General features: G+C 48.0%; 1 protein-coding gene and 1 pseudogene across 1 annotated transcript; both read right to left on the minus strand.

The window, feature by feature from the left end:
* LOC119459007 (malate dehydrogenase, cytoplasmic-like) overlaps positions 1-21,276 on the minus strand; it is a 24,541-nt pseudogene extending 3,265 nt beyond the window's left edge.
* A 7,144-nt stretch (positions 21,277-28,420) lies between these two features.
* On the minus strand, positions 28,421-55,420 carry LOC119458255 (malate dehydrogenase, cytoplasmic-like). The gene is made up of 7 exons (XM_037720082.2): positions 55,319-55,420; positions 52,219-52,315; positions 49,577-49,752; positions 44,666-44,788; positions 40,777-40,953; positions 29,824-29,937; positions 28,421-28,633 (listed from the first exon to the last, which is right to left on the minus strand). Exons 2-7 carry the CDS (start codon positions 52,280-52,282, stop codon positions 28,421-28,423), a joined length of 867 nt encoding a protein of 288 aa, XP_037576010.2. The 5' UTR covers positions 52,283-52,315; positions 55,319-55,420.
* Positions 55,421-72,089: the final 16,669 nt, after the last annotated feature.

Consider the following 72,089-nt stretch of genomic DNA (forward strand, 5'->3'; position numbering starts at 1 on the left):
AAAAACTTTGTGTCCGTGGGACACTCAAATTGTGTCCCAATATCTGTGAACCGTTTCGAAGACAAATAGGAATGCCGCAGTACATCCAACATCGGATATCCTACCGTGGACGTCACAAACTTCGATCTTGTATCTAGACCTTTTGCTGCCCACACGTGAATAGTAGTACTCCCAGAGTGTTGGTATTTCAATTTTAATAACGTGATTGAATTACGTCTTCTTATATGGTTAAATTACAAGAATATGATATCTGTCTGCAGCTCATGTGTACGTACGTACTTTGTATATTTTCTGGGGCAATTTACTTATGATACTTCAGTTAAACTTCATTATGCCATTTGGGCCTGTTGGAAGGCCTAGAAGAATGAAGAGTACACATGCACTGCAGTGCGCGCTTGCGTATATATATGTACACGTGTACACGCGATGCATCTGATCTCGCTGTATGGACGGGAACGCTCACTGCATCTGTCACACAGCAGCTGCTGCGAACAAAGTATTCGTTATAGCAAACACTGTGCAAAAGACCTGACATGTAGGCGTGCAATGTATGCAGCATGTCTCCATGATGTTCCTCGGGCACCATGCAAGCAATATCCGCAGGACAAGAAAATGCCGCCAATCTATCGTGTGAGGGACGCCCACATGATGTATTAAACACATCCCTGTGATATCCATGTCCTGGCAGTGGGTGTCCGTGGGACATTCATTGGACGTGATTGTAAACATTGGGTTTTCAAGGCCTGGTGACAACGCGACGTCAACGCCACCACACCACTGTGACATCATGGCACAAAGAACCATGAAACTAGGATACTCGTATGATTTTGCATTGCATCTCAGCAAGAGCCGTAGGCTGCGTCAGCTAAGAGAGCACGTGTGCCAATCAGAAGGCCAGTCAAGCTCGCTGAGCAGTTAGAACTTACTTCTGTAGAACAATATTTAAGTCAACAAATACCAATACGAACCATGTTTCTCATCGTTCTCTTGTTGGCTAAATTAATTCGGCGTTTTCTCGCAGGTTTTATAAGTCCTTTCATTTGTTCCGGGTATCTAAGGTTATATGTATACAGCACGTTTCTGTGCAGATGACACCGGTCGAAGCGGCCGAAGGTGATAGGCCGAGACAGACACGGAGGAAGAAGCGAACAAAGAGGGAGCATTATGAAACAAAATTTTGGCCGAGTCGGCCCACCACGCAATGACGTCGCGTTATTTTTGTGTCTTCCACCGCAGCGCATCAGCGCATGCTATTCTAAAAATAATAAAAAAAAACGTGCACGACTGCAACGTACGCGCAGCTGCCTCCCTCGCAAGTTGCAACGACGACAATTAATGTATACGGTGCAAGAAACGTTACCGAAGTTGCACAAGTGTACTGGGAGCAAATGTGCACAGAGCGGTTAGCGAAGCACCCGAACAAGTGCGCGTCACACTGGGCCGAGCGTAGCGGACGTAGGATCACGTGCTGGGCCGACGTTTCAGAGGGAAAAGGCCAAGAGGGATGGCTGCACATATAGTTGGCTTGCTATAGCTGACTGAGTGACGTAATGAGCCTTCCTACAGTTCCGTCTTCCATGGAGATGGCGCAAGGAGGAGGCGAACAAGCGGAACTTTCAATATTGACCCTAGAAATAGGCACTTTTTATGACGTCAGAGCATATGGCGATGACGGCAGCTGAACGTACTTTCGATTCTGAAATCGAAACCACGTATGTAACAGCACTGACCTCAGGGGTGCCGTGCCACCAGTCGTGCACGTGGTCAGCCGCCGCCTTAGCTGCCGACATGGCGCTGGTGAGCTTGCGCGCCTCATAAACTTCGGTTCCGCGCTCCTGCACCATCTGCAAGGAACAAGAAGATTACACATTATATAACTTCAAGCACGTAAGAATCTTGGCCATAGATCTCATGTACTTCATGATAATTGTAGGTGGCATGCAAGAAAATGCGGGTAACCCAAACAAATCTCAAAATTATAGCGTTTCCAAAGATCATTGGATAAATCTTGAGTGGGAGCTTAACACTGTCGTTGAAAAGAAAAGTGTGCAATCATTGCATTCTACCGGTGCTAACACATGGGGCACAAAGTTAGAGGTTTAAAAAGAAGCTCGAGAACAATTTAAGGAGCGCGCAAAGAGCGATGGAACGAAGCATGTTAGGCATAACATTAAGAGACAGGAAGAGAGCGGTGTGGATGAGAGAGCGAACGGGGATAGCCGATATTCTAAGTGACATTAAGAGAAAAAAAGTGGAGCTGGACAGGCCATGTAATGCGTAGGATGGATAACCGGTGGACGATTAGAGTTACAGAATGGATACCAAGAGAAGGGAAGCGCAGTCGAGGAAGGCAGAAAACTAGGTGGCGTGATGAAGTTAGGAAATTTTCAGGCGCAGGTTGGGATCAGCTAGCGCAAGACAGAGGTAACTGGAGATCGAAGGGAGAGACCTTTGTCCTGCAGTGGACATAAATGTAGGCTAATGATGATGACATTGATTATATTCATTTATTAAAAAACACAAAAAAGGAATGAAAAGTTGAAGATCTCGCGTCAGTATTCGCCTGTTGAAAGAGAGAGTGTGACGTACGGTGAGGAATTCGCCCTGAAAATAGGCTTCGTCTTTTATGGCATCGGTGACCTTGACGCTCCTACCGTTGATGGACACCGACGCGTGGCTAGCGTCCGGGAACTGGGTGGAGGAATGGTTGCCCCAGATGATCACGTTGCGCACGTCCCCAGCCGTCACCTTTAGCTTCTGCGCAATCTGCAGTAGCGTCGAAGAGGTAGGGTTATTCCTCGAAGATCCCCTATAGCAGGGTTTAGGCATTGGAAATGGGCAAGTGCGATGCGTAGATCACCGCGCCGACGATCGCGTCTACAAATTGTCAAACCGCTGCACGGCTCAAAAATAGCTCCGAGTGTCCAAAAAAAAAAATCACAGCATATCCACGGGGTGAATGATGATGAGTGGCCGAAGCTCCGGAGGGAATCATCGGATCTCCGTCTTAAGGGGACGCTAGCACAAACGCGTTAGAAACGTGCAGTACTCTCTAGTAAGGGGGAGCGGCCACAGCGTCTTACGCAGCCATTTACACATGCCGGAACGTGCACCGCGTTTGCCGACGCCATCACATGACTGCTGAGAGAGTATACCCCCCGTATTCATAAACGCTCCTCGACTTGAACTTGACTTGCCACCGCTTTGTTCAGCGCGTTCGGAACGCGTTGAAGGTAAGGCGGAGAGGCCACAGCGTCTTACACCAGCTTCTTAAACGGGCCGTAACGCGCTAGCACAAACGCGTTAGAAACGCGCTAGAAACGCGGCCTTTCGTTAATGTTGGGTATTTACTGCCATCGTGGTGCGTGTGTCCATGTCCGCTTCGTGGCGTAGTGGGCTAACGCCGCGCGCTTGGAAGCGAGGGGTCCCTGGTTCGATTCCGCGCTACGGACACAACTTCGGAACTTTTTTTCTCATTTTTCTCAGACTGGTTACACACTACTGGTTACACACTACTACTACGACGACGGGGACGGAACGGGTGCCGCTATAAGGAGTTTCGCCCCTAAAAAAAAAAGCCCGTACGTCCTTCCTATCGAAAGAGATCCGCTGCCTGTCGGAGAAGCAAAACGCCACTGGAAGTGCGCTGCGCAGCAGAAAAGGGATGAGAGAAAACAGGCGGGGCTCGTGATGTAAACGTGACGCGGTTCCTCGGTTCTTAGGTATGACAGAAGGCAGTGAAGAAATGTCTCTTGCGCACGCTAATGCAGACAAAGGGGGAGAGTGTCTGTGTTGGCAGTGAAGCTCTCCTCTTGGTAGCATGGCGACGCGACATTTGAATTTATCCTATCTACTATAATAACGAAGCAATTAAGAAACATTCATACGGTAAAACGCTTCGTAGACAGCGCTTTAGAACTTCAAATGTATAACCAAATTTCTGACGGGGCCTGGTGAAGAGTCCCGTAAAGACAGCGATAAGTGGCAATAAGTCTTATATGCGTTTCATAATGGCGGATGTGCTTTAGTAAGCTACACAACTGTGTAATGCGGAGAAGCATAGTTAAATTGTTGCGGTAAAGGGAAGTGAGAATTTGCGCATGTAGTAAGTGTGAACAACGTGTAATGATTTATTGTACATTAGCGGCACCTCCAGGACACCAAAGGGAAATCTGGAATGCGCAGTGGTCCGAGGGCCTCGGCAGCATCAACCCATGGACCGCCCTGGTTTCAGCTTTGGGTGCGCGCTAGCCCTTGCGTGTCCGGTGATCATGCACAGCCCGCTTAATTATAAATGTCAAGTCCTCTACTGGGGCATCCGTTTCCCGGCATTGTTTTTATTTTCGTATGCTAAATGATCTCACCTCAACGCAGATATGTGTTTGAACGTGTAATGTATATTAAAATAAGGTGTGTAATACATGTACGTATTGGACATGTACTGAACATATGTGTAAAGCACCTCCGCCATTATGGAACGCATATCAGGCACTTGCTGCATAGGAACATATCACTGCGTTTTCGTAAAACAGCAGTAAAATGATAGCACTAAACACGAGAGCAAATGTGACATTGCATGCCTGCATCTTGGCTCTGTTGTGGTCGAGGCGCGTCAAGGCGGAGAAGTTCTCCTTGGGAATAGAGGGCGCATACTTGGAGCAGACCAGAGCAATCGTGTTGGCCGGGTTGCACACCACAAGTACCTGCGGGTCGCGTACGAACATGAAAAACCCCGTTAACCAGATTCACCGCCGCTACTCGAAATAATTCGTATAAATTGGAGAACGAGAATAAATGCCACGTACGAATAATTCCGAACATCGCTCTCAGAAGGCGCGCCCGCAGTGACACATCGAGTAAGACACAAAATTGTTACCGCGTTACAAACAACGGCAACAGTCACCGGTGGCAAACCAACACCGCGGTAAAGAATGTGACTAAACAGGACAGGTCTAATACACTTAGCCGTCTCGCTCATAGTTGGACGTTGCGCGTGCTGTATGTTTTGAGAGCAATGAGCGAAATGACCAGTGCGGTGCTTACAGCTTTAAAGCACCACTGACAGCGCAATCGTTGTTTACCATTTATGATTTTATGAGGTGATAATAGAGGTAATAAATAATGATAGCAGCATTACGTATGGTCAATTTTAACGTCACGTCAAAACGTCCGCGCCAAGAACCATAAGATACGAACTCCGCACCTCGGCCTCGGTTGCAGCTCACCGGACGCGTGATCTCGCGGGCTCAAAAACCAGCGACGTCGAGGAGCGCGCATGTCATCCGCGTGAGAATCGGGGTCGTCGTCATCTCTAGGTGAGGCCGACGATATTACGCGAGTCGAAATCGCTGCCATAGTGGATGTAGCGAACCGTGTTCAGTTTGGCGCCGGCAGAGCAGCGGGTCGGAAACTGACAACACTACAAGGAGCGATGAAGTTGAAAAGGTGTGCAGTGTCCGCAGCAAAATGAAGCGAGTGCTCAGGAAGCAACAATAAAAGGAAACCGGGAAATTCAGTTGCTTTTCCTTGGTGTCCAATTATTCCGACCATTGTCGAAAGTGAAGTTGACCAACTGTTGTCGGTGTCCCGCGTGGCGAGACAAATGATATGGCTGCCGAGATGCCATAACTCTTTGGTACAGGCTGAATACATGCTGCACCCAGCATGAATTCCCGGTAATGTCAGTGTACTTAGGAGTACAGAAGTCATCCTTCGCACGACGTGTGCCCGTCCGACTTGCTGCATGCGACGATTCCGCCCCGGACACGTGGGGACGGGTGGGCGAGAGAGCGGCACGTGGGCTCTGGCCCGATCCGGCGTCCCTGCATGTATGTACGCTCGGAAAACTTCGTATCGTCGTCACGCACTACAAAGTAAACGTTATTGCTCCTACGATTTACACGAACATCGTCAATAAGAGCAGGCCACCGCAAGAGACAAACAGCTCTCAACAGCGCGCGCCGTCCATTTCCGTATACGGCTTCGATGACAGCAGCTGACGGCGCTTGCGACGACATCCATTACAGGCATGGCTAATGGTACAAGGTAGATAGAGAAGTGTTAAGAAAGAGAGAAAAAAACTATTAAGGTGATGTGGACCAAATGCTAAACTGAAAAGCATGTATAGCGTACCTGATTGGCTCAAGCATGCCAGGTGAATTTTAGTCACCGCCCCATTTCAAAGGGGGTGGCAATGGCCACCACTACCACCATAGTTATTATCATCGCCATCATCAATCACATTGAAGCATTTACAGTATCACTCCGAGATATAAGAAACATATGCGAACAGATTAAAGCATATGAGTTAAAAAAGTTGTCGCAGTTTCATCTGAAAGGCGAAGCATCAATTGCGATAGCAAATTTGTAGAGAGCTATACGGAGTAATGATAGTAGCGTTATCAGCTGTATAAACTTAGACATGCAGCAGCACCGGCAACACGCAGAACTGTTGTCGACGCCGTCGGCGTTTTGCCCGCGTTCGCACAAAATGCGTGCGGCGTTGGTGGCTGTTGCCGGAACCTCTGATATAAAAAAGTTGTCGCAGTTTCACCTGAAAGGCGAAGCATCAATTGCGATAGCAAATTTGTAGAGAGCTATACGGAGTTATGATAGTAGCTTTATCAGCTGTATAAACTTAGACATGCAGCAGCACCGGCAACACGCAGAACTGTTGTCGACGCCATCGGCGGTTTGCCCGCGTTCGCTCAAAATGCGTGCGGCGTTGGTGACTGTTGCCGGAGCCTCTGATATAAAAAAGTTGTCGCAGTTTCACCTGAAAGGCGAAGCTTCAATTGCGATAGCAAATTTGTAGAGAGCTATACGGAGTAATGATAGTAGCTTTATCAGCTGTATAAACTTGGACATGCAGCAGCACCGGCAACACGCAGAACTGTTGTCGACGCCGTCGGCGTTTTGCCCGCGTTCGCACAAAATGCGTGCGGCGTTGGTGACTGTTGCCGGAGCCTCTGATATAAAAAAGTTGTCGCAGTTTCACCTGAAAGGCGAAGCATCAATTGCGATAGCAAATTTGTAGAGAGCTATACGGAGTAATGATAGTAGCTTTATCAGCTGTATAAACTTAGACATGCAGCAGCACCGGCAACACGCAGAACTGTTGTCGACGCCATCGGCGTTTTGCCCGCGTTCGCACAAAATGCGTGCGGCGTTGGTGACTGTTGCCAGACCCTCTGATATAAATAGGCACTTGGTGCCGCAGCTAAACGTCGCCTCCCTTCCCTCCCCCACTGCCTCTCGCACGTCGGAAGAAGGCGCCTTTGCTCTACATATATGGTGATTGTAAAGGAGAAAAGAGACGCCTACTTCTGCAGCCCTTAAGCGAGCATGGCGCAGAACGCGCGTTTGTTCTCCGCCGTGCGTTCACTCCCCGTGAAAGACGCGCCCCTCGCACCCTTTCACTCGCACATACAGCGTTCGGCGCGCGGCGACGATTTGGCGCTGAGCCGTGCTCCCTCAAGGGCTGCAGAAGATAGCGCCAACCTTTCCCTTTCCCTCAAGAACCACTTACCACCACCACCACCGGCGACGAAGGAAGGAAGGAAATCAACTTTATTAAAGGTCCTGCAGGCCACGAGAGCTTTGGGGCTCTCATGGAGCGGGCGTCTCCCACGACGGAACCGGGAGGTTGAGCTTCCTGGCGGCGTCGTGGACCTGCTGGACGGCCCAGAGTTGGGGAGCGAGTTCTTCGCTCCGAATTGCTTCTTCAAACTTGCGCTTGTCCGGTTCGGAGTTTATGTGAGTTTGCAAGCACGGCCAGAGTAAATGATAGACGTTAAGGGATGTATTACAATTGGTGCAATAAGACTTGTCGTAGAGCTCAGGCATGTAGTGGTGTAGTCTGTTTTGCGTGGGGTATGTGTCTGTTTGTAGCATTCTGAGAGTAACCGCTTGAGCTCGAGTGAGCGTGCGGTGTGGCGTGCTAAACTCTCTACGTTGTAGGTAGTAGTGTTTAGTGATTTCATTGTATGTAGTGGGGGCGTCCTTGTTCTCCAAGTGGTCGGGTGAAGCCGCGCGGTCTGTAAGCGCGCGCGCAGCCTCGTGTGCCGCCTCGTTAAAGTTGGGGACGTCGCCGATCTTTGGTCCTAAGTGTGCCGGGAACCAGTATATGACGTGGTGCTTAATCTCTTTCTTTGTGACAATTCTTAGAGCCTGTGCGCAGACCGTGCCATTTTGAAAAGCTCTAATTGCGGCTATAGAGTCACTGTAGATGTGAGAAATATTGTCATTGGTCAGCGCAACGGCGATCGCAACCTGTTCAGCCTGTTCAGGCTTCCTTGCGATTACCGTGGCTGCATGTCTTGTGGATCCGCAGCCATCCACCATCGCCACTGCGAAAGCTTTGTTTCCCGCGTATGCCGCCGCGTCCACAAAAGCTGAGCTTTCGCGGTTTGCCAAGGCTTGGTTAAGGAGGAATTGTCCTCTCGCTTGTCGTCTGCCCCTGTTGTTTTCGGGGTGTACGTTTCTGGGTATAGGTCGGACCATGATCTTAGCGCGGATGTCCCGTGAGAGGTCCGCAAAGTCTTTTTCTATGTTTCCTTGAGCAAAGCCCAGCTTCGCTAGGATCGTGCGCCCCGGAGGCGTCGTCGAAAGCCTAGCAAGCTGGGCGCGCTGCTGGGCCTCGGCAATTTCTTCCAGGGTGTTGTGCATACCCAGGTGCCCCAGCTTCTCGTTGCTGGTGCTGGTCGGAATGCCGAGGGCTTGCTTGGTGACCTTTCTTATTTGCGCATTGAGTCTGTCTCTTTCGGATCTTGACCAATTGAGCATTGCCGCAACGTATGCGAAGTGACAGGTGACGAACGCGTGTATGAGTTTGACGAGATTATGTTCCTTGAGGCTCCTGTGTCTATTGGCAATTCTTCTGATGAGCCCGATAGCGTTGTTAGTCTTGGTGATGAGCTTCTTAACCGTAGAGGCATTGACGTCTTTAGTCTCTACTATCATACCCAAGACTCTGATTTTGTCGACGCACGGGATGGCGTGTCCCGAATTGGTTCGTACGGTAATTTCCTGATTGTAATCGAAGTCTGTTGAATATGGCCTTCGGCCCTTCTGCGTGGGTCTGCGTACAAGCAGCTCCGACTTGGTAGGCGAGCATCTGAGTCCTGTGGGAATTAGAAATTCTTCTACGGTGTTCACTGCTTCTTGCAAGATGTACTGCACCATACCAGGGGTTCCTTTGGAGACCCACAAGGTGATGTCGTCTGCGTATATGGTGTGCTCGAGCCCATGGATCTGTCCGAGTTTCTCGGCAAGTCCCGCCATGGCAAGGTTGAAAAGCATAGGGGAGATGACCGAGCCTTGGGGGGTGCCCTTGCTCCCCAACGAGAGTGTCTCCATGGAGAGGTCGGCAAATCGGAGCGTAGCCGTCCTATTATCCAAGAATGACTTGACGTACGCGTGGAATCTAGCTCCGAGGTTGAGTTCGGAAATGGTGTCCACAATGTATTGGTGAGATAGGTTATCAAACGCTTTCTCGAGATCCAACCCGAGAATGGCCTTGGCGTTTCTAATGGGGTCATCAATGATTTGGTGCTTGATTAAAATCATGGTGTCTTGAGTTGATAGACCGGGTCTAAATCCTATGAGGGTGTGTGGTAACAGTCCCTTGTTTTCAAGGAATCTGGAGATTCTGTTGTGAACGGCGTGTTCCGCCGCCTTACCCACGCACGACGTGAGCGATATGGGTCTAAGGTTCTCGACGCCCGAGGGCTTGTTGGGCTTTGGGATGAGAACCGTAGTGGCGTGCTTCCATTCCGGCGGGACCATGCCTGAATCCCAGACCTGATTGATTCGATCCGCTAGGAACCGGATGGAGTCTTCGTCCAAGTTACGAAGGGCCTTGTTACTAATACCGTCGGGACCTGGGGCCGATGTGCCGTTAAGGTTTTGAAGGACGGTCCTGATTTCTTCCAGGTTGAAGGGTTCGTCGAGGTCGGGGTTGTCCGCTCCCGTGTACGGGGAACCGGGTGCTTCGGCGTCGCTTTCGTGGCTACTCGAGAGTGGCATGTATCTTTCGGCAAGTCTTGCCATAAATTCCTGCTCGTTGGAGTTTTTGAGGTCGCGTTTCGCTATCTTGTCAGCCGCCTTGGTCTGGGAGCTCTTGGTTTGACCCTTGTTAAGAAGGTGTTTGAGCAGGTTCCAGGTTTTGCCCGATGTCATGCTGCCATCGGCCCTTGCACATACTTCGTCTCATTGTTGGTTGGAGAGTACCGCACAGTGATTCTCAATGTCCTTGTTCAGCAGTGCGATCTTTTTCCGGAGTCTTCTATTGAGTCTCTGAGTACGCAATCTCTGCAATATGGATCTTTTTGCTTCCAGCATGTGAGCGAGCTTAGCATCCATCCCGATTGTCTGGACGTCCGTTTCGATTTCTTTGGTCGCCTTGAGGGCGTCCTCCTTGAGTTCGCGCGTCCACTGTTCTAGTGTAGCGGGCTTTTCGGTACGTTCCTTTCGTACCTGTCTAAACGCATCCCAATCCGTGTATCTCCACTTTCGGAGTGGTTTCGAGGCGATTGCTATTGACGTTTCTACAATGTAATGGTCGCTGCCGAGGTCCTCACCGGTATTATGCCAGGTGGCCCTCTCGACGTTGAGGACGAACGTAAGGTCTGGGGTGGTGTCCCTCGAAACCGAGTTGCCCATCCTGGTGGGGTAGAGCACCGACGTGATCAGGGTGAGGCCCGTCTCTTCCGCATCAGTGGCAAGATTTCTGCCTTTGGCGCTGGTGACGCCATATCCCCATTCTACGTTTGGGGCGTTGAAATCTCCGGCAGTAATCAGCGGGTTGTCTCCGGCTTTGTCCCTGGCCTTCTTCAAAATTCGTCTGAAACTTTGCGTTTTGTGGTTCGGGCTACTGTATGTGTTGAGTGCTAGTATGCTCTTGGCCTTTTTGCCTTTGGGAAACACTTCGATGAGCAAGTGCTCACATTTGCTGTCCGGATTACTTCTGTCAATCTCGGCCCATGCGAGCCTGTTACTAACAAACGTCGCTACACCGCTGCAGGCTTTTGTGGGTGGAACAGCAATTGCTTCATATCCCGGAAGGGTGGGTGTGTCGGTGTTGGTCTCTTGAATGAGTATGATGTCCGGCTTGTCTGTAGTGTGTCTGATGTGTTGTTGCAGGACCGATTTCTTGCTGCGAAAACCGCGACAATTCCATTGCCAGATTATTAGCTTCCCTTGATTGCTAATTTGCGCTTGGTGCCTTTCGGCTGGTTCTCGCTTATTTGCCTTCTCCATTTTTGCTTTCCACTTTGGTTGCGGACTTTACCGCCGTTTTGGGTGTAACGATATCGCTTGTTGCACTGTTCCTTCTGACCATGGGGTAGGCGGGGGGTTGACAGGTGCCGTGGAGTGAGTAAAGACGGTTCTGTCGAGAGCCTCGATCCTGGCGCCGAAGCCCCTCTCCATCACTTCTACCCTGCTCGTTAGGCCGTCGACCGCCTCTACTAGCCTGTCGTGACCCTTCTTGAGCGACTCGACATCGAATTGGAGTTGACCTAGGGTACTAAGGATCTTGTCCAATTTACCGTCTATGTCATTGGCAGGCGTGTCACCTTCCGTGGTCTTGGCCTTGCGTTTCTTGGTGGCTGGTGTGCCCGCGGGTGGGGTTTGACTAGCCGTTTCTGATTCCGCTACGCTGGGGTAGTCGGACTGGGTGAAGTGTCCATGTGCGTATCCTGTGTCTGTGTGCTTGGTTTGCTGGTTTGCGTTTTAAGCAATCTATTCTCGTTAGCCAGTTCTGTCATTGTGCGTCTGAGTTGAGCGTTCTCGTGCTCGAGTGCTTTGATTCTTTCTAAGATGTCTTTGTGTACATTATTCTCTGGCCGTGCTTGCAAGCTCACCTGAGATTGGTCCCTCAGCGGCCCGCGGTTTGTGGGCAGCGTCCCCGCCTTTGCGGAGGCCTGGCATCCCGTTGTCGCCTTGACTCGCTGGGCCCAGCTGTTGGCTCCCGCCGGGGGTGCGAAGCGCACCCCCGAGGTGGAGCGGTCTCGGCTCCCGGATGTGCGGGAGCGGCTCCTGCGACCTCTGCTGGCCGATCGGGATCCCGAGCTCCCTCTGGATCTGGAGCGTCCTCTGTGCTCACGCTGTCCATCTGGCAACTGCGCCGCATCTGCGCCGTTGTGCCTTAAGAGACTAGTCGCCTTATCTCGAATTTTCTTGGCCGCAATGGCTGCCTGCTTGTTCTCGATTCTTCGCTTGCGTACCACGTACGGGACCTGGTATCTGTTCTTGCATTCCTTGCTGGCCGTGGGGTGTTTGTCGCCACACAACGCGCAAGAGACCTCTTCGCAAATGTGATCAGCTCCGGGGTCTGCAATGCCGCAGCCCCTGCAAGTCTGCTTTTCAGGTGCGGGGCATACGTCTGCTCGGTGACCCAGTTTTCCGCAAGCCTGACATATTGCGATCTGCTTCCTGTAGAGCGAGCACTCTACCCATGCACATCCGTACATCACGTGGTTGGGAACTTTATATCCTTCGAAGACCACAATCACCGTCCCGGTTTCCTTAATGCGCTTCGCCGCCAGTGCGAGTGGGTTTCTCGGGTTGACGACAGACCTGGTTATCGTTTCTTGCGTGTGGTGGAGCGGAATGTTGCGGATGACTCCCTTGCACGTGTCGTCCGGTGCAGTCTGGTGGGAGGATGCCTCGTACGTCTGTCCGCCGATGGTGATGCTCTGAATTTTCAAATATCCGTGGACATTCTCGGGTAACGGGGAACTCACGACCATGATGTTCTCTTTGAGGTTGGGGCAAATCGTGTCCCCATTGCACTGCGTCGTTTCGAGTCCGGCTGCTTCTTGAATGGCCTGCACAATTTCCACGTGTCCGGTTTTGGCGATGTTCAGTCCGCCGCGGATGCGAATTACTACTTTGGTCTCGTTTTGCGGGAGTAAGGGCATCCTACTTGCCTTGATGATTTCTTTACAGGCCGACACGGGCTTGGATGCTTTCGTTGTGGCGCCGTAGGCTGCCACGTTGGTGGCGACGTTGAGGTTAGGCTTGGTCGTTCTTCGTGGGGCGATGTCGCACCACCCGTTGCTGACGGAAACCTCCGATGGGGCGATTTCTCGGCCGGTGACTTCGTAAGGCATTGTAGTGCGGTTGGCAAGACTTGGGTAGAAGTCTCTGTGCCGGCGGGAGCCCCGCCGTTTGTTCAAGCGGCGAACTCGTCGGCGGGTACGGCGTTAGGGTTAGCGAGGCCCTACTCGACGTTAGGGTTAGCCGACGTGGCGGCCGCCCCGGGCACAAAAGTTCTCGCGAAAGTACAAAAAAAGAACTCACAGGGTCGAAAATGGTCTTGAAATGAAGCATATATCTTCATAAACGTGATGCCGCGGTGCGGTGGCACTGGTTTCGCAAACGTCGCACTCAATTTGAGCAAAAAGCGGGAGCTCAACGCGACGCGTTCGTCCAGCTCGGCGCCATCCGCGTTCCTCCGCGGCGACGATTTCATCTCCAAATGACGTCATACGGAACCTCACGGCGACGGCGACGCCGACGGCAGAAATCTGCTTTTGAGTGTCCATATAATTGCTATCGCAATAAAAATTTATCACAGTGCTCTTTTAAGAGAGGCGCCTTCTGATGCCACCTTGCGGTAGTTCTGGGAAACAGGCTCGGGAAAGCCACCATCGCTTCCCGTCTCTCACTAGAGGAACAGCTTTGCATCGACGTGGAGAATTCTTTCCATGAATGATGTAGCAATAATTATTTACAGTAGGAGCGACAGGACAGCAGTTGCCGGTTTCGAGGACTGGCGCACGCATACTTTGCAGCTTTCTGGAGCAATGCAGTCACAATTACAAAACAACCTTGTTCCCCGCCATTTTTTTATTGCGATAGCAATTATACTCTAAAGCGGATTTCTGCCGTCGTCGTTGTCGCCGTCGCCGTCGCGTGAGGTTCCGCATGAGGTCAACGGCGATGAAATCGTCGCCGCGCTCAGGACGCTGTATGTGCGAGTGAACGGGCGCGAGCGACGCGCGCTTTCACTGGGAGCGAACGCACGTCGGAGAGCAAACGCGCGTTCTGCCTGAAGGACTGCAGAATTCAGCGTCCCTTTCTTCCTTTCCATATACAGAGAGCAAATGCGAATTTTTCCGTCGCGCGAAAGGCTGTGGGGGGACGGAAGGGAGGGAGGGAGGGAGGGGAGGCGACGTTTAGCTGCGGCACCAAATGCGTATTTATATAAAAATGCCGCACGCGTTCGGTGCGAACACGGGCAAAACGCCGACGGCGTCGACAACAGTTCTGCGCGTTGCTGGTGCTGCTGCATGTCCAACTTTATACAGCTGATAATACTACTATAGATCTCTAATAATTTGCTACCGCAATTGATGCTTCGCCTTTCGGGTGAAACTGCGACACTTTTTTGCGACGGCATCATCTAGAGATACCGCCTACGAAGTGGAGATGATTATGCGTGCACTCAGCTATTTATATGTTTCTTCAGAAATACATCGTCATACGTTTTGTGATCCGATATGTAGAGTTCAATACAGGAATACTGAATCAATTATACAGAAAAGCTTGGCATTCATATTCGCAACGGAAAATCCAAGACGACAGGTCGATAAAAAAAAGAAACAAAACAGGACGAGTCTCCCTTCTTACTTTTTTTTTCTCTGTCTGCGTGTCTCTTGAATTCTGAAATGCGATTATGAATGAAAGCTCTATAGCGACCACTGAACCCGCCTAGCCTGGATACCGAAAAAAAAAAAAGAGTTTGCTCACTCGCCGTGAACCGACGACGACGTACTCTGCCTGGTGCTACGATTTAGGATAAAACATGCCCAATCTGTTCACACATTATTGAATTTAAGCATATGTTGCGCGGTACTCATGCCACAAAGAGTACTGGGGACATTTCCTACTTTTTCCAGGCAGGATTCACTAGGCCTCTGTGCAAGGAGCGACACCATCGCGAGAGGGTTATGAAATCGGCTGTGTTCAGCAGACAGGCGTCGTTCAACTACTTTTATTAAGTTATCAATGGGCGAAAGTATTTAATGAGAGAAGTCAGAGTAAGCTTCGACGTATACAGAGCAGCGTCAAATGAGCATTTAACTATCATTGACGTCTGTATACTTCATTGACAACAGTTTGTCAATTCGCAGGCTTGAGATAAAGCAATTAACCCTGAGTTTGTGTATCCGTGCGGCTGAAACACATGTGGTTGGTTGTATCCTCTCTTCACTACACTGCACGGCTGGAAAGTACTTCGAGCGGATTCCCGCAGAACCAATATACGATAAAAGTCGACGTCAATGCCATGCGAAACGCCGCATAACTAAGTTCCTCACTTCTGTAGGCAACTTCTGGAGTTTTCTGTTGGCGACATCTTCTTCAGTTCTCCGCAGCTGAACCCTCCTCACTCAATGCACACTCTGGTCTCCCTTCCGTTCACCTCACTTGCTTTTGATGCCGACTTTGATTCCCAAGTTTGTCTATTGGGACACCGGTGGCCCACGCCGAGCGACCCAAGTTGGCGTCGAAGAGGTTCACAGAAAAGCGGCACACATACTCAGCACTGGCACATACGCCATGACTCTAGTTGACGTGAAAGGAAAATGGTTACGTACCGGCAGAGACACCGGTAATCACGTGAAGTGCCCTAATGCTAATCGCATCAAGATGGCCGCCTGGTGTGAAGAAAAACGACGCAAGAAAAGTTTTCCTGGCGTTTGCTGGACGTTAACTTGTTGAACATATGAAGTGTGCGGCCCTTTGATAAAAAAAAAAGGGAATTCTGGCTTCGGCTGCCCACCTTGTGCGAGATTTATTCGCAATGTGGAAACCAAATTATCTCAATACATCCGAGTTCTCTCAGGCTTACACAGCTCACAGGCAGTTCTAAGTCGCCGTGGTGGCTTATAGAGGCTATGGCGTGGCGCTGATAAGCACGAGGCTGCCGGTTCGAACCCCGGTTTCTGCGGCCGCATTTCGATGGGGGCGAAATGCAAAAAAAACAAAAAATCAAAAAACAAAACGCGCCCGTGTCCCGCGCGTTGGGGGCACGTTAAAGAACCCTAGGTGGTCGAAATTAATCTGAAGCTACCCCCCCCCCCCCCCCCCCCATCTGCAGCACGCTTCATAACTAATTATATCGGGGCTTTGGCTCGTAAAATCTCAGACTGTAAGTCTAGCCAAGTCAGTTTCATTGTCTTGCATTTTTAGTGAGTAAAAAATACCTAGATTTTTCTTTTTACCCAATTCTACGAGCAGCATAGATTTAGTTAATATACGTTGACTTTAACGCCGCCTTTACGAACGGTGCGGACGCCACATGCAGATTGCAATTACCCTGACGACTCGAATAACGGTGACCATAAACTGCACAGGCACATAAAAAGCGCATGCTGCCAGAAAGGCTGTCCACCTTAACGGACTTCTTGGCGTACTGGTCGAGAGCGCGTCCTTGGTTTTTGTACATCTTGGTGTTGGCGACCAGCAGATTCCTGCGCAGCATCCGATCCTTGATGGGAACTGAAGCGACCAGGAAGGCTGCGTCGATGCCGGAGAATGCCGTCTTTTCGTCGTCCGTGGCCACCACATCTGCATCGGGAAAAGTGAGATGTTGTCGAAAGGTGTGTGATACAAACAAAAAGAATGGACAAAGAGTGAAAGGTCATAATTTCATAGGATAAAGCTGATGATATACTCTCCAACAGCGTAAACGTTTCATGCCTCATGTTTGACGACGTCTCGCCAAACCAAAGTACATTCCAACTGCAATCACCACTTGGAGACAGTTGAGCGACTTACGAACAAAACAAATGAATAAACAATGTTCACACCATTTTCTTGCCTCAAACTGCATCGCCTCGTTCTTTTCTCAGTATTTTTCTGTAAATGTCTCATGAACCGCATGAATATTGAGCGCTCACTGTTAAGTAATTTCCGTGCGACACACTTATTGGTATCGTACGGTTTACAACATGTACGGTTGTACAACATGTACAACATGTACAGCAATCGTACGGTTTACAACATGCGCACGCACGCACGCACGCATACATATTTGGTGGAAAGGTAAAAGAAAACCACGCAGCTGGTGGAGTGATGAAATCAGGGAGGCAAGCGAATAGTGGCGCAAATGATCCATGCAGATAACACAGACACGCGGAGAAGTCCCGGGGGTAAATAGACACAAAATGGGATTTATATGGACATAGAGAACGGGAAATTCAGAATCTGCTTCAGGAGAAAGCCGAAGGGCCAACTTAATCGCTGGCTTTCAGGAGTACCTGAGAAAAGCAAAAGAGCTCCTAGAATATTATGGGAAAATGTGAAATATCTGTGCACTAAAAGAACAGTGAGATTGCCTGTCCTTGTCTAAAAATGACGAGGGGAGAACAAGTTGAGGGGATAAGACGCAATGAATTAAATACGCTACTGGAAACACAGCTGGGAGTCATTCAAAAGCAGTGAAGATGCGGACAAGGGGAGACAGAGAAGGGGTGGCTGATACAAAAAAAAAGAACTGGTTCCGAACAATCTCGGCTGGTGAAAGGTGGAAGAGAAAATGATAAGCTATACAGCAACCGGACCGGATGCAATACAGACGGGGCTAATCGATAAACTTGGGCCAAAAAGCAAAGGAACACTACAAACAATCACTCGAAAAAAATCAGAGGAGAATCAAATCCCAGATAGTTGGTGACATAGTAGGATGAACCTAATCCATATCATACAGAGCGATGACGATATCGTGAGTAGTGTACAGGTTAACAATGGAAGCCAGAAAATTGAAGTTTCAAGCGTGGTCAGAACATAATGACATTATAGGAAAACTACAAAATGGCTTTAGAATAGGTAGGCGCGTAGATGATAAGCTATTTGCTATCACAGTCTATAGAAATAGCTGGAGAAGGGAGCCGAACTTTATGCATGGCGTTCCTGGATACTAGTGGTTCATACGACAAAGTTAACAGGACATTTGCGGAGCATCATTAGGCTTGAATGCCTGGGCGAAGACCCCAAAGCGATAGGAAATATATATATGCGAGAAAGGTATAGGAAGCATGGGAAGGGTTAACCAGCGACGCGGAGATGGCAATCATTAAGGCTTGAGCTGGGGTTCCACTTATGACCTGTTTTCCCTGTTTTCTTTATGATGTACGTGATAGGCATAGATATTAGGAGGCTATAAGTTAGGTTATGACCTCCTGTATAAGCAAGATGGTGTGGAGGTGGAGCAGCGTCTTTCAGGTTTCATGTGCGCAGACGACATTGCCCTGTTCCCGGATGTCAAAAATAGATTCAGCTTTTGCTATAGATGTTTACGGAGATGGTGTTTACTCGCACCTGTGATCAGATGGTTACGATACAAAGAAACAAAATTCGTAAAGCCTAAGAGTGTAAATACCTAAGGATATGAATTAAAGAGTGGAAGAATTACACGGAAATACGGGAACAAGTACTGAAAGCGATAGGCGAGAAAAATACAGGCCTAATAAAACGTAGAGCGCTATGGGGGGCACGACAAATGTGAGGCCATACAAGGCGCGTGAAAATGAGCTATGGTTCAGGGACATACATATGGAAACCCGGTGTTAGGTTTAAAATACCAAGTTCAAACTGGACAAGACATTAATCACAGGGCTGTTCAAAGGCTAAACTTCAGAAATCATCATTCTCCCGTGTGGCCCCTAAAGGTAATGGCTCAAAAGCTACTATGGCCATAGAGCACCACAGCAGTACTTAGCAAACGGGAAAACAACAAATGAGGCAGTGCAGGGAGGCTGGGCGTCCTTCAAAGTGCGGGAGGCCCAAAGCAAAAACCTGCTTCGAAAAGCGACAGAGAAACATGAACAACCGAACTCTGGGGCCTAAGCGTGGCACTCGGACTTGGTCTGGAGATGACGCCAGTTATACTGAAAAGGCGCCGTCCTGTGTGGCTCACGCGCGGCAGGCAGCCGCGTACAGGTGAAGAGATGCGGCTCCCCCCTAGTGAGCGAGATGCGCAGCAAACTCATTGGATTTGTCCAGCGGGTTGTCACGGCCCGATTGCAGTACGAGGGTGCCAAGCCACTGCGGCGTGCCCGGCAATGAGCGCACCGACGGGCTCGCGGCAAGCGCCCACCAACTACCGCCGGTCGAAGTCCTCGTGAACAGCGAAAATACGCGTCTCACTATTCGATGCCGCCTACAACAGAAGCACTCAGACGCACGTTTCGCGCGCTCCTACACGGCGACACGGTTTCTGTCGCGCGCAGAAGGCGGCTCCCGTGCTGGGCCGGGAGACAAACTCTCTCTCGAGGAAGTCGCCCCACAAGCGAACTATGAGTAACGCCGACCTGGTCGCTCTGCTGTACGTATATAAATCGTTCCCTTATTTGCTCTCTGTTATCCTCTCTCCCGGTCATTTACTCCCGCCTCCAATGCTGACCGTGCTGTTCAGATGTCAGCCGTCTGCGCCAGACAGAAACAGTGCGGTTAGCAGTAAGCTTATTTTCCTTCCCTTCCCTTATACTTAGTTATATAGTTTTTATGTCTTGGTAAATAAACAACCAGTTACTACCATAGGCCATATATTGTTAGCGTGTAGTAGTATCCATCCGCAAGTAAATGAGGGCATAGTAACCCAGCCCGACACATTGGGCTTTAGGGTCCTGAACCACCCCTCGGGCTCGGTGAAAAAGCGCGGTCCACGCATAGCTTATACGTTGCTGTGAATATCGGTCATGTTTTGCAGTCGTGCGTGCCACGTGGAGCTCGGAAGAGGAGCGCGAATTCAGCATTTTCTCAAACACTCTCTTCTCAACTGAAGCCTTTTCCTCGCTCTTTTCGGGCTGCTATATTTCGTCATATAGCAGATTCACATGCGCAGATGATATATTAGCCAATAGCTGATATCAATCAAAAAGGGTGCTTGGATCAGTGCGCTTGCTCCTATACTGTTACAATATGTATATTTATCGCTGCAGTTTTTAAACAGGCTGAAGTATGGGAAAATCTTCTTTCGAATTTTGCTAAGAATTACGTAGTACGTATTACCGAGAACTTATCGGTGTCGTAGCCTTCGGGTCTAGCTAATTTCGACTAGTTTTGAACACTCAACTAGCCTCAAACCACGCGAAACTTGAGGTCACACCAGACGCACGCTTGCCAGCGCGCGCTCACTTTTGGCCACTCCTGGCTAGAGGCCTTGGCAGACATCGCCTCGTATTGAGCTACTTCACAGCGCTCCAAAATGCGCAAGTTGGATGTGCCTACTATCCGTCGGTCAGCTGGTTCAGGACAAAGCCAGTCTGCACCGTGTAGCACGGCCAGAGTGGAGCATGCGAGCGTGCACTCAAGCCCTGCCATGCAAAGAGCAAATGCTGCGCATACGCACTACAGTTGCATGTAGCTGCGGTCTGCTACGCAGCATAGATACGGTGGCTGCAACAAGTCACTGAGCGCACTGCAGCTCGCTGAGGAAAACCACGCCTGGAATGAAAATCGGAAATAGCGGCGTCTACGTGAGCATCCAAAACTGAATTTGAACTGTGCACCACGTTCAGTAGACGGAACGTTGTGGGCACGCCCCGCTCCGCAGTAGCCTTCGCTATGCAAGGCATTGAAGAATGAGCGGAAGCACTGCGAAGGGGACCACAGGCCAACCTTTGATTGTCAATTACTCCGCTTCTGCTGAACGCATTGAAGTACTTTATGCGGCAACGTATTACTGGAACAGCCTATTTTAACTTCTTCAAATGCATTTCTAGAGTTCGATAAACAGTGGTTCAGGGCCCCTTTAATGTATCTGTGGTGGAGAATAGTAATATACAACTCGAGTCGTCTTTTAGAAAAGCAGGTGACATAAAGGATACATTTTATGGGAATCAATTTCTTTCAGGATTTAAAGTGAACCGTGGGTCGTAAAGGCTCATAAAAGTTTGGCAGAAAGGTAAAAGTGACGAGCTACAGGCGGCATCCGCCACCACTCCATTTCAAAGGGGACGCCCATAATATCCATCCATCTAACCATTGGTCATCCATTTGCCACGCGGAACGGTCTAGCGGGGCCGTAGCCGTTTTGCCTGCTATAATAAAGCTGTTTATGGATGCTACACTATAGTGTGGGCATGCCCACCACGACAGAAACATAAAGCGCCCTGCGTGGCTTGCATGTTAGTACGCCATTACTCCACTGAAAGAACCAGACTCACCCTTGAGCAGAGGGAAGGCACAGTCGACCAGCTCCATGACAACGCCATTGAGGGCGTTCATCGCCTTGGGGATGTCCAGCAGGTGCAAGATCACTGGCTGCAAGTACAGCCTGTCATTAAACATTCAGAATAACCTAAATTGGGGCGTTTTACGTGCAAGAACCGCAATCTGACTATGAGGCACGCCATAGCGGGTAATTCCGCATTAATTTTGACCAACCGGGGTTCTCGAACGTGCACCTAACTCTAAGTGCACGAGCGCTTTTGCATTTAGCCCCCGTTTAAATGCGGCCGGGATTGAATTCGCGACCTCGAGCTCAGCAGTTCAACACCATAGGTACGGGCTACAGTGGTGGGTCCGTCAACATAAAAAAAAAAAAAAAAACATTTGTCAGATCAACGACATTTGAAGTAAGTCGCGTACAGAATACTGCGACTATCATTTTTGTCGAATTTGAAAGTGCTACGTGCTGCGGGAAAGCTACAAATAAAAAAAGGAAAAAAATAAACAACCAGGGGCCGGATTCACAAAACCGTTATCACGCGAAAACTGCTCGTAGAAGCAGGTGTCAGCCAATCGTAGCGTTGGACATATCTTTAGAGAAGGCGGCTGGCCAATGGCAAGCACCACTTACGAACGAAAAGCTTTGTGAATTCTGGCCCGGATCTTTACTTTTCTTGAGGCATTTCCGGTCCCTTCGCACACGTCGTGACGCAAGCAGGGTCATGGGCTTGACGTCACCAGGGTAAAGGCTGTCGATTGGTTGCGTTCATGAGGGACGATAGCGCCAACGTAACGAAAGCCGGCTGTGATGTTCTGAGACGGCGAGGAATGCTCGCCCACTGTGCGCCACGGATCACTTCCGTGAAGCTTCCATTCAGTCGGCGTCACGCGGAGGGCGATTAGGGGTGGACAATTGGGGAGCCCTAAATTTGGTGGGCTGACGCAACCCGTAGTTTACGCTCCAACTGCATGGTGTTGGTGATTGTATGCGACGAGGAGAGAGACCCAGTTTGGAACGTATGGTGAGGGCGTGCGAGAAACCGTGGCGGTCGCGTAGTTCTCATCAAACACCTTTAACTTTGCTGTTAGGGCATTATTTCGAAAAAGTCCTGCCGCTGTATGTTCATTGTAGACTGCCATACAGGTGCCACTATAGACCAAACTTTCGAGCTCTGATGGGGTTTAGGGGCCCATTAAAGGGGACTGACAAATGCAGTGCTGAAGTGTTCCGAGCAAGAAGGATCTAGTCTCGCAATGAGTATGCTCAATAAGTTGTGACAGGACTTTTTATATCACGGGCGCAAACTCTCCAGTGTATGCTTTTTCAGATCCTGGAGGCGCTGATGGTATCTGCAGCCGCACAGCGAGTACATATTGAACGAGAGTTCCGGACGTTTGTGCTTCTAAAATAGATTTTTCGAAGCCAGCAAGGTAGTTAGGCAGTGTGATTGAAATGAGAGAACGGGTACCGCAAACTTAAAGATAGGACGGCATCTCAGTCCCACGGTTTCATCGTTCCTAGAGTGCACAGTTTCTTCACTTTATCTGCTCCTTCCATTTCGCGTTACTAAAGATGGAGTTGTTTGATGTCATCACGAGAAAGTGCTTTCTCTTCGTGATTATAAATTTTAGACAGCGTTAATTCGGCGTTTATGTGGCTCATTTTCCTGGTGTCCCTCGTATACAAAAAAATGTACTTCGGCCATCTAGTTCAAAACTAGTTTCAGAATAGTAAATTGGTGGGTTAGGTGTCACGACAGTTTGTGCGAAGGAACGCGCTAAATTTGGCACGGAGAGGCAGCAGAGAACTTGAACAAGAAAAACGCTCAATCGCAAGTGAGCTCTTTTTTTCTGTTCAAGTTTCTTGCTATCTTTCCATACCAGTTTAACGCCCTCCTTTGAACAAAATGGTTCAAAATATGTTGGCTCAGCAGCATTTCTTTCTCACTATTTTGTACTGTTGCAGCAGAGATGTTTGAGAGGTGATATTTGCAAATCAAAAACCAGACGCCGTAAAAAATAAAATAAAAAATACGGCGGCCGCATCAGATAGGTCAGCAATGTCAGGCAATGCTCAAAAATATTATGCTGTAAATGCAATACCCCCAACGCCACTGCGTATGCAAGGCCGGAAGGCTTAGAAAGTTCCAATGCAGCATCTCTGTTTAGCGAACATTCATCAATACCTGACACTTCGGGCACTTATGGAAGCATGAACAATCTCATGCATACGTGCACCTCAGCACAAAGACTGATTGTATTGTACTAGGCAGGTCTTACAAAAAAAGTATTTTTTCGGATCGAGTCGAGAGGTGCACATCGAAAATAACGGTAACTCTGTAGCCAGTATTCGCCTGGATACGGCAATAGTTATTTATCCTGCCTGTGTCGTTGTCGCCATGACAACGGCACAGGCAGGACCACCTTAACACTACTCGTTTATTTGGAATAAGCATGCAAAAAGAGACGCACTTTTATGCTGACCTCCACGGAAAACAAAAACTCACAGAAAACAAGCAGCCAGAAACAGATATCCATTATATAGGTTGAATTATTGAGAGCTACAAAGTTTCAGTTGCTGCATGTAATTCAATACTAATCACTCCTTTTAACCGGGAATATTGTATCGGGGCGGCAGAAAGTCTTTGTCTTTCACTCAGAATACAGGATTAACGACATATTCTGGCTAGGGAGCGATTGCAGCAGGTCACTTGAAGTGTCCGGTCATTGTTGCTTATTGACTGCGACAAAAGGAATGTTAGCTACGAACTCATGCACGAAAATTTGAACAGGGGCTATGGTCACACTAGAATAGATAAATAGCGATAGTCTCGCATATTCGGCCATAAGTGAATGTCGATAAAGTTGTAAGCGAAAATATGATAAACCTGGTCAGTTGAGCAAAAATATAAAAAAAAAACGCCGTTATCACACAGAGTGCACAATGTTCTCCCCCTCCTCCACATGTTGTACAGTGGAGTTGTGCAGTTGTACAGTGCAATGCAACTCGCCTGATCATGACCAAACACGTGTCCCTTGGCGATGAGAGGTGCCAGCGAGTAGGCGAGCTGGCCTGCAGCGCCAGTTACGAGCACGCGGACGGGATCCTTGGACTGCGAAGAGCAGTTAGAAGCAGGTAAGTCCCGTCCTCAATGCACTAAGCATGACTGTCTGTGTCACTCCCTGCCAAGTTCGAGTGCGGTGTTTCTTGGCTTAATATCACTAGGTATCTGCTGGCCAAGCAGCAAACTCTCCTGCTCGCCACATTGCCTGCGAGTTATAGCTTCTTTTAGCTAGCTTATAGCTAGCCACTCTATCTAGCTAGCTATACTTCACTCGAAGATAGCTAGCTAGATAGCTTCACTCGAAGAGGACTACGTTCCCTCTGTTCTTCGTGCAAATGACATAACGAAAACCCCGTGTCCAGTTGATTTTTCTTAAGTTCTCGAGTCCAGTCCGAAGATCGGCAAATAGCGTGGCAGTCATGACACTGGTATGAAACAACCGATGTGGTTACAATTACCGAGCCAGTGTTGAACTTTGTCAGTGTGTCGTTCAGAAACGAATTGCGGATAACGCTGGGCAGTATAGCTTACTGTTAGCGTCGATGGAGGCGGCTCTGTGAGGGTTGCGGTACTGCGGGAGCCCAAGCTGTTGTACAAGCACATTACTCTGTGGGTACTGGGCAGGCGGTGACCCGAATGCGGCGCCAGGAGCACACGAAACGAGACGGACGACGGAATGGAAGAACATCTCCACCAGTTGTGAATGAGGCAGCCTGAAATCTTCATTTGCAAGACGCGCGGTCGAACGCAATCGAAGAAGACAAGAGGTGATGATGATCACTGCGAATATACGGAAGCGATTAAGTGCGCGCCTTGTTACTACCTGTTCCTTCATGGGCGGTGTAAATGCATCTAAATTAATGGCCTCAACCTAGGCAGTGGAGCGAAGTGCGAGAGAGCATCATTAACTATAGGTCACCGTGTTTTAAATGCCGCTTCTTTTTACACACTCACCGACATTATTAAAGCATTATTAATGACATTAGCTATATAATGACAATAACGACATTAAAGCCTTGTATGTCTAACCGTTCCATCGACCTTCAAATCCCTTGAACGAAAACACGTCGACGCCACGAAAGGTACAAAAACTATCATCATCAATGGCTCATACCCTCGTAAGCACTGATACCATCCGTAAGCAAGCACGATGGATGATAAAGCGACTAAGTGGATGACTAAGCGAATTAAGAGGGATGACGGAAGCGAATTACGTGGATGACTCAGGCGAGTTAAAGGCAATATAATTAAGATTGATGACTGAGCGATTTAAGAGGATGACTAAGCGAATTAAAAAGATGACTAATTAGAATATTCGAGTTAAGAAGATGAGCAATCTAATTAAGAGGGATGACTAAGCGAAGTAGACTAAGCGAATTAAGGGAGATGTGTACATCATGTGTCCGTCTTTAATGCATCGGCACTTCGGCTTTCGCCTTCAAGTCGTCTTAGGGATAACATAGGAGACCCTGTGAATTTTTAAATAGAGTTTTTTTCCACGCAAAATCGATCATTGGTATTTATTGCCCGGTACAACTCAATCGCTGTAAGAATCCATGAACGCACTAACATGGCCCAGCAAATGCACAAGTAGCGATGTTATCTGTAAGACATTGTTCTTACCCAAGTTAGACCCGCCGCGGTGGCTTAGTGGCTATGATGCTACGCTGGTAAGCACGAGGCCGCGGGATAAAATCCCGGTCGCGGCGGCCGCATTTCGATGGGGCGCGAAACGCAAGAATGTCCGGTACCGTGCATTGGGGGCATGTTAAAGATCCCCAGGTGGTCTAAATTATTCCGGAGTCCCCCATTACAGCGTGCCTCATAATAAGATCGTGGTTTTGGCACGTAAAACCCAGAATGTAAGTGTAACCGAGTTAGTTTGATTGCTTTGTATTTTCATTGTGTAATAAACTCGTAATCAATAATTCAAATCAATCAATCAGAGAAACTTTATTGTAAATGGGGAAAGGGGAATAGGACTTGTACAATAAACTTGTAACACTTTACGATTCCAGGTACTTTTGCATCTGGATTCAATGTGGGTGTTTTCGCTTTGTTTTTTTTTTTGTGCTTCCCCACTCCTGCTTATAGCCCAGCAGGGCGGCAGTGTGTATTTATGGCAAAGCATCCCTCTTCAAAGCACCCCCTCTTCGGGGGTGCTTTGCCAACCACTCTGTGCGCCGTTTCTCCCGATATGTTTGTGCACTTTCGGTCGTTTATTGCAACTTATACAATGATCGTCTTCTTTGTACGTGCGACAGTGGCAGCCACGCGTTGCCGCCGCATCCATTGTTTTTTCAGAAGAGCGTGCTACCTCCATGATTTAGGTGCAATGGGCGCGGCGCAACACAGCAAAATGTCACACGACTTCAGAATTAGACTTGTCTCAGTACTTTCTGCGAGATACGGACGAAACGCAGATGTGCTCTCTTGATGCAACTGCTGAGGGGATTTACAAAAAGTTTTGAAATAACAAGAAAACAATAAGGCTATCACTTAGTAATTCTACCGCAAAAAATAACCAAAGTGTCATTGCATTTCTAGTAATTTACTTTATAGTGTAAGCATGTGGCGCTTAGAAAAAAAAATTGTATGTATGCTCTTCTCATTCATGCCTGTGCTATTCCCGAGATATATATATATAAAAAAGATCAGCAACGCTTGTAACCTGAGGTCATGTTCGCGACAGGTAACGTTCGTTCAAGGTAGCATTCAAGGTAGCATTGTAGGTAGCATTCGCCGCAAGGCATAATCGCGGATATCACCTTGAGTGTAGATTCACTGATTAAGCCAGTAGAAGCAGGCGGCGCCAACGGAAGGGCAGACAAATCACAGGCGTTATTTTCTCGTTATTTTCACGTTTCAAGAATGCTTTTTTTTTCATCTTTCTTGCAACGGTATCTTCGACCGCAGCAGTGTACTGTGCCACATGCTGTAATGTGCAGCACGTTCTACCACAGCACTGTACACCACATCAACTTAAAAAATACATTAAATTCCGGGCGTCTACGTGCTATCCACGGAGAGAGATAGAAAGAGAGAGAGAGAGAAAGAAAGGAACAGAGAGAGAAAGAAAGAGAGCAAATCACCAGGAAGGGCAGGTACACGCACGACCAGCTTCGCTTATCCCCCATTTTATCGACAGGGGAAGGACTGCTGATTTTTTAACGAGCACCTAAAATAAGTTATACGATGGTTTGCGCACTTCGCCCTCATCGAAATGCGGCCGCCGCGGCCGGGATAGAACCCACGACCTTGAACTTGGCCGCGCAACGCCATAGCTACAGCGGTGGGTCACCAGATAGACTCAAGTTACTATCAGATTTAGCATCCTTAGGTAGCTTTGCGGGCTCAGAGCTATAGGAATGCAGCGGCGGAGAGTTCCATGTGGGCAACGTTGGAATTGCTGAAGTGCATCGACATCTACGTGTACACGGTAGTTTCGTACTCTGCCCTGTAAGAAAGGGGACAGGTCAGAGGAACCTGCGATCTATCGCTCAGAAAGGACTATAGCTGCTGACCAACTGTGATGGTTAAGCATCAGGGACTTATTTTGAGGTATCATAACGTAACCATAAACTTTAATTAGAAGCCTTGCTCTCCGGCTTGGCCACATATTACAATTTTACCAGGGCGACTTGAAGCTCGTTGCTTTCTAGCTTCATCAAGTGGCTGTAAAAGCTCCAGATCCTTTCGCATGGCATTGCCGCGACAACCAATCACAGTTGCGTTCCACGCCTATTGATCATGCGTGATTTGCCTTTTTGCATGCTTCACTACGCGTGAAGTTAAGTGGTCACCAGGTGCGCTTGCTAAGATGCTCATGCTCCTAGCGAAAATGTATTGCGGTGCGCATGTGTACATAATTACGTATGTCTTCTTGCTTTCCTAATAAACAAGTTTCTAGAAGTATTCGCACTCGTACATTTATTCTCAGTCGCAAGAACTTCTGGAAATGTAGGTGTTCATGGACTGTTGTGTTGCTGTCGAAGGGTAAAGGCAGTCGCAAAAAGCCCAGTGTTTTGAGGGAGTGGGACAACTGTGAATGAGGAATGGGAAGATGAAAACCCACGAGACCCGATAAAACTGATGAAAACGAGGTGTTTGCTTGGTATGAGTTCCAGCATTCTGGGCTTGATTGTAATCGCAGTTCTTGTAGGAAACCAAGGTCAGTTCTTGCAGAAAGCCAGGGCTTCGTTTCGCTCCTCGACGAGTTCCTGGCCAGTGACCTGGATCTTCTGCCGGACAAAGTCCGACATGGACAGTCCGTCCACGATGCGCCAGCGCCGCTGCGAGTCGATATGCACAGGGTAGCTGAACATCACGTCGGCTGGCGATCCATACGAGCCGTCACTCAGCACCGCCATAGACACCCAATGGCCCTGCGAATGCATTAGTTCCCCGCACCAATCAATATCTTTCAGAACCAGCCCTCAAAATCAAAACCTCCTTAGGTAATTCATTTTTACGCCAGAAGTTTCACCCAGAGCCGTATTTTGGAACGACTGCATTTCCGAGGCAGAAAGAATCCACACGTCGCCGACAAATGAAGCGTCAAGAAAGAGCTAAGTTGCCTCAAGTTTATGTACAATTATTTAACGGGGATAGCAGCCGAGACTGTTTCTTTCTTTTTTTGGAACAACGGCTACTTTGCATGACCCTTAACGCTTTCCCGAAGGGTTCACTTAAATCACGGATTCACCACCGTGTACTACAACGCTGAAACTCTAGGCGCTGAGGCGAATATTACTTTGTTTAATCCTTGAGCCTGATCAGCTTCTCCGTTAATTATCTCGTTAGAACGATTTAAATTTACGGGTAAGCTAGTGTAGCTTAGAAACTGGTACGAGAGCCGCGCTGGCAACATTGGCCCCACGCTACTTTGATGTTGCAGTCAATACTTCCCCCCAAATTTTGCTTGCGCTGTGTGGGACAAAACTAAGTGGAGCGCCAGTGTATATTGCAGCATCTGCTTGGGATGAATACATTGAAAGTGATTCTAGGCTGAGGATTTATGCGAAATGAACGCGACTTTCATAGTGCGCGGCTTGAAACCACAATTTCAACATGTACCCGGAAGTTAACAATGAAATAGTTGATTAGCGATGCCTTTTTAAGTATCAATCTAAGCACTGCGACTGAATGCAAGTAGCTACCAAAGGTAATATATTTAATGATAGCTTCGTTCCAAAGAAAATAATAAAAAGTGCGGTATAGGAAGTAAAAGAATCAATCAAATCCGAACCGTTCTAAACATTTCGCGCACTGGCTTAACACCAGTGCTAAACTGCCAAGCCGTATACTAAGGAGGAAGAGTGGAAACGTAAGCAGCACGTGCAAGCTTGACTTACTAACTTGCACGTACACTTACTGACCTGCCCTGGCAATATGTCAATTTGAAACCTGTACGTGCATGTATCGGATTACCCGTCAATTCCGCGATAATTAACGAATGCAGAAGCAGAGGAGTCGGTACCTGCAGGCTGTTAAGTACTGCAGTAGCACGCATTTATAAGATCCTTTTGTTCAAACGATATCGACAAACATACAGTGAACAGAAGATGGTACTGACCTGAGGGATACCATGCCACCAGTCGTGCATGTGGTCGGCCGCCGCTTTAGCGGCCGACATGGCGCTGGAGAGCTTGCGCGCCGCAATCACAGCACCACCACGCTTCTGCACAGTCTGCAGGCGAGGAGTAAAACAAAAAAATCACGCACCATTACACTGCTGTGAAGGCGGATTACCAGTGAAGCAGTTTACCACACAGCATATAGGTGACACAGAATTTAGATCAACGGTATGTGCAAATTTAGTTTCTCTTGAGTGGCGACGGCGGTCCTCCCGAAGAAAGACACGCACACACACTTATTTTGATCGGCCGTCTTGACCGGCGGCAAACATTCGCGTGGAAGACTGCTGCCGCCTCGGGGAGGCGGAGGAAACTAGACACGCTCGACGGGACCGCCACGCCGGGAGAGCGGAAGGAAACGACTTACGCAAGCGCTTGGAACAACGACAAAGAGAGGGTGGTCGCGAGCGTACACATGGCCGACGCGGGTCGCAGATCTTTGAGAAACCTTTATTAACTACCTGAAAATCCACTGATTTTGAAAATGCTGCCTATTGATAATTATTCTACTGAAAATGCATGTCTAAGTGATGAGACGTACAAGCTTTTGTACAGAATGAAGCTATTTTGAATTAAGTTCGGGAGCTCAGTTTTTCCACACGCAGATCTGTTGACACACACGAAAAATCTATGGCACCCTAGCCATAGACAGCTTCGCTGTAAAAAAAGCGCCGAAGAATTGTCAGCAGGTTAAGTGACAGCCCCACACATGCTAAGAAAGACGCTTAACGACGCGCACTGTTTTAATTGTAATCGATATATAAGCAGAGTTTGCATGAACTGCAAAGGTCGGGTTGCTCGGGTGAACTGCCATTTGAGTCCGGTCAACTCGCATGCACCAGGGTGCGCCGACTGCCTTGACCCTGAGCAAGGTTCAGGTAAATGCATTCGATTAGAAGAGTAGAGGAACAACGGAAAGAGAGGAAGTGGGAGCGCAGAGAGTCTCCGAGTTGGCGTAAGCGACCCGCAATCTTCGAGGCTAATTTCGATCTCTTGGTTAAGACCTGGTTCATGCTAGTGCTGGCGAAAACGAATCTGGATTACACGTGGCTTGCTGAAACCACGTACTTAGGGTTTGCGTATACGATTTTTTTACGGGTGAACACGAAACAAGGTAGCAGTTCGAACATTTTGATCGGATAGCCTGTCATCAGGAAGAAACATGCGAACGCACAATGCGTAGGTGCACACAAAAAACCCGCGCACCAAGCGTATGAAATATGGGACCGTCCGGCTTTCTGCATCTGTACTTACTGCGAGCGTCGCTAAAGAGATAACAGCACGACAAATCTGCCTGCTTGACGGTATTGCCTGGGAGTTCCCAACTGCATTTTACGAGAAAGATGAGTAAGAACACACACGACAGAGCACTCTGTCGTGTGTGTTTTAGACGAGGCACAGATAAAGAACACACACGACAGATTGCTCTGTCGTGTGTGTTCTTTATCTGTGTCTCGTCTAAAATATTGCGCATTCCAACCTCTAGAGATATGCTACACCAACACGCCCAGTCTTCAACCTTGATGAGTAAGGGGTTCCGAGGGGCTCCGTTGTTCGTTAGTAACAGCCATACGAAGTAACAGATAATGAAGCCAGACAAAGCACCGGGGAGTTAATTTGTAACGTTTGAACGAAATGCACAGATAATAAGGTAAAGGGAATCGGGAAAGCGGACAAAAAGATAACTTGCTGCAGGTGACAGTCAACCCCAGATATCCCGTTTTGCGCGTCCGGTGCTCTACTAATTAATCTACCACTGTGCCCATCCTTCCGCTTACTGGGCATTTCCGTATGTGTACAAGATTAACCCGGGAGTATTAGCCAGCGCCGTTCATGGTCAAGGGCAGCGTTTTTTTAGTGAACATGCATTAAAACAACCACTAAGTTATTTTGTTAGAACGTTGCTCTGAGAAGACGCCAGCCATCTTAGTGTTTAAGCAGAACGGCCAGGCCACCAAACCATCAAAATTTTGTACTTTGCACTTTTGTACTAGAAGAACGCCTGCCAATAATCCTGTTATACCTTTCCTTGCGCTGTCCAGGTAACCTTTGGCTAGCGAGGTTGTGCTGAAAGCATATGCGGTGATGTCAAACACAGCGCAAGGGCAGATAATCATCAATGGGATTGTGAATGAGCGCTCCTGTCGTCAGCATCGTTTGTTTTCCCGTAAACGCCAAGCTTATCGGCAAGGCAGGTAGCAGACACTCAGGGTGCTGAGTGATGCCCCCAAAGCGGGGATTGTCGTTGCGTGACATTTCCCAGTTAGAGTCTGTGAAATAAACAGAACTCACCCACACTACCAATTTTTATTTAGCGTTGGACTCCTTAGACTAACTAAAGTCAGAATAAGCCTGGCTCACCTGGACAATGACTTTCCAAGATCAGACTACATGCTGACTCGGAATCTGACTCACTCATTCATAATCGCTGGCTCAGGTAAATTTAGCCTATATTTTTTATTCGCCCGAGGTTGCCGCGCGACACAATGTCGGAGTGAAATATATCATAAGAAGCCAACAATGACACCAAGGACAACATAGGAGAAATTATTTGTACTTACTAATTGAAATAAAGAAATGGTAAATTAATGCAAATGAAAATTGATGAAAAAACTACTTGCCGCCGGTGGGGAACGATATCACGTCTTCGCATCAAGCGTGCGATGCTCTTACCATTGAGCTACCGCGGCTCCGTTTTCCCATCCACTTCCTGCGGTACTTGTGGTTTATTGACTAGTTACCTTCACCCAAAAAGATCACGTACTCGTGACGCCTGCGGCAGAAAGGATGTTCCACGTCCGCCGCCTAGGTTTGTGAGCGGTGGTGCTGGCTGACACTCCTAGGGTTAGTTCTAGTTGTAAAAAAAAAACCAAAAAAACATAAATACCCCAGAAAGTGGATGGGAAAACGGCGCCGTGGTAGCTCAATGGTAAGAGCACGGCACGCGTAATTCGAAGACGTGGGATCGTTCCCCACCTGCGGCCAGTTGTTTTAACAGTGAAGCTGTTTAAGCCAGCCATAATTTGTGGTGCGTAGCCGTGGTAGCCATGACAACCCAAAAGAGGAGGAGGAGACCGCGTGCGTGCGCACGCGGGCTCTTCCTCACCAGTTCCCTGCCTTCCCGACACCTGTCGTTCTTCTCTCCGCGGCGCGCTGAGCCAGGAGAAAAAAAAAGGCGAAAACTTGCACTGAAAGAGATTGTGGTTGTGAAGAGGAAGAGGCGCTATTTTCTGCAGCCTTTTAGGGAGCACGACTAAGCGCCTTGGGGAAGGGGCGGGGGATGTAAACAAGAAAGAAAAGAGGGTGAAGGTAGATCGATTACACAGTCCTTGACCGGCAGGCGTAGCCAGGCGCCGCATTCACAATTTGCACGACAGCCCCGTGTCCTCCAGGAATGTGAGAAGGTGCCTGAAGGCGGAGCCGTGGTGCCGACCGGGAAAGACCAGCTGCGATGCAGAGTCCGTAGGGTGTCCTAGGCGTCGGAATGACGTGTAAAGTGAAGCCCTTTCTTTGGAGAAGGCAGGGCAGAAACAAAGTAGATGTTCGATTGTTTCCTCCTCTCCGCACGCTGAGCAGGCCGGGGTTGGCGCCAGGCCTTTGCTGTACTTCCGGGAAGCCGTCCAGGAGCAGCCGATCCGGAGGCGCAGCAGGCGAGACCACTCCTGTCTTGTGAGGCCGCGATCAGGAAGTGGAAGGGGAGGGCGACCGCTGGCGACGCGCCGATCCGGGTGGAGCGCCGTTAGGTGCCCCTGCAACGTGTGCCTTGCGTAGTCAAAGGAAGTTACAGCGGTCCTGAATGGTACAGGAGCATGGTGTGCTGCCTTTGCCTGGGCGTCAGCCTCCTCGTTGTCTTGGACGCCGACGTGAGAGGGGAGCCACTGCAGCGACAGCTTCAAGCCACTCGTAACAAGGGCACGAAGCTTTATCGCCAGCAGGGCCACGCCAAGGCGGGCGGTCTCCGGTCGATGAAGAGCCAGGAACGCCGTTCGCGAGTCGCAGAGGATCACAGCCGGAGAATCCGGGGGGTCCTCCGCCAGCAGGTGCGCAGCCAGATGGAGGCCGGCCACCTCAGCGGCGGTGGAGCTAGCTGCGAAAGGCAGCCGGCACACTTCCGAGCGCTGGAGGGCAGGGATCACGCAGGAGGCTGTGGCAGATCCGGAGTCTGCATGGACGGAGCCGTCAATGTAGATGTCCAGATGTCCGTCCAGTCGGTCCTTCAGCAGGAATGCCGACGTCTGGAACAAGGCGCAGGTTGGGGATCGCCTTTTCGTGATGCCCTCCATTGTAGTACAGACCTCCAATGACTGATGGTGCGGAGGAGGTGGCGGGACGGCTAGCGTGGGTGGGCGACCAACAACGTCCTCGTAGAGCTGACACAAGCTGCCCATGAGCGAGTGAGGTCGGCTTCGCAACCTCGACAACAGAGCCGCGCTCCCCGGGGCGTGATGTAGCCTGTCAACGTGATGGAGGCCACGTTGGAGCAGCAGCAGGGACAGCGGCCAAGCCTTTGCCTCGGCTAGGGTGGCAGCGATGTGCGAGGTCCCTGGCAAACCAAGAATCATCCGGATGGCTTTACGGTGCTGGAGCTCCAGGCGGTCTACACGAGCCCGTGGGAGGGCCACGAGGGGGAGTGCATACAGAAGCCTTGACGAAGACGCGGCAGCGTATAGACGTAGGCCCCATTGTGGTGTGCATCCTCTGCCATGGAGGAGCAGACGGCCAACCGCCTTTTGGACCTTCAGCACTTCAGCAAAGAGCGCATTGACCGCTACCGCACACGAGAGCCGCTGGTCTATCTGCAGGCCCAAGTAGGTCACCGCCCGCTTCCATGGTATGTGGTTTCCGCCCAGCACCATCGGAGCAGCTCGACGGCGTAAGGCCACGCTGGGATGGACGAGAAGGGCCTCTGTCTTCGTGGACGATACAGAGAGGCCCACTGCTAGGAAGTAGGAAACAACTTCGTCCCGAGCACGCTGCAACCAGGACCGCACGGCTGGAAGGCTTCTAGTGGGACCCCGCGTCAACAGAGCTACATCATTGGCATGTACGGAAATGTAGACACGATTCCCGAGGTCTGTTGGAATGGCAGAAGGGAGAGACGCCAGCACCAAGTTGAAAAGAAAGGATCTCAGGACGGATCCTTGAGGCACTCCGGAATAGACCGCCCGTGGGGAGCTCACAGCATTTTCCACTCTTACACAAATGGAACGCCCTGTGAGAAAGGCCGTGGCGAAACGCCGGACACATCCCGTAGCCCCAAGATCGTCTAGAGAGCGCTCAATGACCGGGTAAGGCAAGCCATCAAGAGTGCTTTCCACATCAAGAAGCACAAGGAGTGCCACTTCGCCAGAGCCTCGCGTCCTCCAGGGATGACGCTGCGTCTGCGATGGAGTCAGCAGGGCACCGGTGACGACGGAATCCATTCTGCTGTTCTGGGAAGAAGTCGAGAGCTCGTGCTATCCACTCGAGGCTCGCCAACGCTCAGACTCCAACACCTTGCAGGCCGCCGAGGTGAGGGAGACAGGCCTGTAGGAGGTGAGCGCCATGGCAAACTTTCTTGATTTCAAGACCGGGACAACGAAAGCCATCAGCCATGCCTCTGGAAGGCAGCCAGACTGCCAGATGTCGTTGAAGTAGTCCAGCAGCCGGTCCGTCTCCGGGTGAGCCAGGTTCCGTAGCATTTGGAATGTGATACCATCCAACCCCGGTGCACTACGTCGCTTCGCGCGGCCCAGAGCAGCTGAGAGCTCGTGGCGAGTTATCGGCTGCTTGCACTAGGCCGCGCAAAGCTCAAGACACAGTGAAGCTGGCCGATTAATATCGAGCGGCTAGCCTCCAATCGCGTTCGGCGTCGGCAAACAGCAGCGTTCTTGGCACTGTGCGAACCTTGGTTAGCCTGCCTGCGTTTGTGGCATGCCAGGAATGCTGTCGCTCGTAGGTGCCGACGCGTCCAGTGCTAGTCACACGAAATGTCGCCAACGCGTTCGGCGTCGGTAAGCGACAGCGTTCTTGACACTGTATCAAACTTGGTTAGCCTGTCTACGTTTGTGGCATGCCAGGAGCGCTGTCGCTCGCAGGCGCCCACGCGTCCAGCGCTATTCACGCGAAATGTCGCGAAAGGGAAGGAACCTCCAAAAATGATCGCTCGAGAATACCTTCCTACATTCCTAGTTAAGTTAAACCAAGTTATGACCTAGCAGCAACCAAGTTCATACCTAGCAGTAGCAGCCAGTAAGCTTCGCTGCGCCTAAGCTTTGCGCGACCGAGTGCAAACTTGCCTGACTTTCTTTTCATCCATTTTCGTTTACATTAGATTATCATTGCTTTAATTCAATTAGTAAGTACAAGTAATTGCCCCTATGTTGTCCTTGGTGGAATTGTGTGGTGGCTTTCTTATTATATGATTAATAAATCGGGTCTATCGGTTCCCTTTTTTCGCTTACATATATATATATATATATATATATATATATATATATATATATATCATACAGATACTGCTAAAGCAATGACTCATAAAATTCAAGGAATCACCAATTTGCTAAAAGTGACAGATTCACGGGTTCATACTCCAGGCCACTCACAAAGTCATGGGCTGACATAAGCTGACGGAAACATGACCTAAGTAAAAGACGGGGTCATCGGCTTACTCAGACTTGCAGGCTGAAACTCGCTGGACACCGAATATTAACACACCAGGACGCGAAATCACCAGCCCACGGTAAAGACGGCTGCTAGATTAAAAGTCATATATGGGGTTATCATATTCAAGTTTTACTGAATTTTAGAAAAATCGCCTTTGGCAGATGGCATCATTATTGCCCTTGAGCTGGAAAATCAGAAGAGACACACATTGCTAGCACGCGAAATCGAAACAGATGTTCAACTAAGTCATGGAAATTCACTAATTAACTTAATAATTAATTACTTTACGGCACATATTGCAATTTACTAATTCTAACCCACGAGTTTGCAAGGTGTATCTACTTGAAATGAATTTCCAGGATAACACCAGTTCCGAGATATTATTTTGGAAACTGGAGTGAAATATATGGGCGTCCCAGTTACTTTTGTGCTTCAATGCATAAAAGAGCGTTTTGCGAAAAAAGTAAGTGGAACAACAGTGCACTTTTATGGCGAGTTCCACGGCGCATATCTCAACACTGATGTGATTTTGGAAATTCATTATAATTGTGTACGCCTTGCAAGTTCACCGGTTACAATGAGTAAATTGCAATATGTGTCGTAAAGTAAATAATTAGGAAGTTAATTAGTGAACGTATGTTAATTAGTGGAATATCTGTTTTGATTTCTCGTGCGAGCAATGTCTGCCTCTCTGAATAATCCAGATGAAGGTCTATAACTATTATCTGCGAGAGGCGACTGTTTAAAAATTTCGTACAACTTAATAATGGTCACCCCGTATAAGTCATGAACGTCACCAGGACGGGCATATTTGTATGTCAGTGTCCAGGGGCGTGTGTGAAAGTGGGGAACCGTTTAGTATTTGAAGGTAAGCGGTTGTCACGTATGAAAGAGCTTGCACAATTTATTAAACGGTGCTTTATATATATATATATATATATATATATATATATAATTTTATACAGTGACACAGTCAGAATCACTCGGGATCATGTGAGCTCAGCCAGGTATGTACTCTTCGGATTCAAAAACAATGAGCGTCGCATATGAGTCAGACTTATTTAAATTCACGCAGGCCCATATCCAGGAGTTTTCGACATTGCCCCTGCGGCGATCTGTCGAGCTTCACCGCAAATAACGAGCAATTGCATCATTTCTAAATTGGCATCATTTCTAAAAATAGTATTTCAAAAGGCCGCCCGAATTTCAACAGCTTTCAGTTGGCAACGTAAAACGGCACGCTCTTCTAACAACACAACATTCGCATTTACAGCACTTGTTCCTAACTTTCTTGCGGCGTTACAACAGTAGATTAATTCTAAACCGAAATTCTGCTATAACGCAACAATGACGTTACGGACTACGTGCCGTAAATACACGTGTTAATAAAAAGGATGTAGCCTCTCTACGTTGCCAAATGCAAGCTGTTAACGTTCGGGTTGTCTCCTGAAATATATATATATATATATATATATATATATGGGCGTCCCAGTTACTTTTGTGCTTCAATGCATAAAAGAGCGTTTTGCGAAAAAAGTAAGTGGAACTACTTACTGCTATAAATACTGGCAGCAGCGACCGCTCGCATCTCTTTTGTTAATATGTTTTTCACAATGCCACTGTATGTACACGCAGCTTTGTACCCCTTTATGGCACCACTGTACATGCCTGTCGCTTTTGATGTACCTTGACATGAGCCATCAGATGTGTCGACACTCACGACGCCACTAAATCCCGTCAGCCACGCCCGCATGCTTTTTGTTAATACGTTTTCAATAATCCCACTCCATGCACGCCCAACTTTTTACGCCTGTATAGCACCACTGTACATGCCCGTCGTTTTTGATATACCTTGACATGAGCCATCAGATGTGTAGACACTTTTTACGCCTGTATAGCACCACTGTACATGGCCCGTCGTTTGTGATATACCTTGACATGAGCCAGCAGATGTGTAGACACTCACGACGCACTAAATCCTGTCATGATGCCCGCATGCTCTTTGTTAATACATTTTCAATAATCCCACTCCATGCACGCCCAACTTTGTACCCTTGTACATGCCCATCGTTTGGATGACTTTGACATGAGTCATTGCACGTGTTGACATCCACGACGACACGAAATCTGTGCACACCTGTGGTCATGGGCTACTCACGATTTAGGAGCTTGTTTTCACAGCCTTGTTGTATTCACTTTTTTTAATAATTCCACTCTGTGCAAGCGCAGTTTTCCATTTACGTGTTCGTTGTATTCTTTTTTTTACTTTGTATTTATTTATTTTTTTCTGGTCTCTTTTCACCCTTACGGCAAAAAGGTATAAATTGAGCTCTGTATGCTTGTACACGCACTCTTGATGAAGGCCGGACCCCGGCCGAAACGTCAGTAAAGTCTTGTTATGCTTTTCCTACGTGCTTCTATTTTTTGAACTACTTCTGTGCCGGCTCCGGTTACTCTTTACTTCACTGATATATATATATATATATATATATATATATATATATATATATATATATATAGGTACAATGCGGTGAAGTTTGACAGTTAGCCGAAGGGCAATGTACAAAATTTCTGCATGTGCACACAAGCTTCAATATACAGGTCTCACTCACTCCACTCAGACAAACAAACCTACGCGGATTAATTTCGGCACTTACATTAGGACTCACACCCTCTACTTATTTGTGCTCGCTCATAATGAGATTCACGCCCACTCTCTCACTAATTAGGGCTAAGTCTCATAGGTGCGTTCGTCTACCTATGTGAAGGTCGGAGTATGGTAGCAGTCCGAAATATGACCCCAGTTGATGATTTACGCCCGTTAAGACAGTTCTGATCCTCTAATTGACTTCGTTACCTTATAATGTAACTTGGAGGGCGTAGTCTCTCCACACATCATGCGCAGATGGCGACCCTATAATACGGTTCCCAATTAATTAAGGGCGCCGAATAACGTTAATTTTACTGATTGTGGCACGCGTTGATTTTTTCAACAAAAATTCAGAACCCTTCCGCTGCTGTGAATATGGAAGCCAGCGAAGCTGTGACTATGATCGGTCTGCTTTAGTGAATTTATATAATATGATTATTGACTATATTGAGCGTCTTCAGCATGTTCGTCAAAGAGCCAGGGCACTTTAACCTGCCATGTTCTAGTACCCCTTTTCTCCCCCCTGGGCCCTTCCTTTCCAATCGCTACATACCAAGAGAAGAGATCGTGCCCGTTTTCAACAAATAAACATCAACAGCAACTAGAGAGCAGGCGAAGAAAGCTTTGCCTTAAAAATAAAGTTGCGGAAGCATACCTCAGAAGTAACCTCATTTCTATCGCATCTACTACTTCAGTTTACGTATCAGTGTGATCGAAAGCAACCACCAAGCTAGCAAGTGCTTCTTAACTGAGAAGTATTTGATGGTCACCAGTTTTAAGCATTCCCGAGTGCATCACTGTCATGCCTTCCTCCCAATGCGACAAGTATAAAACAGTATGAACAATGCCGTCACTACTAAAATACTAATATCGCAGGAAGCTCGTATGCGTTTACGAGTTAGCATGGTTGAGCCACAAGTGCAGGCAATGCACTTATGAAAAGCTCCAGAGAAAGTAGTCCACCTCAACTGAAAACTGCACCACTTGCACCACTGAAAACGCACCACTTTGCCATCGCCCGGCGCGATGGCAAAGTGGTGCGTTTGCTGCGCCAAGTCCGTTCCATCATCATAGACTAGCGTATGAGCCACAGCGTTGGTAGCCGCGGCACACTGCACGGCATCTTCAGGATCCTGACGTCAGGATCCAGGAATATCCGGTTAAACGAGTATCCGTCCTAGAGCGAGTCCAAAGGGCAACTGCTGATGACAGCGCTAGCGCGATCTCTACGTCATGAGACACAAAGATTGGTGGAAAGGATTTGCACAATGATTAGTAGGAAGTGCCGCCGCCGAGTATCGCGACACTTGGAAAGAGAGATCGGCAGTGGCGAGGAGTATAACAATGGGCCATCCATCATCTGTTTTGACATCTGTGCTAAGGCACTATGCGTAAACCGATATATATCCGCCGCCGAAAATGGTTGTTGCACGCGTCGTCGTTTTGTCCGCGGACGCGATCCGCCAGAACGCTTCGCTTCGCTGTAAAAATCAACAATCGAGCACTGCCAGTCGCCCGACAACTGAGTGTGTTCCACTCGTACTGATACCGGGCAGCTGATGTATAAGATGGCGTCTGTGAAAACAGTGTCACGTACGGTGAGGAACTCGCTCTGGGTGTAGCCGTCGTCATTGATGGCATCGGTGACTCTGACGTTCCGGCCACCCAGAGTCACGAAGGCGTGACTGATGTCCGGTAATTGGGTGGACGAGTGGTTGCCCCAGATGATCACGTTCCGCACGTCAGCACTTGACACCTTCAGCTTTAGGGCAATCTGCAGCAGCGTCGCCAAGGAACTGATGTCTTGTTAAAGAGACACTGCTAACTGTAGAATTATCGAAGCAATTCTATCACATATCAGTGTCTGAAGTAAATGCACAGTTCAGAGGCAAACACAGTTTTGACCAGGTAAAATGCAGGATATACATACTTCTGCTATAGAGGAACTTACGAAGTGGGCTCGGACTCTCGCAAAAGGTGAGTTGACATTAGTTTACACAGCACCACATTTTTCCTCTCTCATTAGTTTACACAGCGGTCATAGTGGTGATACGATGATAGCGGAGAGTAACCAGTTACGATCAGGCCATGCACCACAGGCCAAACCTGCACATGGTGTGCAAACGTGTGTTTTTATTGTAAGCATATCCTTCGGTTTCTTTTTTTTTCTCCTTTCTTTTCTTTACGAGAGAAGCGATGGGCAACTTACTGCAAGAACCACGGCTAAGCTAAGCAGCAGTCACCTCGCGCACATCTTGAGTGCAAAATATGTAACGTAAGTTTCCAGAATGCGAAATTAGCAGGAAAGCTTCGCCACCCATGCCGAACTAGGTCTCTCGATAAACTGCAAAGCTTGCGTCTTAGATTCGCTCACTCTTTACACTGAAAAGAGCGTGCAGAGTTTGGGCCTTCGCCAAACGAAAGAGCGCTCGAACGCAGCGCACTTATGCGCACGCACCGCGACAACAGCTGTTCGAGCTGACCACCACGATGCGGGCCACATTAAACGTGCCGCACTGCACAGGTGGCAGATTTAAGGACGTCCTGGTGCCGCCGGTGCGACGTATTCATCTTCGCTTTACACACACAGCGCGACCACTTCTGCCTCATTACTTACTTTCCCTCTCGTATACTAACTAAAATTATGTTCTCGTGATCGGGTAGTTGATGAAAACATCATTTTAGAAAACAGCGCAAACTGATATCACATTGCAGAGAAATCATCATAGACAGTGGCAACGGGACACGCGGAGACGTCAGTGCATCCATTATGCTGCACAGTCTACAGCCACACTTCGCAGCATCCATTGAAGTTTATTTTAACGGCGATAAAGATTTAGCGCCTCCGTTATTCGCGGAAACATGGCCGGTTTGGGGTGGATTACCGACTGAACGGAGGCGTAAACGTGAGCGGCTGGAGTGGAGCCGCTGACATTTACGCCTCCGCCCAGCCGGTAATCCACACAAACTGCCCGCGTTTGACAGAATACCGTACACGCTACAAATTAGAGTTTTAGCGTGTCCGGCATTCCGCTACACGATGGAAGATCGGGCGGAACAGCGGGGGAGCGGAGGCGCAAACGTGAACGTCCTGCACGGTGCGGTCACCTGGTGGCGCAAAGGTCAACCAGACAAAACACACAGCTGCAGTTACCAAGCGTATTCGACGTCGCTGATGGTGTAAATTTTCGGCAGTGGCGTAATCGTGAACAGGTTAACGCCACTGCCGAAAACTTACACCATCAGCGTACGACACACCTGTTTGCTGCAATATTAGCTCTGTGTTTGTCTGGTTGAGCTCTGCGCCACCAGGTGGCCGCACCGTGCAGGCCGTTCAAGTTTGCGCTTCCGCTCATCCGGTAAAACGCCCAGTCCGCTTGCGTTTACGGTAACACGGGACACGCTAAAAAATCACAGCATGTCCACGGGGTGAATGATGATGAGTGGGCGAAGCTCCGGAGGGAATCATCGGATCTCCCGCTTAAGGGAACGCTAGCACAAACGCGTTAGAAACGTGCCGTACTCTCTAGTAAGGGGGAGCGGCCACAGCGTCTTACGCAGCCATTTACACATGCCGGAACGTGCACCGCGTTTGCCGACGCCATCACATGACTGCTGAGAGAGTATACCCCCCGTATTCATAAACGCTCCTCGACTTGAACTTGACTTGCCACCGCCTTGGGCAGCGCGTTCGAAACGCGTTGAAGGTAAGGCGGAGAGGCCACAGCGTCTTACACCAGCTTCTTACACGGGCCGTAACGCGCTAGCACAAACGCGTTAGAAACGCGCTAGAAACGCGGCCTTTCGTTAATGTTGGGTATTTATTGCCATCGTGGTGCGTGTGTCTGTGTGCGCTTCGTGGCGTAGTGGGCTAACGCCGCGCGCTCGAAAGCGAGGGGTCCCTGGTTCGATTGGGGTCCCTGGTTCGATTCCGCGCTACGGACACAACTTCGGAATTTTTTTTCTCATTTTTCTCAGACTGGTTACACACTACTACTACTACGACGGGGACGGAACGGGTGCCGCTATAAGGAGCTTCGCTCCTAAAATCTCTATCAGGCCCTCTGCGCTGGCGTTATGAGGAAGCGGCGGCGTCGCAGGTGTCTCTCCGCAACAATGGTGCACCAGATGAGACAGAAGAAAAATCGTCAGCTTTTGAAGCTTGAAGTGTTCTGTTCGTTTTACTCAGACCAGTGTATACACTTCGTTGTAATGTGCAGACAGCTGCACAGTAGGAGTTTGCGCACAACGCTCATTCCAGCAGCTGTCCTGCGGCTGCAACGCTCAGCGTCGAATTCGACATTGTCAAATTCCGCCATATTGCCAAATCGTGTCATAGCTGCCTTTTGAGCCAATCAGAGAGGTCAGAGGGCTTCTACGGCCTCTCTGATTGGCTCATAGTGCTGCCATTGCAAACATTTAAAATAAAAGCGGAATTTCACAATGTCCACAATAGCACCCCTGATCATTTTTTTTTGAGGCCAAACACACTGCGCTTCTCTCGCGTCTCTGGGGGCTTTCTAAGCCTACATGCGTGGGCCGCACGTGCGCCATCAATACTGTAACAGCATGGCGGCAGCAATGACGACGTCGCGAATGGGTCTCGAGTGTCAATATATATACTATAGCAATAAAAAAAGCAGTCATGGCGGCAAAGGAGACCAATTGTGGGCTCCTCAGAAAGATACCTTCGATGCTCGCCTTGGTCCCGTGAGGAAACCCGCCACCACTACCTTTCCTGCGCAGTCGCTCAACTATAACCATTGAAGCTAACTAGGAGGCTAACATGCGGTATGGCGGCAGTGGATTTATTACCGAAAGACTGAACCGAATGAGCGTTTAATTTGCGAGCGAGCAAGCCAGTGGAGCACACATTAGCAGGGTGGGTTTATAGCGCGCCATATGAAACAGAAATACAGGCAGTGTTGCCCTAAGGGCGAAGCTTTGAAAGCGATAGCAAGGTGTAGCATGGCGCTGGACTTCCTCGGAAGGTGTTCCTCCTCGGACTGTGTCCGCACAGGCAGTGTAAACCGAAATCTGCACGGCAGTGTGGTTTTTAGCAGGGCCGCACGCGTGCGGCAGGCAGGCGGTGCGGCGTGCGGCTCGAGCTTAAATCATCCTTAAGTAAAGCGTGGTGGTGCGTCCCTTTCGCTTCGACGTTTTTTCAGGCAAACGAACTGCGCGTCTGTCGCTATTCTCAAGACCGTCTGACCATTCCGCGCACGGGCCGCGCATGCATCGCAGATACGGGAACAAACGCGCCTCAAGCGTCCGTAAATTGCTATACATTGGCTTGAAGTTACAAGAAAAACGTTTTGTTCTTGACGTGATCTTGACGCTTCATTTCGGAATGCGCTAACTCTCCTTTTCGTGATGCTTCCTCCTCCTCCCGGATTTCCATTGAACACATTAGCACCTAAATCTCAATCGGGTACTTCAACTTTCCCAGAAAGGTAAACACCAGAATACCGCAAGTGCAAACAGACCTGTGCCTGGGCCCTGTTGTGGTCGAGACGCGTCATGGCTGAGATGTTCGCCGTGGGAATAGACGGCGCGTACTTGGAGCAGATCAGCGCATTCGTATTCGCCGGGTTACCCACCACCAGAACCTGTGCAAACCATCCGTACACGAGAAGTGTGTTTGTTATTCCACAAAACTTCCGGTCGCGTGTATTTTCCACCATCGTTTCTCACGTAAAATTAAGTATTTACGCTGGAGTTCAGTGTGCGTCCTTGATGTGTACAAAACAAGAAAAGAAAGGTGCATCAGCGTCCAGCTCCGATATGCAGCTTTCTGGTGTATTTCGCTGCAATATTCATTTGTCAAATAACGTTTTAACTGCGCCGCAAAGCTTGTGCCAGCTGTAGATTCCTATAGACCTCTTGCATAATGCTGACAACCCTGTGCACACACTGGTTTCCCGCTGCCATCGTGAAGGATATACATGCCCGCGAGCGCAGGACACGCGTAGAAAACTTGTCGGCTTGACTTTGTTTGCGTTGATTTTTCTTCCTAAACCGTTCTTTGTCTTATCTCAAGCAACGTGTTTAGCCACGAAGTTGGGATAGTGCACTAAGGAGAGGATGCACTGAGCAGAAACTGACAAATTGACGCCATCGTGAAGACAAACTGCAGCCATTGTGAAGCGGCTATAGCCACTGGTGTGCCTGGACTGCGCACTCCTCCTCTTACTGGGTTAAATTTTCTTATGCATTGGTTCTATTTTTTCCTTTCATTTCCTCATCGCCATAGTCCAATCCATCATCCACATTCAATCGTTCCTTCCGCGGCAAATTGCAGAGCTGCTGGGTGAGTTTCATTCAACAAACGGCCTACACGCTTTCCAAGAAAGCGTTTGAACGTAAGGAGAGCACATTTTTTCACGACACTTACAAAGCATGTAGGTTCGTGTTGATCCTGCTAACTATTACAGGATCCCCCGATTTGTAATGTAAAGGCGTTTTTTATGCCTTGACCTATACATCTAAGATGAAGCGATCACATGAAATTAACAACTTCAGGTCAAGAAGTCGTATATACTTTTGACAGACAATGCATTTTTGAGCTGCAAGCATTTACCAAAGGTGGCTACAATCGCACTAGCGGAATTCTGAAATTTGCCACGATCAGCTTACTAGTTTCAAAATGCCATATATAAAAATCGACCCTCTTTAAGTGCACATTGGTTAAGCTTAGTTAACGGGAGACGATCGTGAATTGCATAGTATGCCTTTGAAACTCCCTCTTCTTTCCACTTCTCAAGACTTATCTCTTTCTATTTCAAACGGACGCTTTCTTTGTGAAGCCTACCTGACTTTCCTTACCGTGGCTCCTGGGCGCTGCTGCTGTCTCACCGAATAGCTCACGCATAAAGAAATTTGAATTACGTGCCCGATGATAGGATAGAACCTGGTCACCCAGGACAGCAGCCCGATGATCTAACTAGTATGTTACAATCGCACGTATACTTCCGTTGTGCCAACGTCAACGAGTTCTGACAGATGATCGCCGCTTTTGTCATTTTGCGTATCCCGTGTGCGCGAGAGGGCATGCGCGGGCGCCATTTTCTTTTTTGCACCAGACAGGCAGGAACGAAACGGACAAACTTATCGCATTTGATCAACGTCTTCTTGCAATCTTAGATTCCAAGATGTGCGTTGGTACTGCTTGATTTTTTTTAACCAAAAGTTGGCTTAGGTCTAGTTCTTTTGATAAGTTGACCTTTACTTCATGAAAATTTATTGGCACGGAGGGGACACATTTTTAGAGCGCACCTCTTCGGCGCGCGTTCCTGCTTGAGCGTCTGCGTCCCTCGGCGTTACCGAGCAAACGAGCACAGCGAAGGATGAAAGACGGCGATAGCGAAGAGAGGGCGAGAAGGAAAACGGAAGAGGAGAGTATGGCGGAAGGGTGAGGACGAAAGCGGAGTGCCGCACGAGACGTGCTCCATGGCGGCGACCAAGCATGCGGCGAGCGTGTCCACCGATACCATATATGGAAACGAAGTGCTCCGGACCCACTGCGTGGGCTCCGGACCCGCTGCGCATGCGCTACTTCGACTTCGTTGCCACCGCTCGAGAATGCGCTCCGCGCGAACCACGCGTTACTCGTGAACAATGAGCGACACAACCGGTGGAAATGGTTCATCTCCGCTGCTGCTAAACGAGCTGCCTGAGCAGAAGCTCAGCACCGCCGCCGAGAGGACCCTGTGGTTCAGAATGAAATTCTTTGCCAAAATATATCGCGAATTCGAAACACCTAAACAGCTGCGCTTAAAATGCGCATTAGAGAGTGTCGTAATCGTCGATGAATTTTTTCCTACATTCTTCAGATGGCAGTTGGGGAAATCCCTTGTTTTCAGCAAGATGACGGTAACGTTTTTTTTTCATTATTGTTTCAAGAATCTTAATCCCCTACCGGTTTATTCGGAGGTTGAATGCCGGACGGTAACCGTGGAAAGGACCGCTTTGATGTAGTAGTACTAGTAGTGTTTTTCTGCTGTTGCGGGTTCTTCTCCAACATCGGCATAAATACTGTTATCGCTAAAGATTGCTGTTCAATAGTCATATCGTTGTCATCCCTGAATAAAAGTCTGAAGACGCCTGGGAACAATTTAGCTATCTCTCTCTCTTTATATATATATATATATATATATTTTGCTGTGGCTATTCAGATGAACTATAGGAAATCGGCTAGCGCCATGCTTTCCGCATGCTCCACACTGAAACCCCGCAGCGACAGAAGCGCGTCAACTCCGCCTTTATTTTTAAATTTTTTGTTCAACAGTTCTTGATTTTCCTGCATCTAAGCAACAAAAAATGATACAGGACTATAGGTGCTCATGGCTCCTGTCTAGGGTCCTGACTCCTGTGCGCCACAGTTAAGCCCAAATGAAAGCAGGGTATGTAAAAACAAAACAGGTTATTCCGACGCAGTGCTTCGATTGAACTTGAAAGCACCAAAAATGTCACTATAATAACTGATAACACGCCAGCAAAGAAAACGTATAAGACCTGATATACTGTAAGCAAAACGTAACAAAGAAAACTGATATTTAACCTAAAGAAGGTAACTCTCCTTCGTCAGGCATTTTATTTGCAGTCAAAGTGGCCTCATCAATCTGCTTCACTAAATTCTTATTTTTGCTAAGGAAGTGTGAAATTTGGTACGTTAAACTTTGAATTCCATGGTTAGTCCTAATTAGTGGGATTCAGTAATGTTCTTCAGGTTTGTTAGTTGCAATGCTCCAGAAAAGTCTGGCCACGTGTACTGTGCGAGCTTTGATTTATACAATTTATTCTAGCGTTAGTAGCTTGACTTTCTGCGGTTATAACTTCGTGCTTTTGTTGTAACCCAGATTTTCCAGTGCATTGATGGATTTCTTTTGCAAGGGATTAGGCTGTTGAGATCTGTAGTCGTCGTTCCTCGCACAAGTAAACAGTACACAAGATGAGATTGTATAAGTTACACACAAACATCTTTCTTTGAATTTGTCAAGCATGAAATTTATAACATACCGGAGTGAACCATTTCCACGATGCAATTTGAGCTTAAGGCAATTAACGTGTTCGTTCCATGAAATATATTGATGTTGATAAAAATAAAAAAAAACAAGAAAACGTGGCAGAAGTCATATGCTGGATTCTGTCATTACCAAAGGAAAGATTTAGAACGTTGAGCTGCATCCATGTTGGTACGACAGCTTTTATAGTGTTTAGCGCAGAATTTTCAATATACAACGGACAGCAGACAGTGCTCCCGTGTGTATCCTGTTCGTTCTCTCTTGAAATTTCTGCGCTAAACACAAAAAATTAAACTACCGCTAATTTGAACATTTTTCGCTCTACTTATTGTGTAATGCGTCTTTTTAATAGTCGATGCAACTTTATTAATGACTAAACAGTCTGACAGCTGTGAGAGTCAAGTGTTCGGTGTTACTTCCAATCTGGTAGAGTTGGAGACACTGCGAAATAACGGCGTCATTGGCGTTAATCGTCATTTTTTCAGTGCAGGGAATATTACAGATATTATTCATATAATGTAGTCTTTAAGTTGTGTGAAGTTCAAATGTTGGCTAAATGGCCTCAGCGAGGAGCAAATTGCTTATTGTTTGGCTTGTGCGATATCTGGTGGTCACAAATTTAGTAGGAACATAGATATCTAAAATGTATTGGCTGACCGGATCCCAAGCGGAAATTCAGCAAGACCGCATGCCTTAAAACGGAGGTTGGAAGAAGGCATAGTACATTGAAGAACATTTGACGTGGTCTGGAATTCAGACATTGAAGATGATTTGAGTGAGGAAGACCCAGATTTGCAAAAGATTGGAGGAAACTATACGGAATAGGAGGAACAAGCAGGAGATTCCGGGCAAACTTGGCATACGATTGGAGGAAACTGCATGATATCGGCGTTAGTTACACAAATTTTTGGCCTGTTAGAACAATAAAAGAAAACGCACAACATGGCTGGAAATTGTAGAGTTTGGTATGTTGGACCGAAAACAAAGCATTCAAGAAAGTTTATAAGTTTGGAGAAAATTGTAGACGACATGAGAAAGTTTCATCAATAATGTTCAAACTTTCTCATGTAGTCCACAATTTTCCAATATCCTTTTAAAATGTTCATACGTATGAACATTTTCAAAGGACATTGGAAAATAGAACCAGTCTTGCAGAACACTGAATTTACGAGCTTCATTGGAGTATTAGCCAACATTGTACGCTTCAACAACGACGACAGGTTTCCTGGAAATGTGTTTAACGTTACCTTTTTAAACGCATGCAGAACGTGAGTGAGTCAAATTTTGCAGTTCACTGTAGTCACTCAGATGGTTGAACCGCGTGCTTTAGATCAGTGAGTGCCGAAACCACTGACGTTTCTAATGGTTTCCCACCTTGACAGACTTCTTGGCATACTGATCGAGAGCACGTCCGTTGCTCTGGTAGATCTTGGCGTTGGCGGTCAGCAGATCTTTGCGCTCCATGCCGGGCTTCCGAGGCAATGAGCCCACTAGGAAGGCCACGTCGATATCGGTGAATGCAGTCTTCTCTTCATCTGTGGCAATCACCTCTGTGTCGGAGTGAAAAATAAAATAACTAAAGAACCCGCACCCAGTCAAGGTGTATGCAGATCCGAGCAACTCATACTCCAGACAGAAAAGCTGAGTACTTGAGTTCTCACAGACGTCAAAACTACTAGTAGTCAGCTTTGCCACCGCCCAATATCTATGCAACACTTCGCGAAGGCTTCGTTTTACCCGAGCCTTTTCATATTATTCACTACGTGCTTCGTTTGTACGGAGAAATTCGTGTTTGTCTTTGAAATCATAAAAAAAGAACCCTGCTGCACCAGCGTGGTAATCATAGCAGATACTAAAATCATTGTTAACCAGAAAGTGCTGGACTCGATATCCATAAAGTGCTTGTGGATTTGGCCCCTCCTAACTCACCTCCAACGAGGACCTACTGTAAAACGCTACGTGAGAAACCAGATATTGCGCTAGTTACTGACTGAAATAAGGAGCGGGAGGAAGTCGTTGTCTATCCGATTGAGATGTACGCAGCGGGACTTTTGTTTCATAAACACTGATAATTACGTTCCAAAGCGATTTCGGGGCTGCGACGCAGGCTGCGTTTACTGGCTGTTCTTTGATTTACGTTTAATACCGACCACTCCGCGGCCACACGAAAACCGTCGCGTCAGTGGCTTTGCTGTCAAGCGGGGCCCTTCTACAGAAGAAATGGCCAACGGTCATCGAGGGTAAAGTAGAAACACTGACCCCCCTCGTATTCTCAAAGGACCCTACACTCGAAGCTTTTCTTCTACTCAACCGAGTACAAGGATGACGATGCTTATTGGCATCCCCTTGAAACAGGGAGGGGACAACCTAGCCTGCTTGATTTAATCAAGTTTTGCTACATCTATAGCCATATAGCCTTTCGCCTATCTGACCTCCACCTTAAGTTTCGTATTTAAACCCTATGCCACTATAGTGTACCATTACTTGCGCTTATAATAGTCGACTACAGGTCCATCAAGCTATTCCCCGATTTTTGTGCCGAATACCTTAAACGTCTTTACTTATCTCGACAGCTGGCGAGTAAATCCTTCATTTTCTTGGAATCCCAACGCTTCTAGTAGGTGAACGGGTCTCGCTCGGTCAATATCTTTGCATTGCATTACGAAGTGCCCCGTTGTTACCGGGCCTTTTTTTTGCAGCACACACATGCCTCGTCCTGTGGCGCATATTTGCTCCAGTATGCTTTGGCCCTCAGGCAGCCAACTCAGGACACAGAATCCAAGACACTCCCCTTTGCGTTTTCAGACAGATTTTCCCTCTTGACTATTTCTTTCTTGCCATTTTCGTAAATCTTCACAGCGCTGCCCCTTGACTAAACAAGACGCTATGATTCTCGAGAATCGTCCTGGCGCGTCAATGAACTGCAGTGAGCACATCTGTCGATGGGCGGCGTTGCCATCCACTTCCTCGAGTTGAGGTGGACGGCTGAGTGAAGGAACGTTTTATCAAAACGGGGGTAAGTTTGAGATGGTGTCGAGTTTACATGAACGATGTCAACTCTCAATCCGATGTGCTCTCGCCTCTTACGTCACGCGCTCAGCCGTCCAGAACCGACCGCTCAGCGTTTTTACCCTACATCTTGAACGGCACCCTTGCGCCGGAGCCGAAAGTCTGTCTTTAATAATTTTTGAACTTGGCCGGCGTCTGGGCCGTCTATTCATGGTTCTCGACGATCACACGCAACTTCGTCTGACTCTCGGCTGCAGACTCTCGACAGCGCGAGCGCAGAGTTATACAGGATTGACTTCAGTGAGTAAACACTTTATCTGTTTGCCGCGTCAGGAAATAAATAATGCACTTAAACCGGCTGCCACGACTTCAAGTCTGCCTTTTTTTCTTTTATTTAGCACTTAACATCCAAAAAGCAAGATTATTAATTTGAATAAATTAAAATGTGCTTTAAGATGATAGCAAGAAAGCAACAAATATTAAACGTAAGAGATACAGCTTCATAAAGAACGAATGCCGTGCGAAATTGCCATCTAATAACAAAACTAACATTAACTGATGGTGTTTTCGACTCAAAGCTACAGCTACAGATACGAGAAGCGCCCCAGTACGAGATTCCTAACGAACTTTTGCAGGTTATCTTTTCGGTGTCCACAGAAAGCTCAGCACGCGGTCTGTTTTCATTCAGCCTCTATCAATATGCGGCCACTTCCGCAAGGAAATGACCCGGCTCTCCCACGCTCAGCCGAACAACATCGTGGCGACGACAAAACATGAGGCTGGAGTTCAGTTCTCCTGTGGAATAGAAAAAATGTGCTCCAAGCCGCAATTGCAACTCCAGTCGAAGCCAATTGCATCGGCATTCATTTCACTGCATTTTCGATACCTGTAGCGGCAGCGTGCGCATGTCCACCAGGAAAAAAAGAAAAAAAAGAAAAAAGGGCCGTAAATTGCAATTTGCCCGATATGTTGACACGACTTTCCTGTGCGAAGAATGGGAAGCTCACCCTGTAGGAGAGGGAAGGCACAATCTGCAAGCTCCATGACAACGCCGTTTAAGACGCCCATCATCTTCGGTAGGTCCAGCAGGTGGAGGATTACTGGCTGCAAGACGCCGACACAGCGGCTCGGTAAATTACTTGAAAACCGTCAACTAACATTTGTGAGAAACTATAATTTTTTATGTAAACAAAAATGTCCCACTTTCGCGCGAAAGGCTAAGCAATAATAACGATAGCAAGATGTTACACAATTACAAGAAATAAGTCTCGTAGTACTATCGGCCGAATAAATTGCAGTAAACATTCGCTTACTAAGAAAAGAAGCAAATTAAAGAGTATGGTATCACGCGCGAACCGATGAAAGCCACAGGCCTGCGCGGCACACGCAGCCTAGTCATAGCGTATATAAGCTACATTAGCGGCTCCATAGGAGATCGCCGTTTTCACGAGAACGAACTGAACTGTCCGAGCGGCGTCGATGGCGAGCTGCGGCTTGTACAGCTCTCTGCACAGCGGTCTGATGAGCCCTACGTTGCCTGGTTGCCGCCGCGCGCGTAGCTCTTGGATTTACTTCTTCAGCAGCGGTTCGTACCTTGCGAGGACGCGCCATAAGGTGTACTTAAGAGTAAACAGAGGTATTGAGACAACGCGGTCCATATGTCGCATCCCTTGATACGTCGCACGATACGATGCAACTGATACATGTCGTGACACCTGGTGGAATACAACACAACTGCAATGCAAAGTTTGCATTTATCGAAGCTTGGCGGCGGGCATCTCACATCGAGTGACAAGTGGCACAATACGATGCAACATGCAACGGCTACATGGCGTGCCACCTGGTGCAATAATATGCAACTGTAACGCAAAGTGTGTACGAATCGCCGCTACGCGGCGCGCATCTCGCATCGCGTGTAGAGTTACTGTTTATACAGTAACTCTAATCGCGTGACTCCTTGAGCGCTAGGACGCCTGTATTGACTCTTTTCGCGGCGATCCCGTAGGCACTGCCATGTTTAATCATGTGGTGACGCGTCCATTGCTTGCCTAAACTGCCTCCGTTGCCTTCGTGTTTACAATGGATGTGTATGACGCCGGTGCTGCTTAGCATCCGGGAGATATCGTAGACGGTGACTGTGTGGACGACACGAAGCTTTGGCCACAGCTTCAGAGGACACGTAAAAGCGCTTACGTAGCTGATTAAGCTATGTCTAAATGGCGCGAGCAGCGTATATGGTGCTTGTTCTAAGAGCGAGGCAATAAATGTAATTGTAAGCTATCCAAACTTTCCGCTCATGAATTGAATCAGGATTATCGTGCTTTTCTCTTCGATCTTTATTTGGCAAATATTTTGAAGCAGCGGCTTGTCACGTTTATGACTCCGTAACGTTCCTCGGTGCGGTCACTATCTGATTATTTTCTGCCTAATCGCTCGCGGGTGTGCTCAGTTTCGTTAGATTTGTTCTTTCTGCGCGCAAGGCTTCAAAACGTAGCTGTTGTGTACACTGTAATGCCTTGTAGCAAAGACGTATTATCGCTAGTAACTCGCTTACTCTTTTGGACCGTCACGAAACAAACCACTCGTGCGCTATCGGTGTAGTACCGTCACTTATTGTGGGTACATAGTGCGCATATATTGAAGTGTGAGCCCATTCACTTTTTCTTGACACGTTGCCGAAAGAGTGGGCGTAAGTTTTCGTGCCAGTTGGGGTAGATGTGTGTAAATACTGTGCGCGAAAGCTACCATGACAGGAAGCGGTGCTACTCCCTTTGTCATTGCTTAACGGGCGGTACTCACTCTTGCCGACGTACCGCGACTGAAGCGCTTTCTTTTGAAGTTTAGCGATACAACGCTGGTGGATAAGCAAGTTTTAGTATCCTTGAGGAAAGCCGTACACCTTCAATGGTCGGAAACACGTATGGACAGTTGCTGCAGCGGTGCGCGAACTTGGCAGCACATGTTCATTACATTCCTTAATATGCTAGTCACTATTTTTGCCACCAGCTACGGCACACGTCTTAAATCCACATGATTCAATGCAGCACGATTGGAGCACAGAGCGTTAGCGAAAACTCAGTTGCATTTCCGTCAGCTCATCGCTTAAAAGCAAGGTAGATGCGGTAATGGTTTCGTATTCGTGCACGGTCGCTGAGGCGACGTATGGCGCGCCGCCGGAAGCGCCATCTTGTTTCTCTAGAACAAACTGCTCCGCGAAAAGGGTCAATAGGGCATGTTTCCGCTAAAAACTAGTAAGTGCTGGCGTGGCTCAGAGGTGGAGTAGCTGAATTTCGCGCAGAGGGCTCTGGTTTGATCCCGGCGGGAACTGGGCATTTTCGTTCTCATTCCTGGCGATAGTTGCGACGGAGATATGCGGCGGCCGACAACATCACCAGCCGAAATGGCTATTGGAGTGGCCCCACAGCAGCTTACGCTTTAAGAAAGGAACACGGGCGCTATGTTGGAAGGCGATAGGTCTGCCCACTCGCCAGTTCTAGCGAGCTCGTAAAACGGTGGTCAGTGAAATAAGATAGTGCAGAGCGTGCAAAAGCAGCCTGTGATAAAAAATGCTGTAGCGGTGCGTGTGCGACGCCACAAATGCATCGTCAAAGCAGTGCACACACAGCGCACACGAAGCTATCGGCCTTCGGCGAGCGTAGCCTTTGTATGCACCGCAGATTAGCTCCAAGATAGGGCGCAGGTCGTCGTGCTCAGACGCGCGATTAGCAGCTGCCCCGTAATAGAGGAAACGAGCGCCGACCGGCCTCGTCCCACCTTTCTCCTTTCTCCTAGCTCGTGCTCACATCGCCATATATGAAAGAATTACGAAATATTTCTGCTGCGTTTCAACAGCGCGCGTATAAAGCGGCCTGTAAGTGGCGAATACACGAACGGCTGCCTTCGAAAGCGTTGGAATCAGTATAGAAGATATGGAACGTAAAAATAGTTCATAATCCTGCACAAGAAAACAGCTAAAAATGAGCCATTCAATTTGTAAGCGCATATTTGAAAAAGTCAGTCATCTGAATGCAATATACTAGATTCGAGGTCGAAATATTCAATATTTTGGTATCTCTAAAGGAATAATGCGAATGGCATTCAGCTTACCTGGTCTTCCCCAAACACGTGGCCCTCGGCAATGATGGGTATGAGCGAGTAGGCCAGCTGGCCGGCAGCTCCAGTTACCAGTACACGGATCGGATCCTTAGACTGCACAGACCAAGGATTGAGTAAATCGCTGCTGTAATACAGAGTTGGCTCCTTAGCAGTATATATATATATATATATATATATATATATATATATATATATATATAGGGGTTTATTTGTTTATCCAAACTGTTTATGAGGAATGCCGCATCCCTGGAATACTATTTACCAACTATTTACCGCCTGGGGGTTTGTAAGCGTGCGCATAAATTTAAGTACACGACTATTTTCTTATTTCACCCCCACCGACATGCGGCTACCGCGGCCTGGATCGGACCCGTAACCTCGAGCTCATCAGCGCAACGCCATAGCTTTGTGATTCTGGCAGTCCTCTCTCAGCGTTACGCTTTTTTTGCTTTCTTTCAGAATCCGTATTCACACCAACAAAGAGAAAGAAAGGAGGGCAAAGAGCGAAGGAATGCGGCTAAAGGTATCAAAAGCGACAGAAGAAGACACATCATTCATATGATGTGTCGTGCATACCAACTTCTTTGGTGCATACCAAGGTCAGTGGGCTTCAGAAACTGCCAAAATGCTCGCACTGCTTTCTGGGCGATAGAGACGATATGTGACAACGGCTAAAGTGCAGCTGCACTCGACCTCGAGTAGTTTGCTGTCTATATTATTTAACGTCATCTGCAGCAGAAAGTATTGATGGTGCGGAAAATCTAGAGGTTGGGTATACACTTCGTGCGGCATCCACATTTTATTGCTGAAACATTCTACAGGGGTGCTATGCAGGATGCGCCGAGTTTGGCGAAACTCGGGATCTTCACGAGCTCTGGCGACGCCCCAAGATGAAAGAACTAATGGTAACAAGACAAAGTTTGTTCGTCGGCACGCCTCCAGTTTCATTGGCTTATCTATATTCACTCTGGGTGGCTATCATCCTTTGGGCGTTGCGATATGGGCGGTCGGCAAACTGGGGCTCACGTGACCATACGGTCGGTGCATGGTCGTGCCTTCTTTCACTTGTTTGTCGTTCCACCGAGTGCATTACAGGCACAAACAAGTCATAAAATAAATGCATTTGTTACAATAATATTAGTCACATTAACGTGGGTTGTAAGCATTATAATGTTTACAAAATGTACGCTAAATGTGTATTAGACTAATTTGTAGTTTAATACGTTTCGCGTTATACCGCGAGGGGAAGCTCGTCCTCCTCTTTTTTTCTCTGGATTCGATTGGCGCGGCTCGCTACGTGCTTGCGCTAGCATTTCCCAGCACCGATTGGTGTGCGCTTGGTTTTCTCACTGGCCTTTCAACAGATCGTTCATTGCTCCTTCTCTTTCCTCTGGATTGGATTGGTGCGGCTCGCTACGTGCTTGCGCTCCCGTTTCCGAGCACAGATTGGTGTGCGCCTGGTTTTCACACTGGGTTTTTAACAGATCGCTCGTTGCTCGCGCTAAAGTAAGGCTGCGAGACGAAGTGAGTGTCGGCTATAGGCGCATAAGTTGTTTGCCGCGCGCTTACTGTGTAAGCACTCAGGAATGCCGGAAAGCACTCATACAAGGGTCAGAAAGCTACGCTTTATTTTCTTTACTTTGCGATGCACCTTCATACTGGCAAGCGTCGAGCGATGGCTTCTAACAACCGCAGGAAAGAGTCTTTATACTGGGTAGCCCGAGCGATCCGTGGCTTCTAACAAACGCAAGAAAAGGTCTTTGCAGTGCACGTGGCCGTTGAGCGCCACCACATCCATCCCAGGTGGGACTCCAGCATCGGTGCAGTTACCCTGTACCCATCGCTGACGAGGTGGCGCTTCACTTTTTGTCAAGAACTTTCTATTTTCTTTTGTTTGCGTGTGAACGCCCGTGATGGGGTCCACAAAGTTACCGCTGTGGTGGAATATCTCCCAATGCAGATTGAGGCATAGCCCCGTTAGCATCCACTAAATTTGGGATATATTTGTATGCGGCCAATTCGTCACTACTTATGAATAATGGTCCCCGGTTGAACATTGGCTGCAATAACGGCGCCTAGCGTCGCCACCTTTCGGCGGTCGACTTTGACCTTTCTGCTGCCCTTTCTGGTCGCGCAGAACAAACCGAAGACCCATGGGCCACCATCTTTAACACCGCCGTAATTTTGCTCGCCGCGAAGAAGGCACTCGTCAATTTGCGCTATCCACCCGGGGTCACCGAGTGGACGTCGCGACAGCAGCTCGTCCCTTGCGACCTTACGGGGTAGTTCCTCCAGTCGGTGACGGCGTGCTCCAATAGAGGAAACAAGTCGCCGCATCGCCTTCAACAGCCATATGTCTAAGCTTTTGCTCACGCAGTACGTAAGCCAAATCATTTGCCACCCGGAGAGGTGGTCGTTCGGACGGCCGAGGTGGTACCGTGTAACTGCGAAAACTGATTTCGGCAGCCGTTGCACCGGAGGGCAGCCCGGCGTCCATTCTGAGTATTCCAATCTAATGTTACCACTGCGGCTGCGCAGGTTGGTTGGTCCGGGTTGAACCCCAGGTGCTCGCAAGTGCCCCAGTACTCCGATGACGACGCCGAACCTGACCTGGGGCTGGGGCGCGGTATACGAGCAGCGCTTGAAACAGGAAAGAGCCGAAGCAACCACACGAACTTTTCCTCCGCAGCCTAGTCACACCATTCTGTGCTCGGAAGGGATAATTTGCCCTCCACGCTGTCTCCGGAGACGAGGGCCTTCGCCTAACTCATCACACAGCCAGCGCACTGACGTTTTGGAAAGGCAAAAAGACGCTGAAACTCTACGTCGGTCATCTAGGTGAACGGGTCCAGACAGTCATATTGACGCTTACTGCCGCTGGATGCGATGACACAGGCTGCTGCTGCCGCCGCCATGTTCACGAGTTCAACTCGAGGGGGGTTTCGCGAAGTACGAGTTTGGCACGAGTTCGTCTGTCAATCAAAACCATAGGTCACGCCCCGCGCGAGGCATGTAACTCTCGTGTGCGCCCACCACGGTTGGGCCAGGCCCAACTTATTTTTCGGCAACAGTGACGTGGTGCAGAACTGAGAGGCATTAACCATCTTGACCGGCGAAATAAAACACGCACAACACACTGTCAATGGTGATGTACCAAGCACCACTTTAAAAAAAAAAAGCGTCGACTTTCGCTGGCTTATGCATACATCTTCTTTGGCTGTGATGGCCCCACAACACGGTTCATTGCCTGCATTGTGGTGACGTAGCGCACAGCAAATAATTATCGGCACGTCACTGTAGCTGCTTGCAAGGCGTCGATGCGCCGTGGTGGACGACGATCCTGAGCAGTGCGTAGTGTTTTCCAACGACATTATATCGCAGCTGTCATTTGAGATGGCTGCTCTGTGATCGGTGATGTATCGCTGCCGCAGTGTCGCAAACACGGTCAGCAGTCAGCGCAAACACACCAAGTGCGATGGAATTTCTTCATCAGAAGCACGGCACACTAAACAATTGCAACACATTCCTGCGTCCGAAGTGTAATATCCTTACTGCAGACAAGAGCCCTCACCCGCCAAAATGCGATTGCTGCGCAGTCGTTACGATATCCATTTGCGATCGCTGTTAGCTCAGCAGCAGAGGCAGTCGGCAAGCACATTTGAGTGAACAACACACTCAAATTCTGCGTACATGCGCATGGAGGCACCTTCACTGGGCAAGCGGTGTCAAGCCATAAATTGTGTCGCTGGGCAGCATGCTCTTCTTCGCAATGCATCACGGAGACTTCGCGCACGCAGATAACTGGTGCATTTTCACTGTGCTGCGTCGCTACGGACCCTAGAATACCACACAGCAAGTTTGCAGCGACAGCCGTTGCTACCGTCTCTATGGCTAGAGTGTCGGTTCAGTTGGTAAAGCGGCGGCTGGAATATCCGCCTCAGTGAAAGCACCTGCGGTGAACAGCCATGCCACAGCGCTGCGTTCCCATTCCCCTAATATACAGGGAATGGACAGATCATTGTCACGACTGACTTTATGCGTCCTTATTGCATCGACTTTATCGAAAATAGCACTGCAGCGCCCCTAGCGACTGATCACCATATGAACTCCCTCGTGCGTGCGACCCTCTAGAATGTATCCGCTTGTAAGCTATCGCCTCACTGTCGCCACTCGCGGCAAAAAAGTGCAAACTTTAATAATGCACTAGATGTCCGTTTGTCATCACAAATTTACAGCATTCAAAACGAAAAACCGATACTTAAAGAAGTAAAATGTTTGTTATTTTATTTGTTCATTTCAAAGTATTCGATTGAGGGAAAGTGTAGGTGCAAGAATGCACCGCATGTGCTCTGTTCGCATTCGACGGAGGATAGAAAGAAAATGACCGAAAGAGGAGGCACGCCCTTGACGCGCCCGAGAAAGGCGTGGCAAGCGGCTCACAGCAAGTGGGCAGATATACAGCGGGGCAGTGACAGTATTGCTAAATTTCGATAATACGTTGATAACAATACGCGGCGCTGGCGCGTTTTGTTGCGCAGTCCTCTGTGCTTGAAGCGCGGAAGCACTGAGCCGCGCAGGTTGCGCTCATGTTGTCATACGCGGCTTTATCTCGATATTTATTTTTGCCTGCTGTTCTTGCATGTTACTTGCTATCTCCGTTCACTGACTGCCATCGAGCAAACTCGGGTAAAACTCGTGCGAACGCGAAACTCGGCGCATCCTGCATAGCACCCCAGGAGGGGCAGCGGTGCTGTAATGCTGCAGGAGGGGCGAATATTCGCAGGTCCTCATTGCAGGACCTGCGAATATCTCTTTAGCCAGGCCTCGACCATTAGAAGCGTTTCTTCGTTCTTGTGCTTGTATAAAACAGCGCATTCATCGAATTTTGGAGGGTGCAGTAGACAGCGCCCGAGAAGCGACGTAGCGCGGCCAAGAATCCTGAGTAGCGGGCGATGCGTTGAAATGTGATTCGCGAGTGCTTTTCTATGCCATACAACGAGGCCGATAGGCGCTGGCGCAGCCAGAGGGACGCGCTGAGCGTTTGCAATCGTTGAAAGTGGCGAAGCGTAGGCACATAAAAATCTAGACAGTTGAATAATGCGGACCGGTGGAATTGGATGTACAGCACAGTAACTGAAACGTTTCGTAAACATCGCAAGATGACTCTCTGTCTACAGGTGCGCGATTTTTATTGTACTCGAGCGGGTGACGTCCCTTACAGTGGGTAGTTGCTCAATTAAGAATGTATAACAATAAGTAAACATAACCTAGATAACGATCAGGATAAATAAGTGAGTGAAACAGAAGAAGTTGCCTATATAGAGACAGAGGAGGGACACCACCTATGTTTCGCATGTCTCCCACTGAAGTTTAGCATGAGGAGCCCCTCAATCTTTTGCGCTATCATGGGCACTTCTTTAAACATTTGGAGGAGCGTACAGCGCATTGTTCGTGATCGGCGCGGAAGTCAGATGACTATCTGCTTTCACCTCAGGAGTTGCCCTGATGAAAGGCCTTAAAACCATGCCGCACTTAGACGGGCGAAGAACGCGAATATTGTTCGGGAAGCCTGGTTCCCGCTTGAATGCCGCAGGGCTGACATACCCAAGCTTTAGGTGTCGTTGACCATCTGTCTGCTAGCAACGGCGAACTAACAATGCATCCTGGAAAGATATATGACTTCTGCAGGTTATTATGACCAAACTATCAACATGCAGGCAGAAATATGGAACTCCGAAATGCGCGGACAGTATAACAAACACTGTTATGCAGAATGCGACTACGGCTGTGGCAATTCCTAGGAATTTCCCTATACTGCCGAATATTGACTTCAACTCAGAAGCGACATAAACCTGTGGTCTTGTTGCTGGACGAAGTTTGAGCGTGCTGTCATTGCCTTTTCGCATCCGCGTGACCCCGGCAGATTTTCCGGCCTCGATGGTATTGACGTTGTAGAATGGCTATGAATGCACGACCGTGTAGGCAAGCTGAGCAGGTGGGACCCGGCCACATTGCTAGCCATCGGTGTTTTCTGCCGGAACAGAACTGCCGTGTGTATACTTTGAAACACACGAGGACGAGCTCATTAGCTGGCAAAGATTCAAACAAAAGCTGTCAGATATTTTTAGGAAATTCATCTGGTCGGCGGCTTGCAGTAAAAACGCGGCCCACTACCCACGCCAAAATTATTACAGAGTCGTCTGTGTCCTAAATAACAGACGTCCTCGCTTTTTGTCGCAAAGGTGCCATGTATAAGGCAGAGTTTGGCAAAGTTTCGTTATATGCTCACAAACTTTGCGAACGACGCATTCAACCTGCTGGTATCAACCGGCAAATTGACGGACAGCGGCCTGTTGAAGGTTTCATTTATAAAACCTTGCTTTCAACTGGGGCTTTGCGCCATGTCACGGTCTTCTTTCGCGTTCCTGTTTGTTTCGCCCAGTTCTAAATGAAGCTCCCAATGAAATCGAATGAGAAATTTGGGCTCACCATTTTGGTCAGAGTGTGCAAGGACAGGCGAGATGGGGACCAGCCTCTTCAACACAATCGCTCGAACGCCCGCGAGGGTAGAAAAGAACGACGATTCTAACCGGGCTTGGCCAAAGTTATTAGAACCAGCTCAGTTTCAGCAGCTCGGTGTCTCCTCCGACGGAGGTGTGTGTCGCGGGTGGCGGCCGCTGGAACTAGCGGCGCTGCAGTCGACACTTTCTTGCTCGTTGTAGCGGGAATCGTGGAGTGGGGCCTGCGCAACTCTTCGCGGAGGCTGTCCCCTAACGCATGATAAAAGCATACTTCGTAAATGACAGAATTGGGTTTTACTGCATGTGGAGACAGGCAGAATGGGCGTTCATCATGTGGCTCAGACGCATACATTGACGACACCTTCCCTTTACTACACGCTACGCCAGCACTGTGGTGATTCGGCAGGCAAATATCACGTGGTTTAGCCTGCCAACAGAATCCCAAACTATCCCCTATTCCCCACCCCACTCAAAAGGACTGGGAGGCGACCCTGCCCAATAGCTCCGAAATAGAGGAACAACGGCCTCTGGTCCAACGGGCTCGAGCGGCGGCTTCAACCAATGGCGTCCCGACTATGAACGACGCCTAGTTTAGTGGAGCCCACGGGCTTCACCCTCTCTCTTTGTTGTATAAAAGTTTTCACCACCACCACCACCCTTTTCACAAATGTAGTTGACTGCGCGTATTAATTACGCACACTTTCTTATGCCACTTTTACATGAACGGAAGTTTGCACAGTGTAATGCTCTGCATAAGTACGAGTAGACATGGCTGTATGACATGCTGATACAAATAATAAATAAAGTGAGCAGCGTGAAATTGCATGCAGAGAAAGACTCATGGGACAAGTTGAATAAAAATCCATAATTGGTGGTTTGATTGATAAAAGTAGCCTGAAAGGAACAGGGACAGAAATCAAGATGACCATCACAACTTCACGTTTATTCAAATGCGACTTTATCCAATTTGTTCAGTACACATTATCAACGTCGTTTAGTTATTCTGAAATTATCATAATCTGTTTGGCTGATCTGTTTCGCATCGACGCTGATGACGCGCCACTCGCGCATCTTCTGCAAGTACTCACAAAATAACGTTAGGCTTGCGCGAATTTGCAGAATCAAAGCTCGAATTTCAGTTGTACTGTTTCTTAAGGCAGTCACATAACAAATTTCTTGATAAACCGCACTTTGACACCTTTCCGCATGAGACTAATGACACGGAGCCGCGTCATACAAACTTCGTGTCACATTTCGTACTCTCAAGGAGCCACCAAACCGTGTAACGCTCGTAGAAAACCGTATTTACATATATACACGTATAAACTTAGCACACACGTTAGACATGTACCCTATTTTCATCAAATACGAAGTCGGTGCTTCTTGGAACTCCAAGCTCACGGGGAAACCTGCTAGGCAGCTCGTATTACGCATGAAAGCAGACAAACAACGAGTATTCGGTAACTATTTGCGCAACTAATAGTTAGGCAAGAAACGTTAAACTTTCGCCACAGATTGACGTTTTTTTGTCCTCGATATCTACCGCATATGAATTTGGAGTGATGACAAGAGCTTCTAGGACACTCGGAACTATTTCGGATGACATCCGTATAACGCTTTTCAGCATTCGCCTAAAAGCATTTTTTTTTGCAGAACCCGTAATTAACTGACACCCTTCAATCGTGTTCAGAAAGTCACCTATACCTATTCCACCTATTCCTCCGAAACGTAAACTCCCAGTTCCTTCAAGAGATTGAACAAGCTTCGCATACGGTTCGCAAATTACGGTGTTAACGCTCTGGAACACTTGCATAAGTATATTTTTTCATCATTAAGTATTTTTATAAGAACTACAATTAACCTACACAGTTTAAACTTCTTCTATACATCCCCCAAAACATGCTTTGATTTCTACAAAATATAAACAAGGTGCCTCATATAGCTTACTATGAGGACATTGGAGAAGCCAACTACATACGCGCCTCTTATGACGCATAAATATAGACAGGAAACGATAATTCTGGAATTATTTTTAAAGCCCGTAATTAATTTATACACATCAAACTTTCGTTGCGCATGCGCTCTAAATGTAGAATTGGTGGCGTCCTTCGTTCTCCAAAAACGTTGGGAAAGATTTGTAAACGTTTCATATAACACATCTAAACAGGCCTAAAGCGATTGGTTATAATCTGTAGCCTCTAAGAAAAACAAACGCATGCAATAATTTGCCCCTTCATCTCCCTTAACATGTCCCTTATTCACACACATGCACACACACACACAAAAAAGAAGAGCTTGCTGAACAATCTAGTTCCCTCAGGACACTGCCTGACACAAATATAAAATTTTGAAGCTCGTCTACATAGACACACTAATAGCTTGACTGTAAAACGCAACCCAGAGCAACGTTATTACATTGGTCCAGTATAATGCTTCAACAGCAAACTGTGAGCGGAGCTATAGCAGCCTTTTATTCTTTAAAAGGACGCAATTTCATTCGTCGCTTGGATGCGCCCAGGCGTATCCCGGCGTCCTCGCTCGTTACCCGGAACCGCCCGTGACAGCTACCACTGCGATTCCATTTCACGCTGAGTAACCAACTCCTAGTATTAAATACCGCTACCTGTTAACGCTTAGCTGCGTTTGCTCACAAATATTTCTTTTCATGTGCGTGCTAACATGGATAAACCTCAACAACATTGGCGCTTGGGAGCAGTGACCATTTCTTAATTTTCATGACGCGCATATCACGCCAGAGAGCGCCCTCGTGTTGAACCTTACAGTTGACGAGGATGTCAATATATCCGAGAAGAAATGTATGAATACATAATTGTACTTTCACACCGCAAAGAAACGGCGCGGATAGCGAAACGTTACCGCTAGCTCTCCGCGTAGCAGACGATGCCTCTCTGTCAAGAAAGTTGCGACTGCAGCGCCGCTAGTTCCAGCGACCACCGCTTGGAACAAGTTTCCGGCGGAGCTGTGAAACTGAGCTGGTTTTAGTTTCGTTGGACTTGGCTTTGCCGATAAAGCGCGTCGCGTTTCTTCGACGCAAAGGGGCGGTAGCAGCTTATTGTTTATTGCAATGCTGGAGAAAACACAGCTGTTTGCATTGCAAAGAAAGAAGTAGAAAAATGGCGAAGTCAGACTCATTTTCTCTAAGCCGCCCAATTCATGGCCGATCCTCCACGGTGGGTATGTGCCTTTTGTACAGAGGATCATCATCATCATCATCATCATCATCATCATCATCATCATCATCATCATCATCATCATCATCATCAAAGTAGGGCGTTGATCTGCATGCCAACAGTATGTGAACTCTCATTTCTTTATTTTCTTGTGCGAGAATGCAGCCAGCACATTTATTATTGAAATCAGGGTTGTAGTGGGGCTGGAGCATTATTGGATGAAAGCATTATTCGATGAAATAATAGTTTCATGAAAACGTATGATCGCTGTAATCACCCTTATAATGACCGCGATAGTTTCTTCACACTTTTGTTCTGGTTCTCCAGTATTAACGGTGCCTTTCACATCTGTTTCTTTATATACTCCGAATTTTTTTATGCAGCGTCCTATTATCTTGCATTCTTTTCTCCGATCGCTTGGACTGAGCTGACTTCTCAAAGATGAATCACTCCTGCTTTCTGGCAACCTTCTTTTTGAATGTTATTGTACATAGAGTATTTGTTGATGTTATGCTTCGTCTTGCCAACCAGGTTCTTCGCCTATTCCACGCACCATAGTTAAGAAGAACCACCACTGTCATCATCATCATTGATATTAGAAGAGGGGCGCAAATTAACAACACCGGAGGAAGGAGACAGGGCGGGTTACTTCCTCTGTGTGTTGCTAATTTGCGCTCCTCTTCTAATAGCTATATGCATAACCAACAAGCCCCCCACCACCACCAAAAAGAGTATTCGTGACATAATCATCACTGATGAGATCAAAAATTATTTGACCAGGTTATCTGTGGTGGGGCATTGCGCAGAAAGCATCCCGTCTGATGTGTACGTTCGCGTGGATGCGAACAGCCTATTCTTGGGGCAAAGCCACCGTCCTGACATGACGTGAATAATCCGGCGCAGAGCTGTTAGTACACATGGGTTATGCGAGCGGTCGGTTTCGTGAGTTCGAAAAGGGCTACCGCTTGCCAGAACTCCAGTGCGCGGCTGTCCCGTGGATTGTCACTTGAATGCGTGGCAGGGGCTGTGATGTCCTCCCGATAAATTCGGCTTTACGGTACCTGCAGGTAATTACTTGGCCACTCAACACTGAAGTTTAAAGCTGCCAGAGTTTATCATCAACTTTGAAGACAGCATATCCACCCAAGTCACGCAGATGCTGGATCGGGATAATGTATATTTAGATGTAGGGCCTAGTACTGAGGGGCACCTAACCACTCTAGGGGATGTTCCACGAACCGGATATTTCAAAATGTAAAAAGAAAATGAACAAAATTTGAGATTAGTTGGATTATAATCAAGGGTTAGATCGAAGATAATGATTTTGTAAAAAAAAATACCAAAGGAAAGCAAAAAATACGACTACTCGAACTCAGTTTAGTGGAAAGCAAGTTAGAACGTCAGAATTTATCATCTAAATCTCATTGAACCTTCAAGACACTCCTGGAGGGCAGCGCAAACCTTCCCATCGTTGTGCTCAGCAGTCGAGGCCCCCAAGAATAGGACGTTTCAAACAGTTATTTAAATCTAATTAAACATGGCCGAACGGTGTTTCTGTGTTGCTTTTCGCAACATAGAAAACCGTTGACAAGGAATGAAAAAAATCAGAGGCCCTTTCTTAAACAAAGAATGCTGAACGCGAAGCTTTCGCTCATGCAAACTGAATCAAAGTGAAATTCCAAAGCCAATGACCACGCAGCAAACCCAAGAAATGCTGATCGACATGGTGTGATGCATATGTGATTTGATTGATTGTTTAGGATTGTATTTTTTGAACGTTGTAGTTGACTGAAGACACGTATAGTTAAGTTGCCATAGCCTTTATTTTAGATCATGTAGCCGTCGATTACACGCACACACTCACACTTTCACGGACTGCATGCCTTTGCCTATACACGGTATCGGCCTTATGGTCACGACCGCGCTAGCGCTTACGTTCGCGTACGGCAGCCTCATCTCCTGCCTTGCGCTGCACCCGCGGCCTACCCAGGGTGACGGCCGGGAATGCATTGCGTGAAGCGTGTAATGCAATGCAGATATATATATATATATATATATATATATATATATATATATACAGTTTGTCTGGGTAGCGTGGCGTTGCAGTTCCCATTGTTCTTATCGTTACCACTGTGAATATAAACTGTAGTGTACTACGATTCTGTGCCAGATGCGCGGATAGTTCCGTTGTGTAAGTTGGCTTTCCTGCAATGCATTTCTTGCGCTCACGGACAAATCAGTGAGACATAGAAAGCTTCGCTTTAATGTCCCCGAGTCTCATACTCCTGACAGAAATAATACGCGTAAGTTCGACAGGTGTTACACCCTTGTAACACAAGAAGGCGAAAGGCTGCTGCACATTTGGTAGTACATGAGGTTATACAATCGGGGTTAGACTTCTCTGTAAGACATAACGAGCCGCAATGAAAAGTACACGTGTGGCACTAAGGGCGACCTCCTGAATGTCACATATGAGCACTTAACATAGTACCTAAAGTGCATCACGTTAGTGCACGCACTATAGGTCACACATTTAGTCGACGAGATGGCTGCGACGTGACGTGTGCAATCACGCAAGCACTAGGCACTTTTAGTAAGCCGGAACCATGGAGCAGCCGTGTCTTCAGGGAAGCGTGCTTGTCTCGAAGCCAGGAGGACCGGGTTCCATTTAGTCTCCGTTTAAGGAAACATTTAGAAACGGTATTCGACAACCTATTCTAGTGATTTCTAAACCTACACAAAGTTGAGCTAGTTTGTATAGATTCATCATGAAATAAGGCAATGCGTGCCGATACGGATACCAGATGCCTGTGCCCGTCTCTGCACGCCTTATCTTCTTTCACGATCTATGCTAATGATTGCGACTTCAAGTATTCGTGCTTCGCAGTGTTTACTGTTCCAAAGATGCGACAAGTGCTCAAAATCTGGGGAGCTTGTTAGAGACGGGGCACAAAATTCACGAAGCACGATGAGCCTTAGAAATCTAGCCTCTATGATGAAAACTGTTTTCGCAAGGATTTGAGAAACCCGTTAATCTAGGGACGTCTTTGCCAAGGAATCTGCCATTTCGTAACGATTCTATTTCGACCCTTTTCTTTTCGCGCCTCGTCAGTGGTGCCAACAGGCGCCCAGCTTCCGTTATCGCCAGGCAGTGGTCATGAGCGGTGGATGACAAAAAAAAAAAGGAATGGAATCGAGTGAAGGGAATCCAATAATTGATTCTGCGTGGACATTATCGAATACCAACAACCCCGAAAACACGTCTACCTTATTGTGGCACTGCACGACCGTATCGTAGCCGAATAAATTGACTGAGAAAGCTGTTAATGTCGATTAGAGTTTTGCTGTCGGCGTTCGAGAATTAGGGTGCTATTCTGGACACTGTAAAGTTCCGCCATATTGTCGAATTCGCCGTCTTGTCAGCTCTGAGTATTCCAGATGGCTGCTACGGCCTCTCTGACTCGCCCAAATACTTCCATTACATAATTTGGCAATATTGTTACAAGGCGGGGGGCGTGTATATAGAAGGCTGGATGGAGAGATCACTGGATGGGGCGAGGCCGCCGGACCAAAAGCAAAGTCCTCGTCTTCCTTCTCCTCCACCGCTCGTTCCCTACGGCTTCGTGTGTACAAACGCGCCTCACGATGGGCCCATGATTTGAGCCTGACGACATGCATTACTTTTGTCCGGGCAGAATGTCGTCCGTTGGTGGTGAGGCGCGCTATGGTATAGTTCACCTCGCTGAGGCGGTCGAGTATCACAAAAGGATCACCATCATCATCATCACCATCATAATGATCAGCTTATATTTATGTACACTGCAGGACGAACGTGATCGAATTGGAGATCGAAGGCCCTGCGATCTCCAATTACCCCTGTCTCGCGCTAGCTTATTCCAAGTTGCGCCTGCAAGCTTCCGAATTTCATCACCCCACCTAGTTTTCTGCCGTCCTCGACTGCGCTTATCTTCTCTTGGTATCCTTTCTGTGACTCTAATGGTCCAACGTTTATCTATCCTACGCATTACATGGCCTGCCCAATGCTATTTTTTCTCTTGATGTCAATTAGAATATCGGCTACCCCCCCTATGTTCTCTGATCCACACCGCTCTCTTCCTGTTTCTTAACGTTAGGCCTAACATTTCTTGTTCCATCGCTCTTTGTGTGGTCGTTATCTTGTTCTCGAGCTGCTTTGTTAAGCTCCAAGTTTCTGCCCCAGTATGTGAGCACCAGTAGAATGCAATGATTGTACACTTTTCTTTTCAACGACAGTGGTAAGCTCCCAGTCACGATTTGGTGATGCCTGCCGTATGTACTCCAACCCAATTTTATTGTTCTGTAAATTTCCTTCTCATGATCAGGGTCCCCTGTGAGTAATTGACCTAGATAAACTTACTCCTTTACAGACTCTAGAGGTTGACTGGCGATCCTAAATTCTTGTTCCTTGCCAGACTATTGAACATTAGGTTAGTCTTCTGCATATTAATCTTCAGGCCCACTCTTACACTTTCTCGGTTAAAGTCCTCGATCATTGGTTGTAATTCGGCCCCATTGTTGCTGAATAGGGCAATGTCATCTCCAAACCGAAGGTTGCTGAGATATTCGCCGTTGATCCTTACTCCTAAGCCTTCCCAGTCTAAGGGCTGGAATACTTCTAAGAATGCAGTGGTGAATAGCATTGGAGAGATTGTCTCCTTGCCTGACCCCTTTCTTGATAGGTAACTCTACTTTTCTTGCAAGTTACCGACCTATCATCATAGTGTGCCAAAAGCTTTGTGCACAGTCCGCACTTCCGTATTGGGTCACCAGCAGCATAGGTAACAGGGAGGTGGCGGCTGTCATACCTTGCCTTTGAAGTATCCCGCGAAGCTAGCGTGCGTAGGCGGGCAAGCGTACCAGCCCTTTCGGCACAAGAGTGTCTCAGCTTTAGAATTATCGTCAGTAGTCGACAAAACGAGGATGGTGTCTAGAGTAAAACGAGGCGATCGTGCACAAGGAAGAAAGGATGGGCTGTAACAATTCGTCTCGTGCTTAACAGCGTTGAAAGCTTACGTCATAAACGGTAGAATCCTATCCCAATTGTAATCCTCCCAGGCGACATACATTGCAAGCATGTTGGTTAGCGTTTGGTTGGCACGCTCTGTAAGTGCATTCGTTTGGGGATGGTAGGGCGTCGAACGTCAGGAGGTAGAAGCGCACAAGCGCAGTAGTTCTTCCACAACATCTGCGGTGAACTGGCGCCCACGGTCACTTATTAGCACTCGAGGCTGCCCAAGCCGGAGTGTGATGGAGTGAGGCAAAAAAATTAGCGTAGCTTGCACTGTTGGCGCAATGCTAAAGAGACTGCGGAGCTGATGGGAACCTAGCTAGGTTACCGGCTTTTGGGCTAGGCTTGAAGAGAAAACTTGAAGAGGAAGTCTTCTCAACATTTTTAGGCGAAAGCCTTTAATCGCTCATACTCACGGTGTCCGACAGCCCGTCCGTCCGTGCCCTGGAATGGTGCCAGCTGTGGCCTCTCCCCCTCGCACTGTCTCAGCAATCACATCATGGCACAGCGGCGCATAACAACAGTTGTGCCGCCACAGCTGTGGCCTCTCCCCCTTACACTCTATCAGCAATCACGTGATGGCACAGCGGCGGCGTCAGACCGTCCATCCGTCCGTGCCCTGGAACGATGCCAGCTGTGGCCTAGAGAAGCGTGTGCAGTCAGGTTGTCGACTGGGCCCTTTGTAGTCTGTATGTACTTGGCCCCAAACCTCGAACACGAAGCAGCCTTTGCCTTGGTGAATCGCATCCTACCAACAAGCGTCAGGCATCGGCCGATGGTCATTGTCGGGGATTTCAGCCAAGACGCTAGGAACAAACATGCATTTGTCAGTGGTCTACAAAGTTCACTAGCGTTACAGTTGGTCCCACCGACGACAAAAAAGAAAGACATGGCATAGTCAGTCGAATGGCCACAGGCTTTTGCCGAACACACTTTGGAATTTACAAAGTGTCCTTCAATTTTTCTTATTTTCAATGACAGCGGGAGCTGTGATGCGATTGACATCCAAATCACACCATTTAAATGCGGTATTGATAAGATAAGGCCTTAATCAAGGATTTGCTTACCTGATAAGGTAAGGCCTTAATGCATATATTCTGCTTTTGTATTTCAACTGGCACTTTTTCATTGAAAGTGAAAGTGGCGCGTGTAATAACTGTATAAGAAATGAGATAGGTAAAACGCTTCAAGCTGTGGACCAGTGTCTATTCCTGTTTTTTCCGAATGTCTCGAAAAGATGCCATGCATCTAGTTTCTGTGATAAAAATATTATCACAAAACCACAATATGGTTTCCGGACGAATAGATCTACAAGCTGGCCCTTTTAAACCAAACAGAATGAATTATACAGTGTTTGCGACTAGGAGTAGTGTTTAGTTCAGCAAAACTCCAGGCATAGGGATGAGTATGGCTGGGACTAGGAAGAAAAGAAAAGTTTTAATTACATATTGAAACAAGTAAGATTCTAGTCAAGAGTTCGATGAAAGTTCGACTGGTCAGGTAACATGGTGATGAAGAAATTGCGGTCACTGACCCAGTCAAGGTGAAAATAACCCAGAGACGTTTCCGGACCAGTACGGGTCCCGAAACGTCTCTGGGTTATTTTCACCTTGACTTGGTCAGTGACCGCAATTTCTTCATCAAGTACTAATATTCTAGTTAGAGCTCTCTTAGTCAAATTCAAGAGGTCCTTTTTAAGCAGTTATTTTCCCCTAATCTCCTGCACAAGAGAATTCGATGCCCTTGTAGCGGCCAATCAGAGGGGTCGCATTGCTCACAGCACTCCGCCCATGGTCGCACCACCTTGCTGGACTCCGTCTCTGATGTCCAACCTTCAATCCACCTACTATCCAATGACGAGGAAATCGGGATACAGGGGTCCACGCTGTTTCCACGGAAGTCGTCGGCATTGGCTCGTTGCCGCAATTAGTGGACTCTCCGTGATGGCCAGCTTGTCAGGATCAGGAGACTGGCCTTGGCGGTCGTTAGTGCTTCCACAGAAT

Source organism: Dermacentor silvarum, chromosome 7 (assembly GCF_013339745.2).
Source record: "Dermacentor silvarum isolate Dsil-2018 chromosome 7, BIME_Dsil_1.4, whole genome shotgun sequence".
Taxonomy (NCBI): domain Eukaryota; kingdom Metazoa; phylum Arthropoda; class Arachnida; order Ixodida; family Ixodidae; genus Dermacentor; species Dermacentor silvarum.

Bases quoted from the DNA above. Each gene is read 5' to 3' on its own strand.
- LOC119458255 (XM_037720082.2), bottom strand. From the start codon at position 52,282: ATGATGGGCGTCTTAAACGGCGTTGTCATGGAGCTTGCAGATTGTGCC. The intron at 44,789-49,576 runs GTGGGAAACCAT...TGGTTTGCACAG, and splicing joins ATGCCAAGAAGTCTGTCAAG to GTTCTGGTGGTGGGTAACCC. The intron at 29,938-40,776 runs GTACGTGACACT...CCTCGCCTGCAG, and splicing joins CCCAGAGCGAGTTCCTCACC to ACTGTGCAGAAGCGTGGTGG.